This window comes from Salarias fasciatus (assembly GCF_902148845.1).
Source record: "Salarias fasciatus chromosome 23 unlocalized genomic scaffold, fSalaFa1.1 super_scaffold_20, whole genome shotgun sequence".
Lineage (NCBI taxonomy): Eukaryota > Metazoa > Chordata > Actinopteri > Blenniiformes > Blenniidae > Salarias > Salarias fasciatus.
The window spans coordinates 3,593,587-3,665,675 of record NW_021941230.1 but is presented as its reverse complement, the minus strand read 5'-3'; the positions used below and the strand labels follow the sequence as shown (position 1 = coordinate 3,665,675).

Below are 72,089 nucleotides of genomic sequence, written 5' to 3'. Positions count from 1 at the left end.
TGTTAGAAAAAATGTTTGTTCAAAAATTAGATAACTTCATTGAAGAAAACAATATATTACGTGAGAGTCAATATGGTTTTCGGACAAATCGGTCCACTTCTTTGGCCATAAAGGAAATAATAGAAGAAATCACAACAGCAATTGACAGAAGGAAATATACAATAGGAGTATTCATTGACCTAAAGAAGGCATTTGACACAATAGATCATTCAATTCTATTTGCTAAATTGAACACATAAGGTGTGAGGGGAGTTGTTCTAAATTGGTTAACTAGTTACTTACATAACAGACAACCATATGTGCAGTTTGCTGGTAATACATCAGAATATTTGAAGATTGAATGTGGAGTCCCATAAGGTTCGGTGTTGGGGCCGAAACTGTTTATTTTATATATCAATGATATTTGTGATGTTTCTGATCTGTTACGGTTTGTTTTGTTTGCAGATGACAGAATTTTTTTCTGTTCAGGAGATAATTTAAAAGCGTTGTCTAAAAATATTGAAAGTGAAATGGTGAAACTTAAAATTTGGTTTGAAGTAAATAAGTTATCGTTAAATTTGATAAAAACGAAGTTTATGGTTTTTGCTAAAAAAAATAAAGTTGAAGTCTCATTATCCATTAATGGAGTGAATATTGAGAAGGTATCGGAATTTAAGTTTTTGGGAATCATATTGGATGAAAATTTGTCATGGAAATCACATGTATTATATGTTAAAAAGAAGTTGTCAAAGAATATTTTTATATTGAACAAAGTCAAGTATGTTTTAGATTGTAAAACAATGAGAATCTTATATTGCGCACTTATATTGCCTTATTTGAGTTATTGTGCAGAAGTGTGGGGTTATACATATATGAGCAGAATATTGCCTTTGTTCCTATTGCAGAAAAGAGCAATGAGAGTCATTCATAAAGTTAAATCTGGAGAACATACTAATGGTTTATTTATTAAATCAGGTTTATTGAAACTTAACGAGATTATAGAACTTCAGACGTTAGTAATTATGTTTAAAGCCAAAAATAGAGTTTTACCAGAAAATCTGCAAAAGTTGTTTGTGTTTACCACAGAAGATGAAAATCATAGAAGAAGATTTAATTTTAGGTACCAAGTTGCTCTGTGAAACATATGTGTATTTCAGTTGTTGGTGTAAGAATATGGAATTCTGAATTACAAGATTTAAAAGGTTGTACTGTGGAAGCCAAGACAAGGAGGCGAAAGAGCGGGTCTATAAGTTTATTGTCGGACTTCACACACGACAGGGAAGCAAAACAACAACCCGCCGGAAGGAACTAACCCCCTATATATATGGTTCACACCCCCCATCAACCAATCTCTAATCTGGTGACGAGCACCCCTAGTGGACCGCAACACAGGTCCCCCCGAAACACCAGATTTGGCTCCACAGCAGCCACAGGCCCAAAAAACTAACAAGCAAACAAACAAACACATCAACCACAAAGTCAGAACCCCCTCGGAGGATTAAGAGGGCGGCCATAACGGCTAACCCGTGCAGGTTCTAACGGTATTGACGGAACCGGCCGTGGAGGTCGGCCCCGTCGACGACCAACCTGACCTGGAACAGCGGGTAAACGTGGCAACATGTCTGAAGACGGAGCAAGAGCAGGAGCAGGAAGAGGGGCAGGAGGCCGGCCCCGGCGAGGAGGAAGTGCAGGTACCACCGAGCCCCCCGGGTCCAGATGGACAGGCTTGAGCCGATCAACAGCCACCTGCTCCCGCCGACCACCCAAGTCCAAAACAAAGTTCTTAAGCCCAGCCTCCAGAACACGAAAGGGGCCGTCGTAAGGAGGCTGGAGTGGGGAACGATGACCGCCATGCCGGAGGAACACAAACTTAGCCGCTAGGAGGTCCTTGGGCACGCGGGAGCGGGGCAAACAGTGATGGACGGGAAGAGGAACCACAGCCTCGGCAGCAGCTCGAGAAACGCTGTGATGAGGCGCCGAAGGCCCCGTAACAGACAGAAAGTCCCCTGGAACCCTCAGCGGCTGACCATAGACCAGCTCCGCTGCAGAAGCCTGGAGGTCCTCCTTTGGGGCAGAGCGCAGGCCCAACATGACCCACGGCAAACGGTCAACCCAGCCACTGTCCGTGAGACTGGCCCGCAGGGCTGCCTTCAGTGATCGATGGAAACGCTCACAAAGGCCGTTTGCCTGCGGATTGTAAGCTGTAGTGCGATGGATCTGCACCCCAAGTCCCGCAGCCATAGCATTCCACAGCGCCGAAGTAAACTGGGCCCCCCTGTCCGAGGTCAGGTCGGACGGCGTGCCAAAACGAGAGACCCAGGTAGCTATGAAAGCCCGGGCAACCTCATCCGCTGACGTGGAGGAAAGGGGAACAACCTCCGGCCACCTCGTAGTCCTGTCCACCATAGTGAGGAGATAAGTGCACCCACGGGAGGACAGGAGGGGACCAACCAAGTCCACATGCACGTGGTCGAACCTCCGATCTGGCACCAGGAATGGTTCCAGTGGCATTTTGATGTGTTGGTGGACTTTGGCCCGCTGGCAGGAAACACACGCAGCAGCCCATCCCCTGACGTCGTTCCGCATGCCAGGCCAGATGAACTTGGCACTCACCAGCCTCACAGATGCCTTCACACCAGGATGGGAGAGAGAGTGCAGGGCGTCGAACACCCGTCGGCGCCAACCCGCAGGAACCATCGGACGAGGAGGACCTGTGGAAACGTCGCAGAGTAGCAAAGATCCGTCACCATGGTAGGGAACATCCACAAACCGCAGGCCCGTAACAGCTGCCCGCCAGGCCTGCAGGTCAGCGTCCTTAGCCTGATCAGCAGCCATCGCTGCGAAGTCCAGCCCCAGGTGCACAGAGGAAATCAGCACCCGCGACAGGCAGTCTGCCACACCATTGTGCTTCCCGGCCACATGCTGAATGTCGGTGGTGAATTCTGAGATGGAGGCTAGCTGGCGTTGCTGGCGGGCGGACCATGGCTCCGAGGCTTTGGCCATAGCGAACGTCAGCGGCTTGTGGTCCACAAAGGCCGTGAATCTGCGACCCTCCAACAGGAACCTGAAATGGCGAGTTGCCAAAAACAAAGCAAGGAGCTCCCTGTCAAAAGTACTGTACCTCCTCTCAGCAGGCCGAAGTTGCCTGCTGAAAAAGGCGAGAGGCTGCCACGCCCCCGACACCCACTGCTCGCACACAGCTCCCACGGCGACATCCGAGGCATCCGTGGTGAGGGCCAAAGGAGCAGCAGGGAAGGGATGAGCCAACAAGGTAGCGTTAGCCAGGGCAGACTTTGCCTCCTCAAATGCCTGGAGCCGGTCAGGAGACCAGTCCACCTCCTGTGACGCCTTCTTCCCCTGCAGCGCCCCGTACAGGGGGTGCATTAGATGAGCCGCCCGTGGGATGAACCGGTTGTAGAAGTTGACCATCCCCAGGAACTCCTGCAGCAGCTTGACGGTACGTGGCAGAGGAAACATAGAAACTGCCTCCACTCGTGCAGGCAGCGGAACAGCTCCCCGTGAGGACACCTGGTGACCGAGAAAGTCAATCTCCTTCAACCCAAAGCGGCACTTCGCTGGGTTGACAATGAGGCCATGCTCATTCAACCGACAAAAAAGCAGCCGTAAGTGCTCTAAATGTTCACTGGCAGAAGCACTGGCCACCAAAACATCATCCAAATAAACAAACAAAAAAGGTAAATCCCTTAAAACAGAGTCCATGAGCCGTTGAAAAGTCTGTGCGGCCCCCCGCAGGCCAAAAGGCATTCTCAAAAACTCGAACAACCTAAACGGAGTTATTATAGCAGTCTTGGGAAAGTCCGACGCGTGCACGGGAACCTGGTGGTAGCCGCGCACCAAGTCCACCTTTGAAAAGATGGTAGCTCCCGCCAGCCGAGCAGAAAAGTCCTGGATGTGCGGGATGGGGTAACGATCCGGTGTGGTAACTCCATTTATCCGCCGAAAGTCCCCACACGGCCGCCACCGCCCATCCGGCTTAGGCACCATGTGAAGAGGGGAAGCCCACGGGCTGTTGGACCGCCGTACAATCCCCAGTCGCTCCATCACCGCGAACTCCTCCCGTGCCAGGGCCAGTTTAGCAGAGTCAAGCCGTCGCGCCCGAGCAAAAACAGGCGGGCCCACCGTGGGGATGAAATGCTCCACTCCGTGTCGAGTAACTGCTGCCGAAAACGTCGGAACAGTCAGGCTCAGGAAGTCCGCGAGAAGGCGCTGATAAACATCCCCCACAGCCAGCATGTTGGCGAGGGCCACGGGCTCTGGCCCGCCCAAAGTGCAGGGGTACGTGGAGAAGGAAACAGAGTCAATCAACCGGCCGTTCGAAACATCCACCAGCAGTCTATGCGCGCACAAAAAGTCTGCGCCCAGTATAGGCACGGCCACCGAAGCCACTACAAAGTCCCAGGTGAACCTACGGCCATAAAAAGACACAGTCACAGACCTGGTGCCGAAGGTGCGGATGTTAGTCCCGTTGGTGGCGCTCAGCGGGGGTCCGTGGCCGCCCTCCAACGTGTCCACGGAAGACGCTGGCAGGATACTCCGCTGCGCGCCGGAATCCACCAGCCAGCTGCGCCAAGACAAGCCGTCGGTGACGAACAGCAGCTTATCCGCTCCGCCAGAGCCCACAGCTGCTACTGAGCACCGGCTCTGGCGTTTCCCTGGCCCGGGAAAGCACAGGGCGGCACGCAGCGCTTAGCCTTAGTCCCAAAACGCCGGTGGTAAAAGCAGAGGGCCATATCCCCGCGTCGGCGGCTCGACACCGCGGCCACAGCACCATCGCGGAGCTCCTCCGGTGCGGTCCCAGCCGGGGCAGGCAGCAGAGCCTGAACGCTGTACCGGGAAGTGGCTAAAAGAATCCGGTCCGCCTCCTCAGCCAATCCCCGGTAGTTCTTCGCGGCGACCAGCGGTGAGTTGGCCAACGCTGTGCGCACTGGAGGCGGCAGCTGGCGGAGAAACAGCTGCACAAACAGGAATGATACATCCCCGGGTCCGAGCAAAGCCAGTATGTTCTCCATCAGCTCGGTAGGCTTGCTGTCCCCCAAACCGTTGAGGGACAGGAGGCAGTCGGCTCGCTCGGCATCGGACAGCTGGTACAGCCGCAGCAACAGAGTCTTTAAGGCCCCGTACTTGTCCCCCACCGGTGGATCTCTCAGAAGGCCCATAACGCGGCACGTCGTCTGGGCGTCCAGAGCAGAGACGACATGGTAGTAGCGCGTCTCATCCGTAGTCACCCCCCGAAGCCGGAACTGGGCTTCGACATGCTGGAACCAGGGCTCCGGATCCTGCTGCCAGAACTCTGGAAGCTTCACAGTAGCAGCGTACACAGCAGGAACAGCTCCGGCGGCCGGAACGGCGGGCACAGCGGGATCCCCCGCATTAAACATGCTCAACAACGAGCAGGGTCACCAATGTGGAAGCCGAGACAACGAGGCGAAAGAGCGGGTCTATAAGTTTATTGTCGGACTTCACACACGACAGGGAAGCAAAACAACAACCCGCCGGAAGGAACTAACCCCCATATGGTTCACACCCCCCATCAACCAATCTCTAATCTGGTGACGAGCACCCCTAGTGGACCGCCACAGTACAGATATTTATAGATTTAAGAAAATGTATAAACAAAGGAGAAATTGTCAATATGGACTTGAAATTTAAATTGAACGTTAATGGCGATGATGATGAATAGTTTTGAGTTTTGTTATATTCAGAGTGCTGTTGGTGAAGGGATTTGTATGTGAAATTAGACTTTTTTTTCTTTTTTTCTTTTAAGTTTTAAATTTAATGTGTTCAAGTAGGGGCAGGCAAATATAAGAATTGTTTTCTTCTTGCTGTTCCTTTCCAATCATGGAGGTGTTGATTTGGAAAAAATGCAGAGTGCATTTATTCACAATTTATGTTGTCCACTTTCATGGAAGGAACAAAAATAAATTAAAAAAAATCAAATAAATATCTATTATCATAGCCATCATTATGATTGATATTGGTTTCAGGGTTCTAACCCGTCTACATATCTACAAACTCTGACATTGTGGGTTTGGCGGTTGTGTGATTGATCAGTCATTGCAGGTTTTGTCCTGGCCCTGGAGTCCAGCATCAGTATTGGTCAGGTTTTAGTGATCAGGTCTGGGTTGGGTAGCCGCTGTGGGGGCCGCTTCTCCTGGGTGTGGTCATGGCCCTCTGGCTGGGGGGGGGGGGGGGTCTGCTCTTGAGCTGTTGGGACCCTGGGCTCTCGGCTCTGCCCCCTCGGTGCCTGCTGGTCTTGGCTCCCTGGGGCCCCGTGGCTGCCGGGGGCCCCAGGCGGAGCCTTCCTCTGTTTGTTCATTTGTTTCCTTCTCTCTCTGTCTGTCTGTCTTTCTTCCTCCTATCAGCTCCAGCAATATCATGTTCCAGGATTCAAATCAATAAAATAAAGTCAAAAATCATGTTATCAAGAGGAGCTTTACAGCCATAAGCTCTTCTTTTTTTAAAGCATATCTTTATTGATCTTGAATTTTTGACTGAGTGCAGCATTTATTAAACAATGGTTAGAAACATCTTCCCCTTCCCTTCCTCCCCCGACCCCGAACAGAGTCCTCAGGACACTTATGTGGTGAAAATGAAAAGTCAAGGTAACATCTATCACAACCTTAAACAATATGTGCAACACAGCTGTAACAGGTCCATTAGAGGTCAAATATCAGTCAAAACAAAATAAAGCTGTGGGATGCACACAGAATGAAAATGACAATTACCCAATTAAAAATAAATAAAATCAATAAAATTCAAATTAAAAGAGTATAGTCTTACACGACAATTCTTTGGTTTGAGAAGTTAGGAGATTATGTCTACACTCCGAAAATACAAGAAGCGAATTCCAAATATCATGAAAAATATGACCTTTTTGTTTAATTGTGTATGTCAGTCTTTCAATTGATAAACATGAAGAAAGTTCCTTAATCCACATGTTAAAATAAGGGCAATTAACACTTTTCCAATGTCTGGCAATGACCCGTTTAGCATGTATAAAGCAGAGGTTCTGCAGTTTGCTCTCATGTGTTCTCAGGGCAAGTGTTTCTGATTTTTCTCCCTGTTCATAAAACGTTTGTTTCAGACAAATGAAGTTATTTTCTGCTTTTTCTAGTGACAGCTCATTGTATCGTGCTCTTAAAGCTAGGGTTAGAGATCTTGGAAAACTAGCGTTAGCATGTAGCATCTCCCCAAGGCTCCGGCCAGCTCCCACCCCACTGGAGGAGCTCCCGTTGGGAGCGGAGACGCGGAGACGTTCGCAGCACGCGAAGCGCTTCCGCGTCCAATGCATTCCTGGCATAACCTGTCCTCAGCGCTTCGTTTCTTCGTTTTTCTTTATTTGCACTACGCCAAGTTATGGCGCACTCAACGGTAAGTAAAGCCCCAAACATTCATCTCCGCCATTCTGCAACGACGCTCCGTCCTTCTATGCGCGCTCTGAGCCAGGGTCAGTGCACGGCATAGACATGTACGGGCAGGGGGCAGGTCGAACGGCGAAGGGATTTGATTGGTTTAAAAAAAGGTGTCCCGTCAAGACTATTGGTTGCTGTTTTTCCCGTTTTACTCCTGCTGTAGATAGCGGATATTTTCCAAACTACTTTAAAAACATGCCATGAATCGCTTCCCATCGGGTCATAAAGATCATTTTAACCAGTATTTTAAAAAAATGTATCTCATTCAAATCGCCAACCCTAGCTTTAAGAGAAGAAAATCTTGTTGATATAGTCTTACATTTTCTTTGTTTTCATATATTTCTTCTTCTAACTTTCTAGCTCTGTTGCTGAGAGTTTGTAATTTTACATGAACTTTATTAGTAATGGAGCTTGTACTGCTAATCATTTGTCCTCTTAGATATGCTTTGAAAGCTTCCCATCTTATGGATGCGGATGTTTCATTTGTTTTAATTTTGAAAATTTCCTCAATACTATTCCCTATACTTCATGAAATTCACGTCATGCAGCCTTTGGGTGTTGCCTCCATCTATAAGGGCCTGTAATGGATTTGGACTTATTATAAACTAATTTACCAGGCTTGTGATCCAAGATTACAATTGCTTCATAGGTAACATTATGTATTTGTGAAAATAAGTCATTTGAAATCAACAAATAATCTATACACGACTAAGAATTTGTTGAAGAGGAGAAGCAAGAAAAATTCTGCTTTATGAGGATATTTTCTCCTCCATGGCAAGGGGGCGCTGCCAGAGACTGACGGCTGATTGACGCGATGTTCTGTTCCTCTGCAGGGTGAATATTAATCTGAAGAAGAATCGTCAATCAAATCTAAATCACAATATCTGCCAGAAAAATCACTGTTAGATCTTTATCTGACATCATTCAGTCCTCTGTGTGTGTGTGTGTGTGTGTGTGTGTGTGTGTGTGTGTGTGTGTGTGCTCTGTGTCTCAGGGACTGAAGATGTCTGGTGTGGATGAAGAGGAGGGCAGGTCAGGTGTGGACAGGTGAGAGCTGTCAGCTGTTCTCTTCAGTGTGTGTCTCTCAGTGTTTCCTCCTGCCACCACAGAGGAAACTGACTCTTCTACAGTTGGAAGGTGTGTGAACCTTCCTCTCCAGGTTGGACATCTACATCTCCATTGTTGAATGAATGAGTGTAAACTGTCAGAACCTCCCTGGTCTGTCAATGAGCCAACAAAGCATTTGGACCTGCTGTCAACCTCCTGATTGAGCTGTGTGGGTGTGACCTTTGACCTCTGTCATGGTTCATCTCTTTACAACCACTGAGTTTACAGTGAACGGACTGAACCATTCAAGCTCTTTCTGAATCCTCTTATTTCACTCTCAGGTTGTCTCTGAAGAGTGACCGGTCCAAAGGTCTGATACCAGAATTCAGTGTTGAACCTGGACCTTCAGACACAAAGTAAGAAACTGTTTTTATTTCACTTCATCCATTCAAGTCTGTATTTACTGTGTTTGGACAAGAAATTGTCAATTATACAGTTCAAACAGTTCAATGTGTGATGATAGATGGTGGAGGTGATGGGGGGCGACGTAACATTGATAGATTTACAGTTACAGCACAGACAGACACGGACCAACAGCTGTTACTTTACCACAGTAGCATGAGCAGTGTTTACCGTGTGTGTGTGTGTGTGTGTGTGTGTGTGTGTGTGTCTGTGTGTACTTGTACAGCTATATGTTGTGAGGACCTTTTGTGAGGACATTGGGTTTTTCACCTTACAAGTGAGGACAATTTTCAGAAAGTGAGGACATTTTTGCTGGTCCTCATTATTCGACAGACCATTTTTTTTTAACTTTTTGAGGATTAAGACTTCATTTTTGGTTTAGGGTTACAATTAGGTTTCGGTTAGGTTTAGGGTATGAGTTAGGGTTAGGCATTAATTTTTGATGGTTCGGGTAAGGGGCAAGGAAATGCAATATGTCAATGAATGTCCTCACAACACATAGCTGTACAAACGTGTGTGTGTGTGTGTGTGTGTGTGTGTGTGTTCCGGGTTTTCCTATGTTTCTGGGGACAAAATGTCCCCAGAACCATAGGAAAACCAGGAACAATGTCATTTGTGGGGACACATTTTTGGGTCTCCATGAGGGGAAACAGTGTTTTCTTGACCATGTTGTTGTTACTGAAAAAAGTGAAAGTGCAAAAAACATTTAGGCCCAATCCCAATTCTCTGCTTAATCCTCACTCCTCAACTTTGATCCTCAATCTCAAATTAAGTGCCTCCTAAAAACAAGTGTTAAGGAATGTAATGTCACTTGGAAATGGGACAACCCTTAAAGACAGTTACGTCCTTGGGCCACAGGGGGCAGCACTGCGCAAGAGGGTAGAGGAAAGCCAGAAGTGCAGTGTTTCCTGCAGGAAAAAAGTTTAGCCAGGGGGGAGCGCGCGGCGGGGAGTTTTTGGACCGTCGGGAGGGTGCTAGCGGCTAGCGCGACGCTTCTTTGGACCATGCGAAGGAGAGAGAGAACGCACACGCGTGGACCGCTGTTTTTTTTCTCCCTCTCCGTTGTCAAGGCGCAACGCGATGGTGGTGGTGGGGATGGTGGGGGTGGCAGCAGTGATAATTTTGGTCAATGATCAATAACAACGCCCTTTATAACTGTAAGTAATGCGCCCCGCATTAGAAATGTTTAACATTTTGCATGTGTGACCTTGTTAATAAATGCATTCAAATGAATTTTCTTGATTTCTTTCTAAGAGCCTTTGTAAATATTATCTGTGATAGAAACTTAATACAATTACTCCCAAATTAATATACACAATTTTTTATTAATAAAATAACAGCAAAATGAACTATTTAACAAGCATTCTGGGTTCTCCTTAACTCCAAGGTAGGTCTGGCAGAATCTCAAAATTAAGGGAGATAACGCTCCTTAGTCTCGCTCCTTTCCTCAACTTGTTTAGGAATGGGACACCACTTAACTTCACGGGAGCACGCATTTTGAGGAATGAGGAGCAAGATTGAGGATTAAGCAGAGAATTGGGATTCGCCCTTATTTTGGATTATGCATTGTTGTTTTGGTCTGGGTTAGGGTTAGTGGTTAGATATGAATGGGATTCAATGGAAGGTCCTCACAAAAATAGCCATAACCAACCTGTGTATGTGTGTGTGTGTGTGTGTGTGTGTGTGTGTGTGTGTGTGTGTGTGTGTGTGTGTATGTGTGTGTGTGTGTGTGTGTGTGTGTGTGTGTGCAGACACACAGCAGAGTCTTTAGGATCCAGCAGGTTGTCTCTGAAGAGTGACCGGTCCAAAGATCATCCACCACACTTCAGTGATGAACCTGGACCTTCAGACACAAAGTAAGAAACTCTTAGTTTCTTTGATTTCCTCCAAACCAGAGTGAGAGATGTTGAGCTCCCTTTCAGATTCAGCTCCAGGATTGTGAAGCAGTGTGAGAGTTGAAGCTGGATCTTTGTGTTGTGTTGCTCAGAGTAAATGTTGCTTGGTGTCCACAGAAAGAGGAAGAGGACTGATGTGTGTGAGGAGCAGCCAGAAAGATCCAGAAGCGCCGCTGCACTAAGTAAGAGTGGACATGTCTGCTGAGGGACTGGTCTGTCTTCACTGGACTGGTTGTTGTGTTGTAGGGACATGAAAGCTTGTTGTTTGTGTGCAGTGTGATTGTTGTTGTTGTCTGTGAGCAGGTGTGGGTCTGCAGCAGCTTCTAGAAGAACATAAGAAGAGTGTGAGGAGGAGATGTGAACGTGTGACTGAAGGAAGTGATGAAGCAGGAGGAGGAAGCCTCCTCAACAGGATCTACACTGAGCTCCACATCACAGAGGGACTCAGTGAGGAGCTTCAGAGGGAACCTGAGCTGAAGCAGCTGGAGACAGCTTCCAGGAAGGAGAGCCTCCATCACACTGCCATCAGGGTTCAGGACATCTTCAAAGCCTGGGCCCAGCAGCACACACACATCCGAGTGGTTGTGACCAGCGGCGTGGCCGGCAGCGGAAAAACCTTCTCGGTGCACAAGTTCAGTCTGGACTGGGCCGAGGGCCTGGAGAACCAGGATGTCAGTGTGCTGGTGGTGCTCTCCTTCAGGGAGCTGAACCTGCTGGGAGAGCGGCCGTACAGTCTCCTCTCGCTGCTGGCTGTTTTCCATCCCACGCTCCAGAAGCTGACGGCAGAGGAGCTGGCCGTCTGCAAGCTGCTCTTCATCTTTGACGGCCTGGATGAAAGCAGACTTTCTCTGGACTTCAGCGGCGGCCGGCGGCTGCTGGACGTCTCCCGGCAGTCTTCGGTGGGCGAGCTGCTCACTAACCTCATCCGGGGGGATCTGCTGCCCTCGGCTCGGGTCTGGATCACTTCCCGACCGGCGGCGGCCCATCAGATCCCTCCAACATGTGTGGACAGACTGACAGAAGTGCGAGGCTTCACTGACGCCCAGAAGGAGGAGTACTTCAGGAGGAGGCTGAGTGATGAGGAGCTGAGCAGCAGAATCATCTCCCACATCCAGACCTCCAGGAGCCTCCACATCATGTGTGGAATCCCAGTCTTCTGCTGGATCACTGCTACAGTTCTGGAGCACATGTTGAGCAGCGAGCAGAGAGGAGAGCTGCCCCAGACCCTGACTGACATGTACTCCCACTTTGTGCTGGTTCAGACACACAGGAAGAAGCTCAAGTACCATGAAGGACCTGAGACGGGTCCACAGGAGCTGACGGAGGCTGACAGGGAGCTTCTTCTGAAGCTGGGCAGGATGGCCTTGGAACATCTGGACAAAGGAAACATCCTGTTCTACCAAGAAGACCTGGAGCAGTGTGGTCTGGATGTGACTGAGGCCTCGCTGTACTCTGGAATCTGTCCTCAGATCTTCAAGAGAGAGTCTGTGATCTTCCAGAAAGCCGTCTACAGCTTCGTCCATTTGACTGTTCAGGAGTTTCTGGCTGCAGTCTTCATGTTCCACTGTTTCACCAACAGGAAGACAGACAAGCTGAAGACCTTCATTGGGGAGGACTGGGAAGACATGGAATTAAGAAGAGAGACTTTTACTGGCAAAGTGTCAAACTTATTAAGAACCGATGCATTTCCATCTCTTGACCTCTTCCTGAAGATCATCCTGCAGAAATCCCTCAGCAGTCCTGACGGCCACCTTGACCTGTTTGTCTGCTTCCTTCATGGCCTCTCTCTGGAATCCAACCAGAGACTCTTAGAAGGTCTGCTGGGTCAAACAGAGATCAGTCCAGGAACCATAAAGAGAGTCATCCAGAACCTGAAGGAGATCAACAATGAGGAAATGTCTCCTGACAGAAGCATCAACATCTTCCACTGTCTGATGGAGATGAAGGACCTCTCAGTCCATCAGGACATCCAAGAGTTCCTGAAGTCAGAGAACAGATCGAAGAAGGAACTCTCTGAGATCCACTGCTCAGCTCTGGCCTACATGCTGCAGATGTCAGACCAGGTCCTGGAGGAGTTGGATCTCAAGAAGTACAACACATCATGGGAGGGACGACGGAGACTGATCCCAGCTGTGAAGAACTGCAGGAAGGCTGAGTGAGTCCACATGTCCTCATGATCAGTGTCTTAGTGATGTTTGTAGAAAGTAGCTCCTGTAGTTCCTCTGTGGAGATGATCCTCAATGATCTGCCCTGAAGAACCCATCAGTCCACTGTCTGATCAGCTCCCTCAAACTATTAGTACATGAGCCGGAGGGCAAATCGGTACCATTTTGAGGGATTAATTTTCATAGTGATTTTCATGAAGGTGCACATCTCTCGTGTTGGAAAATGTGTGATCCACGGTAGTTTTTAGGAGCTATCATCGCTTAAACCAAAGGAAGTCAGCTCGGCCGAGCGAGCTCATGGACCCAGCTTCTGCCTGACATTTTTAGCAATATCTCTGGAATGGAAAGTGTAAGAAACTTACTTCTTTCTATTTCTGAAACTAGAGAGTTACAGCTTTACAACAAGCTATCCTGCAGCCTTCTACACCCTCTGGAAGCTGTACAAAATCCCTGTAAATATTGTTCAAAATTTTTCAAAATCAAAAAAAGTTGATATTCTTTTTCTATTTTCTATATATATCAAAAACCAAAGATGATAGACACTTACTGTTTTCTTTGTTCGAATCTATGGCTTTCTAGCTTTCAAACAAGCCCATCCATGGCTTCTTACTCTTCCGGGAGGCTGTGTTACATTGCATTGAAAATTTGTCATGAATTGTGAATCTTAAACAAAATTAAGTTTCACACTTATGAGCCTACTTTTCCTATTAAACATATTTGTTTGAAATGTCGTTATGGACAAACTGTGACTAGCACAGAAGTCCAAAAACAGAACACCACTCGGGTTCAGATCAGAGAGGCCATGCGATCCAATCACCCCCTTCCAGGTCTCACTATCGCTACCCACGTGGGCGTTGAAGTCCCCCAGTAGAACAATAGAATCCCCAGTCGGAGCACTGTCCAGCACCCCTCCCAGGGACTCCAAGAAGGCCGGGTACTCTGCACTGCTGTTCAGCCCATAAGCCGAGACAACAGTGAGGCACCTGTCCCCGACCCAAAGGTGCAGGGATGCGACCCTCTCGTTCACTGGGGTGAACTCCAAGACATGGTGGCGGAGCTGTGGGGCTATAAGCAAATCCACACCAACCCGCCGCCTCTCACCGTGGGCAACGACAGAGAAGTGGAGAGTCTAGCCCTTCTCCAGAGGTTGGTTTCCAGAGCCCAGGCTGTGTGTGGAGGTGAGCCCGACTATATCTAGCCAATACCTCTCAACCTCCCTCACAAGCTCGGGCTCTTTCCCCCCCCAACGAGGTGACATTCCATGTCCCTTGGGCTAGTCCCTGTGTCTGAGGATTGGGTCGCCGGGCACCTTGCTGTCGGCTGCCACCCAATCCACATTGGTCCATATCCGTCATACTTTTCCATATTGAAGTGGAAGCTGGCGATCTACATCTCTTTTACTTTATGTAGCATAACCACCACTAATCCTGAAACAGAATAAAACATTATCACAACTCCAGCTCCAGAAGAGTACTTACACATTACTTGCACAGTATGTAATCCCACACTAAATGTTACACCCTAATATTACTGTGAGACCTCAAAAGATAATTGGTTTCAACAGAGATTATTAAATCACAAAGCAATCTTTTAAAAATGTATTTAGCGTTCCAACTCTTTTTTTCTCTTCGCTTTGTTTTGCATTTTGTGGTAAACTTCAAAGTTTATGTTACTTTTTCATGTGTGTACTTACTGCAGCTGTTATACACGCCCACTTCACGTGCTTAATTAGACCAGGCCAGCAAGCCCTGCATAAGAGGAGAGAAGGGGAGGGGCTGCGGGGGAACATTGGTATGACAGCATATAACTAAACAGAGACAGAAAGACAATAAGAGGAATAGCCCTAAAAGTAATTTAGATGTAATTAAAGGGAATAAATAAATAAATAAATAAACATTATATCTATATTTATATTAAAACAAAAATAAATCAGATGTTCTTGTCCCTTTACTTGCATTTGACATGAGGGTTAGATTCACAATTTATGACAAAATTTTAACGCAATGTTACATAGCCTCCAGGTGGAGTAGAAACCCATGGGTGGGCTTGTTTGAAAGCTAGAAAGCCATAGATTCCAACAAAGAAAACAGTAAGTGTCTATCATTTTTCGTTTTTAACGTATATAGGAAATCAAAAAAGAAAATCTACTTTTTTTGATTTTGAAATTTTTTTAATGATATTTACCAGGATTTTGTACAGCTTCCAGAAGGTGTAGAAAGCTGCAGGATAGCTCGCTGTAAAGCTGTAACTGTCTAGTTTTTGAAATAGAAAGAAGTAAGTTTCTAACTCTTTCCATTCCAGAGATATTGCTAAAAATGTCAGGTGGAAGCTGGGTCCGTGAGCTTGCTCGGCCGAGCTGACTTCCTTTGGTTTCAGTGATGATAGCTCCTAAAAACTACCATGGATTGAAGGCTATCACACATTTTCCAACACTAGAGATGTGCACCTTCATGAAAATCACTATGAAAATTAATCCCTCAAAATGGTACTGACACACCCTTTTTGGGGCCTTGGCTCATGGACTATATTGCATGATTATTATTTAGCTATCAGTGGGTCACTTATGCATTATAGACTTTCATTTGGTCTTTTCATCACTCAAAATTTCCTTCTGCGGGCCGGGCCGCAGGGGCAGCAGTCTAAGCAGAGATGCCCAGACTTCCTGTCCCCAGACACTTCCTCCAGCTCTTCCGGGAGGATCCCAAGGTGTTCCCAGGCCAGTCGAGAGACATAGTCTCTCCAGCGTGTCCTAGGTCTTCCCCGGGGTCTCCTCATGGTGGGATATGCCTGGAACACCTCCCTAGGGAGGTGTCCAGGAGGCATCCTACGTCATGCCCTGTGTCTCTGCGTGGGGGCGCTGTTGTCCTGTTTTGTGTTTGATGCACAAAACATGATGCACCTCCCAAGCAGCTGCAGCACAGTTAATGCCGACTCTCAGCAGGCTCCCCCCAGACCTTAATCAAATACATTGGTGGTTGCGTTCTGTCTGTGCACATTATACAGAAAGAAACCACGCACTACATGAGTACCATTCATGGTCTGTGTCCCCCTGTCTCATTGGGGCAGACCTCATCAGCCTTGGACCCCAAATGGACACTGTGAACCAAGTTCTGTGTTCGCTTGCAAACACTGCCTCACAGCAGTTGACAGCGAAGCCAGAGCAGATGGTCTCCTGCCAAACTATCCCTCAGGTGTGTCACGTGGGCATCAGAGACATCATGCTCCCTGCACAAATAACAGGGGTCCCCATTCACCTAGCACTCCTGAAGGGGCAGAAAATGCCTGGCCCACAGGCCTTTTCCTTGCTTTGCCCCAGTTTCATCCCCTTCATCTGACAATCTGTGGCTCACCTCTTCTTGAGCTGAACAATCGGACAGCCTACCTTCCAGTCCAGAATCTGACGTGAGTTCTGATTCAAGTGACTGCACGACAACCACTGGTGGTGCTAATCGATAACTCATTCCATGATTTAGAGCTAATAGTGCCGGTCATCGGCAACCTACTTCCATCCTTAAACCAGGGATGACTCACTCAATGATGCTTCTCTCACCTTCCCGACCAGGATGATCACAATTGCCTGCCATGACAACCTCAAGCAGGAGGGAATTTGTGGCACAGTCCTGAGTATGACAAGTGACATGATCATGTATGCCCTGACAGCCCAGGCGGGTACACCAGGTGAGCAGGTCAAGTCCACACTGGAAAAGCCTTACCATGGTTTTCAGTCAGATCAAGCAGCATCTTCCTAAAGCAGATGCTCTCATGACTCAAGACCAGAGAAATGTGCCCAGAGATGTTTTCTGTAATTTCCAAGTCTTCTTCGCTAGGGATTTGTGTCACTGTGGGTCGCTGATCTATATACCATGTGTATTCCCACTGATCCAGGACCACCAGCGACTTTTGTGCACCAGTACAAAATTCAGCTGGCTGCCTGTGAGTCAATCCAGGAGATCCCTGACCAATTGCTGGAAAAGAACATCATCCAAGAGTGCAACTTGACCTGAAACTTACCAATCTGGCTGGTGTTTAAACCCAAGTTTTAAGTTTGGTAAATGGTGTCTCACCATTGACAATCGCCCACTAAAAAAACAGGTCCCCCTCTCTTGCTGGCACAAGTGATTTTGTCCTCAAATGAAAGATGCCGCTGCCCAGGTAACCTCATCTATGTGGATGACATCCTCGTGAGGAGCTGCCCCTTTGAGTAACACTTAGCCAAAATCAGACATCTTGAGTCAACTTTTGGCGGCAAGCGCCAGACTTGCACTCCACAAGGGTCAATTGTGCTGCACCAAAGTTGAATATGTTGGGCTCACAGTTGCTGCTCATGGTGTGGAATCTCAAGCAGGCAGGATCCATGCCATCCAAGACATCAAAGCCCCAACCAATGTGTCAGAGCTACGGAGCTTTCTTGAGGTCTGCAATTACTCTCGACAATTCATTAAGAATTATGCAGTGATTGTCAGACCCCTCACCGAACTCCTCTGCAAAGACGGGTCTTTTAAGTGGGAAACCCATCAACAGCAATACTTCTGCCTCAGGAAGGAGAAACTCTGCTCAGGACTTTGTCTGGAGTACCCAGATAAGGACAAAGTTCTTTCTGGAGGCTGAGTTCTTTGCTTACTGCCTTAGCTCAGCCCTGACCTAAAAATACAATGGACAGGAGAGTTGTGGCCTACACTAGCAGACTTCTGAGCAGTGTAGAGACAACATTCTCTGACCATGAAAAAGCTCTTCTCACACCATCTGAGCTGTAGAGCACTTCTGCAGCTACAATGGGGATCAATGGTTATCATTGAAACTTGCCATTAGCCAGTCTCCTTCTTGAACAGTCAACACCTCGGGGAAGGGGCACGTTTCAAATGGCCATATTGCCTCTTGGACGATGGCACTTCAGGGTAATGACATCTAGGTCAGGTATGCTCGGGCCTAAGGCCAAGGTCTGGTTGAGTGTCAACATTGTGACTGTGCAGAACAGTCTGACATCAAACCTCTCCTTGTTACGACTCAGACCCTCCCTTCCAGTCATCATTATCATGGTGAGAACGTCTGTCAGGGTCTTCCCCAAGTCTATGCTGATGGTAGCTCATTCTATCATGGCAACCAGCTTAGGGCCAGTGTGGGTATTGTTCACATTGGGCAAAACGTTGACCTGCCAAATAATTTCCAGCTAGACCAATCAGTTCACTGAAATTGCAGCAGTTGCTGTCAAAAGGAGGACAAGACCCAAAATAGACCTCCTGTTCTTCAGAAAGCTTTCCAGAGAGCCATTCACCGGTTCAGGCTTCTCCAGATGCAATGAACTTTGTCTGCAGTCTACCAAAAGGCTCCCAAAGATGTGCACACTCCCAAGCTGCTGCACGTCCAGCTGAACACCCACAGGTGGCTCGTCATCACAGGTTTAATCATCACAGGTTTAATCCTTCATATGAGGTGTTAGCAGCTGTGATAATTTCAAAGCTTGTGTTTTATTGAACTTGAAAATGCAAAGTTTGCTCTATTGCACATTGTTTATTTGATTGTTACGCACCCAGTGCTGAACGCACATTCATGAGCCCAGCCCCCTCCAAACTGCAGAAATGGCCAGGCACGATTGTACTGCCTCTTCGTGTGGGAGGAGTTCTGTGCCAGGCTAGATCAGCCACTGCCGTTCTCATGCTTCTATGAACATTTAAACACAGCTGTTTGTCTGAAAGATTAATAAGCTTTGTTTTGTTTGTTGGTGTTTTTTTTTTTGTTTTTTTTTTTTTTTTTTTTTGAGAGCCTTGGTTTCAAGGTGGTGCCCTAGAATTACTAATTGATAAATCACAAATGTATTTAATGTAGAATTCAACATTTCTTGCTCCTTATTGTCTGTAATTTATCCAATTTTCAGTAAAATTGTCATATAAATGTCATTGTTCAACAACACCTCAATCAATGATCTAATGATTAAGTTGCTCTGTGATATACTCAAACCAAAATAATGGATTATCTGATGTTATTAATTAATAAATAACAATATATTACAATTAATAGTAGATTTAGGATAAAATACTTTTGTTGCACTTTAAACAGTTTATTACTGTGTAATAGGTCGATGTTAGTGACTCAGTTAATTATCTGTAATTATTAATAGTAAATGACAACTTACTCAATTTAATGATTTACTAAAATTACTTAAAGTGCTCAGTTACTTTAGGCAATCCACACTTAAGTTATTTATTACTTAGAATCTCTGCTCTGATGTCAAACAGTCCATCAAAGTGTCCTCTCTCATAACGTCCTGTCCTCTCTGGGTCTCATTACAGATTTTCACACTGTGAACTCACTGATTCTCACTGTGAAGTGATCTCCTCAGCTCTGAAGTCTGACCCCTCCCATCTGAAACATCTGGACCTGAGTAACAACTTCCTGCAGGATTCATCAGTGAAGATTGTGTGTTCTGGACTGGAGAGTCCAAACTGTAACCTGGAGACTCTGAGGTCAGTTCACTGTCTGAAGGGAGGATCTGTTGGAGGCAAAGGACTGAGAGGAGATCAGGAAGATTCCAGATGTTGGAGGGATAGAGAGTGGACTGAGCTCTGCAGCATGTTGATGAGAGCTCTTCTCCTGGTGGCTTCAGCTGTTTGGATTTTACATTTCTAAACTCTTCCAGTCTGAACCTTCTTCAGCTCTCTGTCACTTCAACATCAAACTTCAGCAGTCCTGCAGTCCTCTATTCTCACTTCCTTCTCTCTTTCTCTCTTTATTCAGCTTGACATACTGCAGGTTGTCAGAGGTCAGCTGTTTATCTGTGGCCTCAGTTCTGAAGTCCAGCCCCTCCCTCCAGAAACATCTGGAAAATCTTGACCTGAGTGGCAACCAGCAGCTGGATTCAGGAGTTGAGCAGCTGTGTGGTTTTCTGCAGAGTCCACTCTGTCGTCTGCAGACTCTGAGGTCAGACTCCATGTTTGAGTTTGTTTCAGTGAAAATTGCTGATCTGAGATTGATCCATACTAGAGGATCTCCATGGGAAACTGAGACTTCTCTGTACAGCTCCACATTTCTTAGCTTGAAGTTCTATACAGCTTGAAGTTCTGTACAGCAGAGGGGTGAAATATACACCTCTCAAAAAAAATTAGAGGAACACCTCGAAAACACATCAGATCTAAACAGGGGTAAAAATGATCTTGAATAGCTTTCCTGATAATAAGTAGGTGATGTATTAGTAACAAAATGTTGCCACATAATTTGATAGAAATGAAAATGATCACCCTATAGAGGGGATAAATCAAAGACACCCTAAAATGAAAATGAAAAAATAATGCAGCAGACTGGTCCAATTTGCCAAAATGTCATTGTAGCAACTCAAAATGATTCTCAGTAGTTTCTGTGGCCCCCACGTGCTTGTACGCATGCCTGACAACATTGGGGCATGCTCCTAATGAGACGACGGATGGTGTCCTGGGGGATCTTCTCCCAGATCTGGACCAGGGCATCATTGAGCTCCTGGACAGTCTGAGGAGCAACCTGGCGGCGCCGGATGGACCTAAAGATAATGTCCCAGAAGTGTTCTATTGGGTTTAGATCAGGTGAACGTGGGGGCCAGTCAATGGTATCAATTCCTTCATCCTCCAGGAACTGTCTGCATACCCTAGCCACATGACATTGGGCATTATTGTGGACCAGGAGGAACCCAGGTCCCACTGCACCAGCGTAGGTTCTGACAAAGGGTCCAAGGATTTCATCCCGATACCTAATAGCAGTCAGGGTGCCATCATCTAACCTGTAGAGGTCTGTGCGTCCTTCCAGGGATATGCCTCCCCAGACCATCACTGACCCACCACCAAACCAGTCATGCTGAATGATGTTGCAGGCAGCATAACATTGTCTACGGCATCTCCAGACCCTTACACGTCTTTCGCATGTGCTCAGGTGGAACCTGCTCTCATCGGTGAAGAGCACAGGACGCCACAGGCATAGTTGCCAACTGCAGTGGTCTATGGGAAATGCCGATCGAGCTGTACGGTGCTGGGCAATGAGTATAGGGCCCAATAGAGAATGTCGGACCCTCAGGCCACCAGGTCATTTTGTAGGGCTCTGGCAGAGCTCATCCTGTTCCTCCTTGCACTAAGGAGTAGATTCTGGTCCTAATAAGGGTTTAAGGACCTTCTACGGCCCTGTCCAGCTCTCCTGGAATCTCCTCCATGCTCTTGAGGCTGTGCTGGGAGACACAGCAAACCTTCTTACACCTCCTCTGTTGCACATGTTGTTGATTCCATTAACAACAAAGCAGCTGAAACTGATTAACAACCCCCTCTGCTACTTAACTGACCGGATCAATATCCCAGAAGTTTGACTGACAGGTTGCTATACTCTGATTAAAAAGTGTTAATATATATATATATATATATATATATATATATATATATATATATATATATATATATATATAAATATATATATATATATATATATATATATATATATATATATATATATATATATATATATATATATACATATATATATATATAAACTGTGTTCTCGCCCACCCGGCGGTATTGTGTCTCCTTCAAGCTCGAGTCCTCTACCAGAGGCCTGGAGCTTTAGGGTTCTGCGCAGGATCTTAGCTCTTCCCAGGATTGTGCTCTTTTGAACAGAGATCTCAGATGTTGTTCCTGGTATCTGCTGGAGCCATCCTCCCAGCTTGGGGGTTACTGCTCGCAGTATCCCAATCACTACTGGTATCAGGGTTGCCTTCACACCCCATATTCTCTCTATCTCTTCCCTCAACCCTTGGTATTTCTCCAGCTTCTCGTGCTCCTTTTTCCTGATGTTGCTATCACTTGGGATTGCTACATCTATCACTACAGATGTCTTCTGCTGTTTATCCACCACCACTATGTCAGGTTGATTGGCCATCACCTGCTTGTCAGTCTGGATCTGGAAGTCCCACAGGATCTTGGCGTGATTGTTCTCGACCACCTTTGGAGGTGTCTCTCATCTTGACCCTGGGACCTCCAGCCCAAACTCGGTACTTCGAGGCAGCTCGAAATTCAGCCACAGCCAAATACCTACAGAGAGTAAGACAGGTCCTGACGAGCCAGCTGAATGGCAAAAATAAGATCCAGGCTATAAACACCTATCCCCGACCAGTAATCGGATGCCCTGCTGGCATAATATCCTGGCCAGTGGAAGAAATGCAAGCCACTGATATCAAGACAAGAAAGCTCCTTACAATGCATGGAGGGTTCCACCCTAAGTCCAGCATACTGAAGCTATAGAAGAAAGGAGGGAGGCTGAGGGTTAGCGAGTGTCAGAGCCACTATCCAGGAGGAACCACAAGCCTCCACGACCATACCAAGAAGATGGCCCCCAGTGATGATCTGCTAAGCGAATGCCTCAGACATCAAAAGCCCAGTAAGGAGGAGCCAGAGGAACTATCATGGACAGACAAAGCCCTGCATGGCATGTACCACCGACAAATTGAGGAAGTGGCTGACATTGAGAAAACATACCAGTGGCTGGAAAAGGCTGGACTGAAGGACAGCACAGAGGCACTAATCATGGCTGCACAAGAACAGGCCCTTAACACAAGATCAATAGAGGCCGGGATCTACCACACCAAACAAGACCCCAGGTGCAGATTGTGCAAAGAAGCCCCAGAGACAGTACAGACCATCACAGCAGGGGGTAAGATGCTGGCAGGCAAGGCATACATGGAACGGCACAACCAGGTAGCGGGCATCGTGTACAGGAACATATGTACCGAGTTTGGACTGGAGGTCCCAGGGTCAAGATGGGAGACACCTCCAGGTCGAGGTGGTCGAGAACAACCGAGCCAAGATCCTGTGGGACTTCCAGATCCAGACTGACAAGCAGGTGATGGCCAATCAACCTGACATAGTGGTGGTAGATAAACAGCAGAAGACAGCTGTGGTGATAGATGTAGCAATCCCAAGTGATGGCAACATCAGGCAAAAGGAGCACGAGAAGCTGGAGAAATACCAAGGGTTGAGGGAAGAGAAAGAGAGTGTGGGACGTGAAGACAACAGTGATACCAGTAGTGATCAGGACACTGGGAGTAGGAACCCCCAAGCTAGGAGGATGGCTCCAGCAGAGACCAGGAACAGCATATTAGATCTCTGTCCAAAAGAGCGCAATCCTGGGAACAGCTAAGATCCTGCGCAGAACCCTCAAGCTCCCAGGCCTCTGGTAGAGGACCCGAGCTTGAAGGAGACAGACACAATACCGCCGGGTGGGCGAGAACACAGTGTATCACAATAAATAGTGTGAATGAAGGACTGGGCTTAGACTAAGAGGTGGACATCAGGGACTAAACATCCATACATTTTGGTCTGCAGTGCTAAGACAGTGCAAAAGTGATGAAGCATTTTGGGAATTGACCATTTGTTTGAGAAACAAATGTAGTTTTGCCACCCGAGTGAACTGTTTTGGAAGAGATCTGAATTTCTGAGCTTTGACAGGTGAACCATGTGTTTTTGCTGAACCGTCCAGGTTGTTTTTAACAAGAGAACCAGGAGTGTTGAGAATGTCCGGTCTGTTTTGAGAAACAAACCAAAGCTGTTGAGAAGGATCTTTACAGGATCTTTGGTGGCACTGAGTATTTACATGAGAAAGAAATGTAGCTTTGAAACATGAGTGAACAGTTTTAGGAGAGAGATGAGCTTCAGCAAGTAAACTATGGTGTTGTTCTGAACTGCAAGTCTGTTTTGCCAAATGATCTTAGAGTTTTGAAAATGTTTCAAGAAATGAGCTAAACCAATGGAGAAAAATTGTAAGTTGGTCTTCTTATCAGTTATGCTGGTCTTGTTCTGTAATGTTTAGATGTTGTTCAAAGTGAGAAATTTCTTGTGGCATTATTGGCTTCTTTTCTATCAAATAGGTCATATTACATCCTTACCATCACAAAATCATGCTTCTGTGTCTATTCTCTACATGAACTGCACATTCAAGACTAATCAGTGTATCATCTTCACACAGACCCCATATTTACAGCTTTATGTTTGTCTTGTGCTCCATTTACTCTGAGCATAATGAGGAGGCTACTGACAAAGTGGTTCTCTGTTGAAGAGGTTCTGATCGAGCTTTTTGGACATGATGAAGAGGGCACTGGAATGGAGCCAGAGATAGAGGAGGATGTCCCGGAAGTGGAAGGCAACACAGATTTTGAGGAGAATGACCAGTGAGCAGATGGAGAGGAAGAGGCACCTGAAGAACAGGCACCTGAGGAGACATTCCAGTCCAAGAGTGGTTGCTTTGGTCTTCATCCCCCCAGGACAGAGGAAGTAGAGCGAGAGTGGAAAACATTGTAAAGATAATGCCAGGGCCAGCACGGCAGGAAACATCTCTTGTGAATGACATCAAGTGCAGCTTCCATTTCTTTTTACCAGAGTCCATTGAGGTAATTATACTGGAGATACAGCCATCGACCCAACCTGGAATCAGGGGAAGAGTGTCAAGAGGAGACTTTTCCTGGCAGAGCAGGGGACAGCTTTGGCGACTCCTCTCATTCAACAGCACCAGCCTCTGCTAGTCTGGTTAGGAGTGTACAAGCCACAGCCCCAGCTGCTGCCCTACCTGCTCTCCCACAATAAGGACATGGGCACAAAAGAAAGTACTGTGACCTCTGTGCCCCAAGAGACAACAAAACCAGCCTGAGATGCTGCAAATGTGATACTTATGTTTGCAAGGCCCACTCTGCCCTGAGAGTCACATGCGCCTCTCATGGGCATGAATTCACGCACGCACGCACGCACACACGCACGCACGCACGCACACACGCACACACGCACACACACACACTAATTCATGTTGAGTTCGTCTTTGGTTTTCCATTCATTTCTTGCATTACATGTTCATTTTTTAATACATTTTCAGTGCCGATTTGTATTTCCGCTGCAGTTATTTTATGTGTAATTCTATAAAGTCATTTTAAACACTACTTAAAGACATTGTTCACAGCTAAAGAATGTTGAATAAAGATTTGGTGGGTAAAAATGTTTTTGGTACTAATTTAAGAGCAGCTAAAATAGGCCGGTCAATTTTGACAGGGAACACTAAAGTAAGGGGCGGGAGGAGAACATGACAGGAAGGCTAATCTCACTTCTTTCTATCTTTATTCAGGTTGTGGAGCTGCAGTTTGTCAGAGATCAGCTGTTCTTCTCTGGCCTCAGCTCTGAAGTCCAACCCCTCCCTCCAGAAACATCTGGAACATCTGGACCTGAGCTGGAATGATCTTCAGGATTCAGGAGTTTCTCAGCTGTGTGGTTTTCTGCAGAGTCCACTCTGTGTTCTGCAGACTCTGAGGTCAGTTGACTGTCTGTTCCTATTGTAGAAGGAGAAATGTTTGTCAGCAGCTGTGATCTGAGACTCTGATCCTGCAGTGAGAGAGTGGACTGAGCTCAGCAGCAGCTGACTGCTGTGTGTGGACATGAGGAGGAGTGTGAATGTTGTGTGTGATGAAGATCCACAACAACAGAAATGCTCATTGATCAGGACTCAGTAATGTGGAGCTGCTCATTTCTCCATCAATATATCTGATTGGTTCCTCCTCATTGATTCTGCTGCTTTCTCTCTTTATTCAGGATAAAGGATTGCAGGTTGTCAGAGATCAGCTGTTCTTCTCTGGCCTCAGCTCTGAAGTCCAACCCCTCCCACCTGAAGGAGCTCCACCTGAGTCGCAACCATCTGCAGTCTCCAGCTGTGCAGCAGCTGGTTGCTCTCCAGCAGAGTCCAGACTGCAGCCTGCAGACTCTGAGGTCAGTAGATGGTTGGAGTGAGTCCATGCTGCTTTCAGCAGGTTTGGACTAAACACAGTCAGTGTGAGAACAAAGATCCAGTGTTTGACTCTCAGTGAGGCTGTGAGAGGAGAACGCTGAGCAGCTTCAGGATTGGACAGCAGAGGACACACAGTCAGACAATCAGAGGAGCCACAGGCTTGTTGTGTTGGTCTGACAGTGGTGGTCCTTCATGAGCTCTGAGCTGCTGACTGCTGCTCTGAACAGGACTGAAGTCCTCACTGCTTCACACACTCTGACCACCACCTCTCATCTCTCTGCAGGTGGAAGAACTGAGAGCAGAGAGGAGGCTGTGAGTCCTAAAGATCTACTGAGAGCAGAGAGGAGCCTCTTCTTCCTTCTCGTCCTCCTCTTCTTGCTTGTCCTCCTCAATGATCAAAGTTCCTATGACCCATAACTTGTTGGCTCTCTTGCAGGGATTGTCTCTCGCTGTCCAGGAGGTCTCCGCTGATGTCGCAGCCAACGTAAAAGTCCCTCACGCACATTTAATAAACTTACTGTTTCATACAAACAGGAGAAATATTGCTTGGAACTCGGTGTGTGTCTCACTTTGCCAGCTTTCACTGCGACAAGAAGGTGCTTTAATTGACATTCACCCAGAAACACTCAAACAAAATGACACACAAATGCAAAGATTGCCTATAGTCAAAGAAATTGTACTCCAACAAGATTTTATCCATAGTCTTTGAAACATCCCCAATTAATTTATCCCCTCTGTACTTAAAGGGATACTTCAACATTTTGGCAAATTGGCCCATTTAGCGCAATTCCTTAGTCGTTTCCAACAGCATACTTACTTTTTTTGTGAGGGCGAGCTATTGTTTATCCAGAGGTGAGTCGAGGAGGTTTTTGGGATGGACAGAATGGAAGTGAATGGTATTTTTGCTTCCCCTTGTCAAACTCATCAAACACCAACAAATAATATTATAGCGTTACGACACTGAAGCAAATACTGGGAACTACTTTTTCTTTTGAAATCACTACGCCCAGATGCCATGTTTAGTAAGTAGTTCCGTCTTAGCAATCTTCGCATAAACAACTCAATCTCGTAATTTTGCATTAATATTTCACAGCGTAGCGAATGCGCAGATTATAACGTGTCCACCAGAGTGTTTGGGGGTTGTTGGACTGTGTATTTGATGAGTTTGATGAGGGGGAACAAAAATGAGAGTAAGTGGATTTTGTAAATTTCTTTGACTGGTAACTGGGAATACATATAGGACATTAAACGAGCTGCACATGAACTGAATGAAATGAACCTCTGGTGTTTACTGAACATCCATCTCACAGTGTTGATCTGTGATGTGGAAGTTGAGGGACCATCCTGCTGTTGACCAGCCATGATCTGTTAAAAAGGATGACAATGTTGAATATTTCAGTGTCGGCTAAATGTCAAGTTCTATGTTCCACAGGAGTATTCAGAATTTTAATGGGAAGAGAACAATCAGTAACGTACCTCGATATGACTTTCTGGATCCTCTGTGAAGGCAGCAGACACGGTTTCATCCTCCTCATCCTAGATAAATGACGTGTTTCAGTATATTTGTGTATATTTTTCCAAACTAACATTTGGCAAAAATATTCTGAGTATTTCCTCCTGACAGTTTCAGGTTGGTTGTAGCATGAAGGGGCTCCAGCAGGCAGATAGAACCTTCACAATCTGGGCCAAAAGAAGAAAAGGACATGAAAGACAAAATAAATATTTGTATCAATAACACTTTTAAAATATTATACTCAAATAATAGATAATATTAAATTAAATAGGGTTAATTATTTAACATAACATGATATAGATTTGTGACATAAAACAACTGCACAGTCCATCAGCCACTTAGTATTTATGCTACTTTACAATGTTAAACATGCTTAACATGATATACCTCAGTGAGATTATGCCGAGGTCTTACCTGTTTGAACAATGTTTTTATATTTCATCTTTAGCTGCTGCCATGTGCACTTCTCCCCGGCGGGATTACAACTAAATGAAATACCTTAATAGGTGACCATTCAAACAGTTTCCCTGTAATAATATTTAATATTCAATAATATTCTGATATAAAGGACTACATTTAAACTTAAGCATTGACACGGGCAGCAGTTTTCTGCCACGCCATCTCCCTAACCCTAAAAGCATTTTAAAATACACGGTTAGCCATTTCTGGTGATATTTAATTTTGTTATCAAATATAGAGAAACACTTTTTAAGCTTTACATCAATGATTTTATCCCTGACTTGTGTTGTACTCGTAGACTCTACAATGCCTAAAATCACAACAAATATTGACTTGGAATCATTAATATTATAGTTGATGCAAATAAATAATTTACTAATCTACTTTATTCTACACGGGCAGATATTTAGCCTTAGTGTTGTGTGTGATCTTTATCAGTCGGAAAATCATTTACCCGATTATTCTGATATCACTTGAATGCATCATCGGCCACCTGCCTGAAGGCGTGTTGCAGCACGTCTCTTCTACGTCTCCGTCTGCTGCCGTTGTGTCCGACAGACATTTTATAAATTATTCGGCCTTTTTTTCTACAACGAGGAGTCATTTGTAAGCAGTGGAAACTTTTTTTTTACTGCTAAACAAGTTGTTGGTGGCTGCAGTGGCCGACCACTTGAGCGACTGGAGTAACAGACGAAAAAGGAGGGCAAGAGGACGACTGAATCTGGTGAGTGAGCAGTTTTTTTTTTTCTGTGGTAGCTTTTGATTCAAAGTTAGCACAAGCTCCAGAGTGTTAGAGCAGTGAAAAAACGTTTTCATCAGCTAAACTGAAGTGGCAATGTTAAGACACATTTGGCTAGCGGTGTAAAACTTTCTGACGGACATTTTCTTCAAAGGCACACAGTAAACAACGTGTTTGCGCCGCTGCCGCCATGCCAGAGGATTTGAGCCTGAGTAAAGACGGAAAAAGAGGGCGACAGGACGACTGAATCTGGTGAGTGAACGGCCACGTTTTCCTCTGCTGGCTTTTGAGTTAATGTTAGCTGTAATGATTGTTAGGCCGGTGAGGGTGAAAGACGTGTTGATTAGCTAAACTGAAGTGGCAAGTTAATGTTAGGACACATTTAACTGGCAGTGTAACTTAAAGCATTTTAACAGTCATTTTTCTCTGAGACACACAGCTTTTGTAACTGAGTAGCAAAAACAACATTTTAAGTTTTAATACTGATATTTTCACGTGTTAGTTAGCACTGAAGAGCCGCCACCCTCCCCACCTCAGCACGCGTGCTCAAAATCGCCATTTTGAATCTTCTTCTAAACCTAAGCTCTTGTGTTGTGGCCGGCTGAAAAGGTTGCACAATAAGCTCCTGTTTCTTAGCATTAGAAATTTTTGCTCTTGCTACACTTACTGCATATTTCTTTTGTAGTTTTCACTCAAGTTATCTGCCATTAATTGTTGGTACATCGCATGTCAAATGTTTACTGTATTCACGTGACCAGGCTGTGATACTGCAGTGTGCACGCGACTGTCTTTACTTTCACAGAATAACAGTTTTGTTCTTTTTTTTTCTTTGATATTGTGTTGCAGGTCTCCAGAAGAGATGTTGTGGAAGTGTAAGTACTGCCCTTTCGTCTGTGACAAGAGAGCACAGCTTTTTAAGCACTATAGACTAAAACATGGGAGCTATGCAAGAACAGAACCTTTCCCATGTTTACACCAGGAATGTCTGTGTACATTCAAATCACTCAATGCACTAAAAGTACACTTATCCCGCCTTCACACCAAACCTTCAGAACAGCAACCGACTGTAGATGTACCAGTAAAGTTTTGTTGTCTGTCATGTGCGTTTTCTGAGTTTTGTACTGAAACTGACTACTTTAGTCACTTGCATAATGCCCACTTAAAAGTCAACCATAATGTCAGTTGCCCTTATAAAGACTGTGACTTTCAAAGCAGTGTCTACTCCACATTTAAAGCGCACAAGAGTAAAACACACAAGGGACTCAGCTGGAAGAGGTTCAAGACAGAAATCATTGGTTGTGATTATGATGAAGGTCATTATCCGGATGATGCACAAAAGCAAATATCACATGTTGATGACATGTCAGAGTCGGAAGAAGTTAGTGAAGAAGCTACTGAGAATGATATTCATGATTTAGGAAAGCAGCTAGAGCACAACATGGCATCTCTTCTGTTAAAGATGCAAACAGTTATGCACATACCAGAAAGTTGTGTGCAAGAGATATTACAGCAGCTTTGTCAAATCAATAAGCTCTCAGAGCCACTTCTGCACAACAAAGTGAGGGCTACACTAAATAAATACTTTGATAATGTGAATGATACAGTTGTGAGAGAAATTACCAGTGCCGTGTCAGAGTGTAACATGATGTCATTGTGTACCACAGATGGGCCGTTAGGAACTGCTAAAAAGAGAGCAGCCTATGTACGCAAAGATTTCCCACTGGTGAACCCTATTGAATATGTTGTGGAAAAAGGCAAAAAACCACTTGCATATGTCCCCATTGTTCCAATGCTCCAGAAGCTGCTTAACAAAACTTCTGTGTTAGACAAAGCTATGTCCGAAAAAGTCCACGTGCTGCAGGAATACACATCTTATGCAGATGGGCAGTACTTTAATGAAAATTCTCTTCTTGCAAGTGATGAATTCACCATTGCTCTTGGCCTTTACATTGATGACTTTGAGGTAGCCAATCCTCTCGGAACGTCGAAACTGAAACATAAAATATGTGCAGTATATTGGGTCATTGCAAACATACCTGTAAAATACAGGTCCACCCTCAACTCAATCCAGCTTGCTGTACTGTGCAATAGCTCCACAGTTAAAGAGTGCGGTTACGCAAAAGTTCTGCAACCTCTCATTTATGATCTAAAGATATTGGAGCAAAATGGTGTTTACATGGAGTGACTGGGTGCAAGTGTGAAGGGCACAGTCTTATGTGTTGCCGCTGATAATCTTGGCGCACATTCACTTGCAGGATTCCTGGAGAGTTTCAAGGTCGACAAGTTTTGCAGATTCTGCCTGGCAAGCAGCAAAGATACACAGCAGCAAGAGGTATGTTCTGGATTCTTTCAGCACAGAGACAAAGACTCTCATGATAAGCAAGTGCAGGAGGTCAAAGAGGACACAGAACTGATTCAGACTTATGGTGTGAAAAGAGCATGTCCATTAACTGAAAATCTTGACCATTTTCATGTTGTGACAGGGTATCCTCCCGACATCTTGCACGACCTCTTTGAAGGCATTGTGCCAATTGAGTTGTGCCTCTGTCTTAAAAATCTGATTAGCAAGAGGTATTTTACATTAGACACACTAAATCAGACCATCAAACACTTTAATTATACATTCACAGACAAAACAGACCGCCCTCAGATCATCGGAAAGGGATTTTCCACCAAAGGAAGCATTGGTGGAAATGGCCATGAGAATTGGTGTCTCATAAGGCTCCTCCCACTTCTGATTGGTCACTGTGTTCCTGAGGGTGATGACTCTTGGGAAATTCTGATGCTTCTCAAAGACATAATTGAGCTGGCTGTGGCACCAAGGCATACTGAAGAAACACTGCATTTCATGGAATGTAAAATAACAGAACACAGGCGGCTTCTGCAGTCAACTTTTCCAGGTTTTCAGTTAAAGCCAAAACATCACTATCTGGAACACTGTCCTTACCTTGTGAGGAAGTTTGGTCCCTTGTGTCATGTCTGGACAATGCGCTTCGAGGGGAAACATAAGTTCTTTAAAAAAGCTATTCGAAATGCTCAAAATTTCAAAAATGTTGCAATGACACTCGCTACAAAACACCAGAAAGCAGTCAGTTACCATCTTGATTGCAGCGCATTTTTCAAACCGTCAGTGGAGATGACAAGGGTTACCCCAGTTTTGCTTGCCTCTTTCCCTTTGCATGTTCAGAGAGTACTTGTTCGAGACATTGCAAAGGTAGATTCTGTTCTGGATGTGTCATCTGTCTGCATAGATGGAATCATGTATCATCCAGGCATGATTCTGTCTTTTGGCTCATGCTCAGGTCTCTCTGAATTTGCCAAGATTGAAAAGATTGTTGCAGCTAATGCAGAAATCCTATTCATCTGCCACAAAATGACAGCATTGCACTGCGAACATTTGAGATCTTACCAACTTCTCTGTGGTGATATCCCCTCCACACAAGTGGTCAAGATATCGGAGCTGAATGATGTCCTCCCGTTATCAGCATACAGGGTCCAAGGAGAACTTATGGTAACATTAAAAAGATATGTTATTTGCTGAATTCTTGTGCATATCGTCTCTCCCCAGATGGCTTTGCAAGAGAAATTCATCATGAGGGTTATTGTCTCAGAGGGAGACATCAGAAAATTGACGATGACAACACGACCGGACACACTTGAAGATTTGACTGGCTGGCTTAAAGGCACTCTCCAAGCAAATTACAACTTCGTCCTGCAGTACCAAGACCCTGACTTCAACAACGAACTGTGTAATCTTGAAGATGTCTCAGAGCTCCCAAATAAGCCGACAATTAAAATCATCCCTATGATTGAATTGGCACCAGTCACTCCACCAGTTGAAAAACCAGTTGAACAATCTTCATTTTGTAGTGATGCAAGCAGCCTGGCAGACACCGAGATCCTGTCCAACTCCTCTCTGGATAGAAGTGCGCCATGGCCTGAGTTGTTTGAAATTCCTAAATTTTCAGTTGACGTTGAGTACCGACTCCGTCAAGGTAACTTGTTATATCTAAGAGATGGAACCTATCTTAAAGTGACAAAAGAGTTGAAGCATGATATCCTCGAGAAATTGGCCGAGGTCATCTATGCATTTGATGCATACCCAAAAACGGAAGATTTAGAGGTTGTCGCACAGGCTTTAGTACAGGCGCACCCATGTCTTAAAGAAGCAGGGTCACCGTCTGGCTGTGTTGGATGGAAGAACAGTTTGAAGTTCAAGCTTGGAAATTACAGAGCCAAAATGTGCAAGCTGGGCCGACTTGATGTCACTGTCAACAGTGGCAAACGTGGAAAATACTCAACAAATGGTGACCCTCCAAACAAGGACATAAAGAAACCAAGGAAAGGAGAACTAAATTTCCTGCCTCAGTATCCAGAGTGGTTGGATGACCACAACCTGGAAGCCGCTCGCCAGGTTCTAGTCAATGAAATGATGAAAGCAAAGCCAAATGGGTCCCTTATTAAGAAAGAGATGGATAAGACCTTTGCTCTTCGGAGAAAAGAAGTTGTGACAGACAAGCCTGCAATTGCCCAGATTGAACAGCGATGGCCAGCACTTTTCTCTGAAAACGAGGTTTGTATGCCTAATGCGAGTATTTACTAAAAGTGGTCAACACTGTGTGAGAAAAATCGTGATGACAGTCATGAATGTCTTTCATCTGACCATAAACCTAAACATTATATTTTCAGGTGTGTTGCGAGTTCACCCGATTGGTGGGGAAAAATCTCAAAGAAAACTTCTTTGAGGCACTTGACCGCTTCTCACCAAACTTGATGGACCTCTTCAGGAAGAAGAGGGGCCTCAGCGGACAGCTTCTAACTGACCTTTTACGTCAGACAAGGGTAGGCTTGTCTTCTCATGTCATTACTTTTCACTACTGTCCCGTTTGTTTCCTCCTCATTTCTCAAACGTTTTATGTTTTTCACATTTTTTCTTATTTTTCTCTCTCCTTTTCTGTCCTCCTATCCACTCCTCTCTGTCCAGGAAGTTTGTAATAAAGTAATTGTTGATTTCCTGGTATTTTTTTAATCATGTACAGTATGAGTGTACTTAGTTATGTCCACTACCTTCCAGACCAGTGAGCCCACAGACATCAGGTGTCTTTGTCTTCGGGGACTGCCAGTCATCTTGGGAGATGACCCATCTGCGTTCTTCAAAACCTGTTCGGTAAGTAACTGAATTTGTTTTGAATATCTGCATCATTGATTCACAACGCAACCATCTGATATGAATTTACTACAACAAATTAAATTACTGCTACCTACTCTAAATTACAAACAAATTAACATTGTGCAAAAGTTTGAACTTTCACCTCTTCTCTTTATTTCTGTGAAATTGACATCACTCACGTGACCCGGGGGTTGGCAACCGGAGGACCGCCGCCATATTGGAGTGAAAACAACCAGTGATATGCGGTTTCATTACATGCAGTAGTGCGCGTTTGTGTTCTTGAATGTTGAAAATGTTGACTGATAAGGAGAGTAGGGATGTTGTTGTGTTGTCAGATCAAGTGGACACTCTTGATCTAACACAGACTGATACCGAGAGAAAATACGCATTTCAGGCTTGCAGCGTGAAGTTAGCATCTGCTAACTTACATGTCAGTGTTACACCGGGAACGCACTGGACGCGGAAGCGCAGCGGAGGCGCCGCGCACGCCGTGAACGTCTCCACGCCGGCCGTTGGCTGTTCGTATTGGAAGCGTATCTGCCGCCTGCGCTCTCCGCGCTGGTCACACATCGACTGCACTCGGGTGGACCCGTCTGCTCTCGGTTCTCCTCTGTTTCGCTCTGCCAGTATGGATGTGTGTGTTTTGGTGACCTGAGAGGAGACTTTTTCTCCTCCTGTCCTCTTTTTTTCTGCATCACGTGTATCTGTGTCGCTATGTGTGTGTGTGTGTTTGTGTTTTTGTTTGTTTGATTTGGTGCGTACTTGTGTATGTCTGTTTGTGTGTCCATCTCTCTTGTGATTAGACCTAAGTGACAAATAATAGACGGACGAGCAACACCGTCCGTAACTAATCGTCATTTATTTTATTTTGAAAATTGATCTGTTTCCGACTTTCTGTCTGGTCCGATCTGCTTGATCCAGCTTGACAAATGGCGCTCCCGGCACTCGCGGCTCGCGTGAAAAATAGAACGGAGTGGGCGCGCGCGGCGCCACCCTGCGCGTTGTGTGCGGACAGTCAGATAGGTTAACATGGGAGGCGATCAGAAGCGCCGCGTCCAGTGCGTTCGGGCCGTTAAACTCCAGGCCAAAATGGAATTGTTCATCACAGAAGTCATTTAACCCGGACCCTGTACCGGATCCAACAGCCGTCTGCTCCACTTCGAGTGTAAAAAGTGACTAAAACGCTGTGAGGATGATTTCTTTCAATTGTGTGTCAAACAAAAAGCCTTAATCTCACTTACTGTGCTCCAGCTGCACTTTGACGACCGAGTGTTTGTTTTAGAACAGCTTTAAAATCCAGATGCTACAATTCGACACGCCCCCCTCACCCGCACCTCCAGACACAAAACGCTACACAACGTAAGATCCGTTTGTTCCAGCACAACATGTTGGATATCATATGAAACTAGAAAATTGACACTTTAAGATGAAACCAGGCAGAATATTCTCTGAGCCAACCGCCTCCCATCAGCGGCAAAAAAAAAAAAAGAAAACCGATCATCACATTTCACAGCCAGCACCTCAGATCATGTTTCTCACACACTTCTTCACCAAATCTCAAAGCTATTCACACCAAACACAACATGTTTTATTTCCTTACCGTTTTTTGGTCATTTTCCATCTATTCATGCTCTCCTCTGACCAAAATTAGCCGCATATTCCTCTAGAGTAGTGAAAGACTGTCATGCGCCTGAATGTTTGTTGTCACTCCAACATGGCGGTGACTACCCGACGTGTATTGCGAGGCCGGGTGTGTGACGTCAGCTGCAAATGCTCTATATGAGATGAGGAAAAAGCTCTCCTTCTCTGCTGAGCTACAAAACCATTTCAGTACCCGTTTTCAAACGACTCTTGTATTGCACAGATCAAATTATGGTGATGTAAAATTGTTGTTGTCCTGTCTTAATTTCTGTGGTCAATACAGCATTATTGACATTACAATGTCCTCTCTTTGTCTGTTTCTTTTTCTGTTAGGATGCAACTGACAAGGACAGTGAAACTCCAGTGGGAATCCTCTGCATTGACGAGCAGCCTCAACTCAACCCATCCAGAGTGAGCATCGTCTTGGAAGGACATGTGGTGATGGAGGAGCTGGCCAACCTGCCACAGGCTTTCTGTGTCCTTTTTGGACTGATTTAGGCATTGCAATTGGATTACCCCAAGTGCATGAAAAACACCCTCCTCTTCATTCAACAGGTTATGCTCAACCTGGGCAGAGGTGAGCTGAAACCCAAAATTCAATCTTTGAAGAATCAACTGTGTAAAACAGGGGTCTAATTTATTACAGCACTGCTCTGGATCTGAGTGCTGTAATGTTGCACTTGAAAACGTACCGTATTTACTGTGGCATTGTTTGATATTCCAGTTTTTTTGTTTTGCCACTGAATTTGCAGTTTGATTCCATCCCGACTGGTGTATTATTCATGTTATCAGCAATTTGGTTCCCTTTCTATTTCTAGCTACACTATGTTTTATTCCGTTGACACAGCTTTTTTTTTGTAGTATAATTCCTTGCTGACAGTGCATGTCAAGCACCTTCCACGTTCTTCAGCAGATCAGGCCCAACTTGGGCAGAGGTGAGGTGAAGCCTAAAATTCAATCTTTGAAGAATTAACTGTGTTTAAAACAGGTCTGAATACTTTTCCACTGTTCTCGATTTGAGTGCTTGGTTATTTGTAATGTTGCACTTTAAAAATACAATTACTGTAGGCACTGTTTAATATGCAAGTTTTTTTTATGCATAACCACTGATCTTACTATTTGCTTCATGCTGATTGATGTGTGATTTGTGTTATTAGCACAGCTCTATTGTTGCCTGTGTTTAACAGCATTTTCATTGACTTTGTAGATTAATGTAATCATGAGAAGAGCACTGATTTTTTGATTGCAAACCAGTTTGTAACATGATAGACATTTAATTAAACATGTTGACAAGAAAGTACTCCTGTGGTTTTGCTTTTTATTTTTAGTTTAATCGGTATAGTTTGTTATTATCAAACAGATTTTATTTGTAATGGAGTAATTGGGCACATGATTTTTTTTTAGGTTAATCAACTTGGAGGTTACTGTATTCAGCTTAAAGTTATAAGTGGAATAAATATGTAAAGCAATTGATATTACTAATGATTTTAAGTTAAATCAACTTGGAGGTGAGTGCACTTAACTTTAAATTAACAGTGAAATAAACAGGCAAAGCAATTAATATTACTAATGATTTTAAGTTAAACAAACTTGGTATTAAGTTCATTGAACTCAAAATAACAGTGCTGTCCACTAATTTTTTTAAGTTGAATCCACTTAAGTTTTCATCAAACATTACTTAATTTTTTTAGGGCAACCAGTTTCCTCAAATTTTTTAAGCAAACTCAACTTGTCTGGATTAACAGTGTGCTGAGTTTCCTTCTCTCTCTGCTGAATTTCTTTCTCTCTAAGCTCCAAGCGACGCATTTCCAGTTGCAACTCTAATTTACGCAACTCTGAATCAGAAGCCCCAGCCTTAATCGGAGAAATATCTTCATCAAAAGGAGGAGGAATATTTTCTTTTGCCAAAGCCAAATGAACTTGCTTCCTAATTTCAGCTTTCCGATCCTGCCTTTTAACCGGAATTTCAAATTTAGTTGCAACCTCAACCAAATCATTTTTGTTCAGCTCTCCAAGTTTTCCCACTGATGGGTTAGCCACAAATTCCTCCACCAACTCCATTGAGCCACACACAAAAAAAAACACATGCGCGCCACTACACGTCACGTTTCACAAGAAAGCCACAAAAAATGCACGAAAGGCAACAACGAGGAAATACATTGTAAAGTGCTAGCAAAATGCAGGTGCACAGTACATGGGTCAAACGACCGAGCCTCTGCTAGTCTTACACCTACCTACCCGAATCTCACCTAAATTAGGACCCCCTGACTCTTCACGTGGGTCGGGCAGTGGGATGGATTAAGCACAGAGCTCAGCGAGACCGAGATCTCCTGAAAGTGCCCCCGAGATCGTCGTTACAACGACTTGAACGCTAGCCGCCAGCCACCATGACACTACACCACCCCCCAGGAGTCCAGATGAGACACCGGTCCTCTAAGCCTACCAGGAGACAAGGTCGCACAGCAACACCCATAAACTTCAAGCACACCGCAAAAAAAAACACTTAACTCACCTGTATTCCTTGGAGAAATGTGCCAGAAACCACCTAATTAAACGAAAAAGAGAAAGAAACGCAGTGTCCTCCCCGCCACTGAACTGCACGAGCACCGGCAGGCTGCTGACGCCACAGTCCATTCACAAAAGTAGGTCAATTAATCCAGCATGCGAAGCAGGCGTGGAGACGGCACGCGGGAGAAAAAAAAAAAAAAAAAACACTAATAATTATGTCCAGAAGAGCCAATCAAAACTAAACTGAAAACCGTTATTAGGACGAGCCCCCACTTTGTTATGGCTGGCTCAAGACCGCAACAAAACAAGGAGGGGACAGGACAACAGGGAAGTTTAAATAGTTTATTTAATCATTAATTAAGTTTCTTATCTTCAATAAACCAAAAAGCTGCGAATACGAAAGGTATCAGTGTGTTGTCAGTTCAGATGGGAGCAAAACGCAGTAGGCTGTGGTGCATGTTGTTTGTAATCAGTAAATGGAATCACCAGCAGGTGAGTGTGTGTGGTGTTGTAAAGGTGCGGACGTGAGTGCAGGAATCAGTATAAATGTGTGTGTGAGCATATCAGTCAGTTAACCTGAAAACAGGCGCCATGGCAGACTCGGTGCATGGCACTGGTGGTGGATGACAGCCCGGGAGCCGAAATCAGAGGCAGCCGAGCTGTAGCGGAGCCAGAGTGGGGGCAAGGGGGCGGTCGCCCCAGGGTCCACAAGGTCATAGGGCCCCGTTTCATGTGATGTGTTCACGTTTACTCGTAAATAAATTATAATAAAATGTGCAGTGTGTGCGAGAAGGTCTACGCATATGATTGTGGGCTACAATTTGCCAATTCTAACATTACGACTGTCCATGAATGCATCAGAGCTGTAAGCCAGCGCTGATTGGCTGTGCGGCATGAACAAGTTTTTTTCTTTGCACTTGATCTGAACTCTTTGGAGGGAAGTTAAACAGTATGCTAAACACTATGCTAGCCGCTAGCGGTACTACCCAAAACCTAACATCGGAGCCATTGGTGAGTCAGTGAAACCTTTAATAAATATTATATTTATCAGAATGCCGTGGTCTTAAACACCTGCCTATTTGAATGTGCCTTGTGTTGCTCTCAACTATAAGAGACTGCCGAGTCTCTATTTGAGTTTTCAGCACCATGGACAGGGGACGCTCTGAGATTGACAGCTGTCACTCAGGCTGCATTTGTGTGTGCGTGCGTATGTGTATTTGCTCTTCAGAACAAGTTTGTGACTTTATTCTGCTTTCTGAAGCATGGAGGTTTGCTTGGCTCAATAAAAGTGAGCATTAGTGTGTTTGATGGTAGCATGAGGTACTGTTTGAATGGTAAAAATAACTATCATAAGGGCCTGTCGAGAATGCTCCGCCCCTTCTGTACTGAGATCCACGCTCCGCCTCTGCAGCCGAGGGAAGAGCGAGGCAGAGAGTGAGCGCAGGGAGCGAGCCCAGAGGAAGGCGGAAGCCCGGCTTTTAACAGGGGCGGCCCCAGGACGCACTCAGCTCCTCCCACAGGAGAACTCCGCACAAGCTGAAACTCATGAGCTACCACAGACCACCAGCAGGGGGGCTGTCACAGTGGAAATGGAGGGGTTGGCTTCCATCATTTCTTCCCTCCTTTCACACTGAGAGGTGATGATGCAGGCGTGCTTGGGTCCGCCCGCTGTCGCTGCTCAGACAGGATGAGATGGAGCTCCTGGAGCGCCACTTCCCCCCATTGTTTTGTTTTAGAGGACAAGAATCATCATTCTTATTAATATTATAATTGATAACAGCTGCAGAATTATTATCATTATTACTATTGTTAATCTTAATATTATTACTACTACTACTACTATCATACCGTTATTATTATTATTACTATAATTATTATTGTTATTGCCATTATTTATTATTCATTATTCATTAGTCATTAGAGGTCTTTCACTTATAACTTCATGGGCAGGTTAGAAGGCCATGCAGTTGCTGGAGAAGTCCATGTATTACACGTCCTGCAGCTCTCTTGGTAAGCTGGACGGATCGTCTGACATACATCAGGTCGATGAAGACAAACAATGTTTTTTCCCAATTCCCTTAAAAACCATGAGGTTAAATTTGAACAAAAACCATGGCAGACACAGTGTGGCAACATGTGTTTAGATATTTGAAGTCCAATGGAGCAAATTTTGGGTATTTGAACTTTGAAGATTTGCAGCCAGTACATGATTGCTCCCCCTGTGGCAGAAGCAGGGTATTTCACCTATGATGATTCCTCCAGCAACTTCATGGCCTTCCAATCTGGCATAATAGAGGCAACTGCATGATGTGCATGGCCTTGTAATCTGGCCTTCCAGAGGCAACTGCATGATTGCCCTCCTGTGGCAGAAGTAGGGTATTTCACCTATGACTTCTCCAGCAACTGCATGTGAGCAACTAAATTATTTTTGTAACTGTACAATATAAGTGTGGTGGTACACCCCTATGTGGTGACCTATCCACAAATCAGAAATAGAAATGAGGAGGTGTGTGTTGATTATTGTCACATTAGAAGCCTGACGTGTTGAATGACATGATATTCATGTATCCGCTGTTTAGGCTTCAAAAGATCATAAGATGTACAGTACGAATTACTCAGGGTGTTCTGCAGTCCATGAGCATTTTATGAACACCATAAACAATGTTTATATCCCATCAATCAAATACAAGTGTGAAATTAAAAGGGTGAATGAGAACAATATCATACGCAGTGCGCTTAGGCTTTTGCAGTTGAGGCTGGTCAGTGAAGGCCACCCTGGTGGTGGCGGAGTCCCCGGTGAGCACCCTGGAGGGTGCAAATGACAAACGTATCAAAATAATGCACACATTTTGATAAAAATGTAACATTAAGGTGTTGAACACATGGAATGTGTGATATGAAATGACGTGGCGGGACACAGGGAAACGGTGCGGACACTGAGCACCACATAGGGGACGAAAGCACCCTGTGTGGTGCCGAATCCGCACCACACAGGGTGCGTATCAACCTCATTTCACTAATGTCAGACGCTAATACGCTCGTTCATTTCAAGACAGCATTAAAGGAACACTCCACCCAAAAAACGATTTGGCCTCATTTTCTACTCACCCTCATGCTGAGAAACACTCTGGAGCTTTGTTTTGATGGTTCAAATGCAGATGGAGGTACTGGGGGGATTTTCGTTTTGAACAAACAGGGACCGACCGAGGCCGAAAGAAAAAACGCTCCATAAATTCCACAGACACAGCGCTTTCAGGGACGACTGTGCTAAAGCAAAGACGCGCAAGTGTCTGGCTTGGTCTGCCGCGGCTTCCATAGTTCTGGGTGCGCGTGCAGACGAGCACTGCGGAAGTACGATATAGCACTGTTTACGCTCTAAAACTGTACTTAATGACCTTGTTTAGAATTAATTATGGACGTTAGGCGCTCAGGACACTTGGATTAAAGCGGACGAGCAGTATGAAGGAAAATTGGCATGTTTAGGCATCATGCTTTTTTCCGAATATGCCCACCGGATCCAAGTGGGGGGGGGGGGCCTTCTACATGAGAGGGTACACTCTCGTGGGAGGGACCCCCCCATTCTACATTAATATTGTCCAGGGAACCCGGTTCTTCGCGACCTCTCCCCTGGCACCGCAGAGTGCGGTCCTGGAGGCTGCTAAAGCCCTGCTCCACCCCCCCTCCAGGAAGACCGCACTCTCTGAGTGCCAGCACCATGCAGGATTCATGATGGTGGAGGGAGAGGTGGAGGAGCTACGTATTCCCTCAGCGAGCAGCTTCAACCTGACACCAAAAATACACATGGACTGGTGGTGGGCTACATACTGGCCTATCTGGCCATCACCACCGGCCATCGTGTGCTGGTTCTCACGTGCCTAACCTGCGAGCAGGTGTTGGGCGCGGACAGCAGTTTCGGCCTGGCAAACATTCCTCTGAGCCGGGAGGAATACCACTGGCTGTACCGGCTGGAGTCAGCCACCAGGGTCGCACGCTCAGGTCCACAGCCCCACTACATCCTGGGGACTCTTGAAGGGCGGCCTCTCCCCAAGGCAAACAGGTCCATCCAGGAGGCATGGAAAGATGCCGGACTTGTGAATGAGGTCACCTTCAGTCTCTTCCGGAGCAGTGTGTCGACCCTGGTAAGGATCTTACTCGTCCCTCCGATTGCACACGCACAGCTCGCCGCCCCTCGCCCCAGCTTGCAGGAGGAGGTTCACGGGGCTACAGGTATAAACCAAAAACTTTCACATCTTTGTCTTCCTCGCCACAGAGGCCAGCCAGTTCCTCTCGGCAGAGGAGAGGAGGGAAGTTGCCAGGCAGATGTGCCATGATGTGGGGACGGCCGACCGATTCTTCGTGTCGGGGCACACGCGAGATGAATTGCAGAAGGTGCGCAGACTCGTGCTGCAGGCCTTGCGGGAGGGGGCAAGGCAGAGCGCCCACAGCAGCGGGCACCCGGTGGATCCCCGCCGCCGTCGGCCGTCCCCATCATCCAGCTCCTCCACCCGCTCCGTCATGCCTGACCTCGGCCAAACCACGCCAGCCTCCTCCTCAACAGAGGATGCATCGTCCCGCGAGGACGAGGACGAGGACCGGGACTGGCATCAACAAAAACTCTCCCGCCCCAAGTCTGCAAAAAAGGTGGGCCCTCCTCCGGCCAAACGAACGGCCCGGAGGAGGTTACAGTCTGGAACAATGGTGGTGGTCTCCCCAGTGAGGGCGGTGCAGCCCCTCCCGGACTTGCCCGCCCCTCCGCCCCTCCGTCCAGGAGTGTCCCCCCAGCACGTTGGATCCTCCCGGTACTCGCCCACCTCCCGGCCACTCAGCCCAGCAGGGTCAATCCCGCACACCAGTTCCCCCCATTACTCCCCCAAATTCAGCTACAGCTAACAAGTTCTAGTTCGGATAGCGATTCCGATGGACCCCAGCAGCAGCAGCAACCTTATACAACCTACAGAAGGAGGGTCACCACCAGCACCCCGATACTCAACCCATCAGTGTTCCACTATCCCGGTTCCTCCCAGGACTCCACCATCCCCCCACCCCTCAGCCCAGCAGGGTCCCCCCAGCACCCCGGATCCTCCCAGGCCTCGCCCGCACACTCGCCCCTCAGTCCAGCAGGGTCCCCCCAGGACGCGGGCTCCTCCCAGGACTCGCCCGCCTCCCCGCCCGACAGCCCATCAGGGTCGTCCCCGGACACCAGTTCCTCCCCGAACACTCAAGTCCGGCTACAGCTACCTAGGGCCAGCCCAGAATTCGATTACCACGAATACCGGCAACAGCGGCGCCGCAGATATCCGACCCGGAGGAGGGTCACCACCCGCACCCGCACCCCAGCAGTGCCCCAGCATGCCGGTTCCCCCCAGGAATCCTCCCCCAACCTGCCACAGATCTCAAGCTCTAGCCCTGAGAGCGACGGAAACCAGCAGCAGAGGCTCAGTTATCCCACCCGGAGGAGGGGCACCACCCTCGTTTGCGGGAGCAACGTGGGAAGCAATGTGGACAGCAGCATTTGCAGGACAGTTTATGTTAGGCTGCAGCAGTTGCCATTGTAAAAAGTGATAAGAGAAATGCAACTGTTGGGACTTTTTATTTTTTTTAATTTTTATTTATTTAATTGTTCATTTTTTTCAGGTCCCTTTGTTATTTGGCTTTTTTCTCGTGTGTGTTTAAACTTTGGGTTGGGTTAGTTTGGTGTGCTTTTTCTTCTGGTTTGGATATTAAAATGACTTCTTGCAATCATACCAAAGTCTGTGATGTGCCTCCCATTTGCTCAAGTCCACATGCATCATTCCCACCATGTGTTAAAGTCACACAGGGTTTCTATCCTTTTTCAGCCAAACATGAATCACTATCAAAAATCATAAATCATTAAGATTTTATTGGTTAGTTTTGTCAACATACTGAGTTTGACTCGGGTTAGCCGAGCTCTCAGCTGGATTACACATTAACAAGAATAAACAAGCACTTAGAATTCAAAACAAATGAAACTGAAACCTCAGTATTACTGTAGCTTTAGCTGTAGCAGCCATCATGTGAAATCCTTTATGTGGGTTTTGAATCTTAAAAACATATAACAAGATATAACAAAAATATAACCCTCTAGGTAATTTCAGCAGTGTCATTTTAGACTATAGCCCAGGCCTCTAGCGCCCTCTTCAGGTCATTCCAGCAGATTCTATGGTATGAGTCAGTAGAAGTTCCAAACAGTAATTCTCATAGCGCTGAGTGGCTTAGTACTACAGCTTGCACTCGGCAGGTCGTGGGGTCCAGCCCCACGAGGAACATACTTATTGTGATGGATCTAAGCACTTCAAACTTAGAGATTGTGTGCTCCCTAAGTCTAAAGGCCTCAGTATACTCCCCCGTCGCCGCCACGGCGTTCCTACGCCGACAACCCTACGCCGCTACTGAACATGTCTTGCTCCTGCGTCAAGGGAACGCCCTCCTCTGCCAAGCCGCTGGCAGTCACAACAGCAATGCGGCTTCCGTAGCTCCGGCTTTACCTAGACATAGATCTATAGAAATAGATTTCTAGACGTACGTATCTAGACACGCGTGCATTTACCGAACATATATCTGCATATATGACATATCTGGCGACACCGGGCTGTGGTGGAGGAGAGGCTGAGCGGACCGTGATGAAATATTGGTGAAACTAATGAGCTTTTGGACGATTAAAGCCGTTTGAGGAGCGGCAATACACATAGCCCCGTCTGCTAACAGTGCTAACACTGCTAACAGTATAGGGATGTGCGCCGCTCAATTTTGGATCTATATTTCTCCCGAAGCACTGTTCGGGCCAGAAAAGTTTTCCGGGTGAGTTCTACTTTATTCTATAAACAACGCGAAAGCGGACCAATCACAGCCCTCGACGTTCACGTCACCACGCGTCGAAACGACGCGAAGTCACAATTTTCGGGAGGCGCACGTCAAGCACCGACGTAGCCCGACGTAGCCCGTCGTAGGGCTACGACGTCTACGTCGTAGGAACGACGTAGCGGCGACGGGGAAGTATACTGAGGCCTTAAGGCCCAATCCCAATTATCTGCTTAATCCTCACTCCTCAACCTTGATCCTCAATCTCAAATTAAGTGCCTCCTAAAAACAAGTGTTAAGGAATGTAAAGTCACTTGGAAATGGGACAACTCTTAAAGACAGTTATGTCCTTGGACCACAGGGGGCAGCACTGCGCAAGAGGGTAGGAGAAAGCTGGAAGTGCAGTGTTTCCTGCAGGAAAAAAAAGTTTGGCCAGGGGGGAGCGTGCAGGGGGGAGCAGTTTTTGGACCGTTGGGGGGGTGCTAGCGGCTAGCGCGATGCTTCTTTGGACCATCCCAAGGAGAGAGAGAGAGCGCACACGCGTGGGGAGCAGGGGGAGGGGCTGAAGAGGAAGAGCAGCAGTAATTTTGGTCAATGATCAATAACAACGCCCTTTATAACTAAGTAATGTGCCCTGCATTAGAAATGTTTAACATTTTGCATGTGTGACCTTGTTAATAAATGCATTCAAATGAATTTTCTTGATTTCTTTCTAATAGCCTTTGTAAATATTATCTGTGATAGAAACTTAATACAATTACTCCCAAATATACAATTTTTTTTGTTAATAAAATAACACCAAATCAAACTATTTAACAAGCATTCTGGGTTATCCTTAACCCCAAGGTAGGTCTCGTGGAATCTCAAAATTAAGGGAGATAATGCTCCTTGGTCTTGCTCCTTTCCTCAACTTGTTTAGGAATGGGACAGCACTTAATATCACGGGAGCGCGCATTTTGAGGAATGAGGAGTAAGATTGAGGATTAAGCAGAGAATTGGGATTCGCCCTTAGTGTCATTTTAGACTATATCCCAGGCCTCTAACTCCTTCCTGGGCGGAGTTACAGCCAAAAAACTGAATTAAAGGGTAGTGGGTAAAAACTTGAAACTGCCACCATTACACTGCTAAGGCCCTCAGCTTTCATTTGCATCCAATCCCAGACCTCTAGCTCCTCCCTGGGCAGAGTTACTGCCTAAAAACCATATTGCAGCAATATGGAATTTTTTCCACAACGCAGCAATGTGGAATTTTATTCCAGAAAGCTACATTGACCCTTACAATTAAAGTTAGACACTTGCAACTACCACCATTGCACTGCTAAGGCCCTCAGCTTTCATTTGCCTAGCCAGATCCCTAACCCACTCGAAACCACCACCATTACACTGCTAAGGCTCTAAGCTTTCATTTGCAGCATATCCCAGACCTCCAGCTTCTTCCTGGGCAGAGTTACAGCCTGAAACCAGATTGCAGCAACCTGGAATTTTTTTCCACAATGCAGCAATCTGGAATTTTTCCCTCGCCAGATCCCTAACCCACTTGAAACTACCACATTACACTGCTAAGGCCCTCAGCTCAGGTCCACGTTTTGGTAGACTCTTCCACTGCCAAACTCAACCAACCCCCCTCCCCGACAGATCCATCCACGTCAAACTCCATTTTGAGCTGGTTGTCACTCTTATTGTAAGTGGTAGAGAACTGCGGCATCCGCAGTTCATTGTTTATCAGGAAAACTTCATAGTCCTCCTGGGACTCATAAGCATTCAGAAGAGTGAGTGTTCTCCCCAGTCTCACTGAATGTTGAAATAACACAAAACACAATAACAGTAACCCTGACAAGTATGTGTGTGTGTAATGTCAGTGTGAAGGAATACTGTGTCATGTGTGTAAGACTGATCCTACCTGTGCTAATATGTGCTGTGAATGTAGCCTAAAAAGGACGGGGTCATGAGGATGAATGGTGCTGAAGATGGGAACCTTGATGTAAGTGTCCCTGAGGAAGACACTGACTTTTTTTTCCAAAAAAGTCTTCTAGAGAGCTGAAAATTCACATGGGGGATGCCCTTGCAGCCTCCATGCAGGATCTCGTGTTTCCTCTCCCTAGGCCACTTTTATGCCAGAAAAGTCTTGTAGAGAGCTGAAAATTCACACGGTGGATGCCCTGGCAGTCCCCATGCAGGAGCTAGCGTTTCATCTCACAACGAGACCTTTTGCAGAAAAGTCTTGTGGAGAGCTGAAAACTTCACACAGTGAATGCCCTGGCAGCCCCCATGCAGGATCTAGTGTTTCATCTCCCGAGTAGGAGTGTAACGGTATTTGTATTCATCCCGTACCGTCACGGTATACGGGGGTCATGGTTCGGCACACACAATCACACGAATGAGTTAACAAAAAAAAAAAAAGCAAGTCCTGATTCCAACCTTCGATGGCTGTAATGAGCCTAAAAGCTGCCAGCAACCACCATTACCACAGAAGAAGAAGAAGAAGAAGAAGAAGAAGAAGAAGAAGAAGAAGAAGAAGAAGAAGAAGAAGAAGAAGAAGAACAAGAAGAAGAAGAAGAAGAAGAAGAAGAAGAAGAAGAAGAAGAAGAAGAAGAAGAAGAAGAACAAGAACAAGAACAAGAACAAGAACAAGCAGGTCCAAACATGAACAAACGAAGATGAAAGTACAAGCGGAATGAGAGATGCAGCGTGCGGCGGAGCAGATTAAACGGGGGAGTATTTGTTCCGCGTGCGTTCCCTCATACGTAGTGTTGTGTGACGTGCCAATAAACGGGAAGCAGCACAGTCAAAAAAACAGCAGAACGCCACGGTGGTGGAAAAACACTCTTTTAGTAAAAAAAAACCCCGACAGAAAAAACATTGGAGAGGCGAGATGGAACCAAATCGCACAACAGCGAGTTGTATAAAGAGCTCCATAGCAGAATACAAGCGATCGCCGGCTGGTGTTATGGATTAACTGGTTCCCGTGTTAACGAATGACGGCGGAGGTCTGTGTAAACACATGCTGATTACAGCAGTTGTTAAAGTAAGACTCACAAAAGACTTTAAACGTGTACACTCACTGTAACTGTCGATAACCGACGTTCGCCAGAACGACTAGATGTTTCAGTCATTATTGGTCACAAGTTAACGTGGGCACCAGTTAATTCGAAACATCAGCATGCGGCGCAGTGCTCGGCGCGGCGGTGCTCCAGCCAGGGGAGCAGCCGCTCCTTCAGCAGCGTATCATGGAGATTTTGGGACATTATTTGAGCAGATATCAGCAGATAAAAACACTCTGCTCAGTGCTGAGGTTGCTGCTGCAGAACTAAAGACCTGCAAGTTCCTCGTGAGACTTTGTGCGCATGTCACAGGACGCTGTATAACCCGCTTCACCCAGGGTCCTTGTAAACGAGGATGCTTTGTATGCTGTACATGAATACTCTCGCGTTTAATACGACTGTTTACAATCAGATTGAAAAAACACCTATGTAAACTGGGCCAATAATGTGTTGTGGGAAAGCTTGGGAAAAATGTTCTGGTACATTTGTGAGCTTTTGTTACTTTTTCCCCACTGTACCGAAAAACGTACCGAACCGTGACCCTTACACCCAGGTACGTACCGTACCGTGGCTTTTGTGTACCGTTACACCCCTGTATGTTTTAGTCTCGCTTACCCCACCAAAATAAAATGTTCTCAGTGAGCGAAGCGGCAGACCAAGAACTCTGTATCATGGAAAATAGGATCTGAACAGTAAAACTAGCTCAGCGATGCTCGTCATGTGTGGTGCAGTTTGTAAACAAACTCGCAGAACAGCTTCAGCTCTAATGAGGAAAACGAGACAGGCGTCCAACCGAGAAGGTTGAAATGGGAATGTTTTCATGTTTGTGAACTGCTATAAAAAAGACCAACACCTCCAAAATCTTGAATTTGATGAAGGGCAGACTGAATGCTGCCAATGAACCGTACATTCTATAGAATCAATGATGTTCAGAGGGATTTTTAGGATTGCTTTCAGTGGAAATAAGCGTTTTAGCGTGCCTACTGCTGCACTTTCCCTCCACCAGGCTCCACCATGCCGGTGGTCCTGTGGAGGGAGGCCGTCCTCCCCCCTCTGCAGCTGGGGGCCACCATCGTCATCACTCACCTCAAGATGGTGGTGAATGACTTCGGCCCCCAGCTGCATTCCTCCAGCCACACCAGCTTCCAGGTTCTTCTGTCCTCAGTCTTTCTGACTGTCTGCTGTTCCTTTCTGAGTTGAGACTGACTTCTGCTCTTTGTCTCACAGGAAATCGAGGGACGGAGCCTGGCCATCACGGTGGTGGGGGCCATCCCCAAAGAGGACCAGGACGACATCGTGGAGCTCCTCAGTGATGATGGGGAGATCAGACAAGTCACTGAGGAGCTCTGGAGGCCCGACCAGGACTCCGTGGTGGCTGGGCCTGTCCAGCTGGTGGTCACCCTCCAAGGGAACAGTCACTAAAATAAATTAATCTAATCCATTTGATTTAGTTGTTTTTTTTTTCTCTTTTTATCTCAAGGAAAACTTTTAGTGGGATCATCTCTCTCTCTGTACACTGCAAACAGGGTAGTTCAGATATAAGATATAACATATATAAATATAAGATTTTTAACCTGAAAAAGACTGTCCAGGTAAGAAACCAAATGGGTTAAAATAACATGAATCATCCTGGTTTTTAGACAGAAAAATACTTGAAATCAGACTTTATACTGCCCAGTAATAACTGAAAAAATACTAAAAATAAGCAAATTATTCTTATTTGAATAAAAGTACTTTATTTCTTGCAAAGTCAAGTTTAAAAAGAAGAAATCAATCAGTAAATTAATCCAAATCTACTTAGTATGAGCACAGTTCAATTCCACAGTCTTGATATAACTTGATTTATGTAGAAATGAGCCCAGCAGCTCTGAAATCCGATTTTTAAACAGTGCTGATGGAGCTTAATGTTTATCTGGATGATGCGGCTTCACACCGAACCATTTCACTGTAAATCTGGACGACCCATGGCGTCTAGAGATAAAAAATAATATTCAATGTAACGCCGGTTTTGTGCCACACGCGTCAATGCACACAAAGATACACACCCTCCCTGACTGTACAACATGAAGGCAACTGGAATTAATCAGTGAATTAAGGTGTCATGATCTGCAGCACCGTCATTGATATCTGTAATATAATGCCAGCTGCATGAAGACGCACGGGCTCTGTGGAGAGCTCCGCTCCAGCTGGAGCTTTAAAAAAAATTAAACGATAGTATTAACCGTCAAAGTTCCTGTTATCAGTCAACGGTTAAACGGTTAACCATGTGCATCCCTAAATGAGAGGAATGCATTTATTCACATCAAACTCCGCTTCAGCCACTCTGTTTGAGTGAATTGAAACTCTCTCTGAGCTGCGTCTGTCTTCTGCTTCAATTTCCAATTTATGAAGCTCAAATCGCTGCTGAGTTTCCTTCTCTCTCTGCCGAATTTCTTTCTCTCTAAGCTCCAAGCGACGCATTTCCAGTTGCAATTCTAATTTACGCAACTCTGAATCAGAAGCCCCAGCCTTAATCGGAGAAATATCTTCATCAAAAGGAGGAAGAATATTTTCTTTTGCCAAAGCCAGATGAACTTGCTTTCTAATTTCAGCTTTCCGATCCTGCCTTTTAACCGGAATTTCAAATTTAGTTGCAACCTCAACCAAATCATTTTTGTTTAGCTCTCCAAGTTTTCCCACTGATGGGTCAGCCACAAATTCCTCCACCAACTCCATGGAGCCACGCAAAAAAAAAAACATGCGCGCCACTACACATCACGTTTCACAAGAAAGCCACAAAAAATGCACGAAAGGCAACAACGAGGAAATACATTGTAAAGTGAAGTGCTAGCAAAATGCAGGTGCACAGTACATGGGTCAAACGACCGAGCCTCTGCTAGTCTTACACCTTCCTACCCGAATCTCACCTAAATTAGGACCCCCTGACTCTTCACGTGGGTCGGGCAGTGGGATGGATTAAGCACAGAGCTCAGCGAGACCGAGATCTCCTGAAAGTGCCCCTGAGATCGTCGTTAAAACGACTTGAACGCTAGCCGCCAGCCACCACGACACTACACCACCCCCCAGGAGTCCGGATGAGACACCAGTCCTCTAAGCCTACCAGGAGACAAGGTCGTACAGCAACACCCATAAACTTCAAGCACACCGCAAAAAAACACTTCACTCACCTGTATTCCTTGGAGAAACGTGCCAAAAAACGCCTAATTAAACAAAAAAGAGAAAGAAACGCAGTGTCCTCCCCGCCACTGAACTGCACGAGCACCGGCCGGCTGCCGACGTCACAGTCCATTCACAAAAGTAGGTCCATTAATCCAGCTGCGAAGCAGGCGCGGAGACGGCACGCGGGAGAAAAAAAAAACTGATGAATACGTCCAGGAGAACCGATCAAAGCTAAATTGAAAACAATTATTAGGATGAGCCCCCACTTTGTTACAGCCCGGCTCAAGACCGCAACAAAACAAGGAGGGGACAGGACAACAGGGAAGGATTTAAATAGTTTATTTAATCATTAATTAGGTTTCTGCTCTTCAAATGTTCTAAAAGCTGCAAATACAAAAGGTATCAGTGTGTTGTCAGTATAGATGAGAGCGAAGCGCAGTAAGCTGTGGTGCATGTTGTTTGTAATCAGTGAATGGAATCACCAGCAGGTGAGTGTGTGTGGTGTTTGTTACGGCTGTTGCCTCTGTGTGTCTTGGGTTTGATCCTGTTTGTCTCCCCCAGGTGTCCAGGCGTGGTGTTTTTCTTTTTTTTCCCCAGCTCTTCACCCATGACCTCACCTGTCCTGCCAGCAATCATCCTGGACACCTGTCTCCAATCAACCCATCAGCCGATCAACCAATCAACCTCCAGTCCGGCCCCTATATATATATTGCTTTGCACCCTGTGTCAGGGGTCTGTCTGTGTGAGAGGGAGAGATCACTTGGAGAGCATTTTGACACTTTGGCTGAAGTTTGTGACCTTTTGTTTTTGCCCTCCTCAGCTCAAGCTACTGTTTGAGGACTTATTTTTGTTAACCCTGCCTGTCCCCACCTAGTGTGTTTTTGTAGACTCCCCCATTTTTTCTGTATTGTCTTCTTCCTTGGAGAAGGGCTCCAGGTAAGACACCCCGGGGTCTACATTCAGCACGTAGGTGACTTTCTGTATATACACACTAGGTAAGCGTGGGCGGCTGCCACGATCTCCTGTAGCAGGCAGGTCCCAGGACGCACTCAGCTCCTCCCACAGGAGAACTCCACACAATCTCAAACTCATGAGCTACCAGACCACCAGCAGGGGGGCTGTCACAGTGGTATCCCAGAGGAGAAAATAATGGAAGAAAGACCAGGAAAATTCCCCCTCGTGTCTCCAACAAAAATTCCAAGTTTGGATGAAGACTTGGATGACAATCTACACAAAGACTTCGTTCTTTTAGCGGTAAATATGTCATTTCACTCAGACACGCAGTAAAGCCCTCCATCTTAAAAACTTTCGCGACTCACCAAATACCATGAAATGGTGGGACTCAGTAAACTCGATGTCCATTGAACAATTGTAAGAACAAAATCAGCATCTCTCATTACAATGTGGAAGACACATTACTGAACTACTTTCATTGACCAGCTGTCTAAATTAACTGGACACTAAAATTAATGCCCGCTCATCTCATAAACGCACCACACTAGCTGGGTGTCCTAATCACTGCTCTGAACTGTACCAGTAACCATGAACATGTGTGTAATAACCAACATGCTTTCTCCACAGTACTCATGTGTCGATGACACTTTAACTCGAGAGGAGCGCCAGGCCTCTGCAACCGCGATGGCAACCAAAGCCATCAATATAATAAATACAAAAAACAGGAAGCTCAAAGCAAAAGAACAACAAATCACACACCTACGACAAGAAATAACCAAACTCAAAACAAAATTAAACATCACAACGGTGGAACTTGAAAAGTTCACAGCAGAATTTCAAACAGGTCAGTAACACTCAAACATGTATCAGACTCTCACCACATTACTTGTCATAAAACATGCATTAACTTTCATTATTCCAAATGTATTCTGTCCACCTCCCAGAACTACCAATGCCACAAGAAATCAAAGAACCAGAGGACCAACAACCAAGGGATAGCAAAAACGCTGACAGCAAAACAATAGGTATGAACAGCTCAATAATCCTTTCTGCACACAATGTTTTTTTTAAAATGTGTTCCATTTTTATATCAACAATTCACAGGACTAAAGCTTGAAAGTGCTTAGAATAACAAGCATGCTGTAAATGAGTGCCACAGTAAATATGAAACAGTGCTTATAAGTCTAAATTGACTCATGGAATTTGCATATTGTGTCATCACAGGCTGCTAAACATATTGCATTGAATACCTTTCACTAACACTACAGTTTGAGTAGGTATTCTTTTCAATACTTTTTTTTCATTTTCCAGTGTTGACAAAAACAGTATTATAAATATGTACAATCACTGACTAATGTGGCACTTTTTATTTCTTTTAATATGTTCTTTTTATACTCATCTTGTCCTCTAAATAAATGAACCACTACATGTGTACAATACTACATAACTCCTTGATACCTGCATGTTATACATTACAAAACCAAAAGTACAGTAGATTGGATAAAAACAAACTAGTATAAATATATTCATATATATTCATACTGATGCCTCAAAGTTGACGAGTGTGAAGTGTGGAATTGGACGCGTGTTCAAATTACACACGACGCTTGCAACGCGCGGCGGCTCATTGGCGGGAGTGGGAGGAGCTTCTGTGTCCTGTTTTCATGCTGACAATAGCGGATCCCATCGAGACACTGGCTTGGCTTTATTTAATAAAGAAAGCCAGAAAACGTTTTTGGGTTCATCCCATCCTGCAGCGGCGTTCCCAATTTGGTGAATTTCACCATTTGCTCCAGGAGCTGCGTGAGGATGAGGTTCGCTTCTCCCGGGCCCAGTTTGACAACCTTCTGGCCCGCATCATCGCTCTAGAGATGCGTGGATTGCGGCTGCACCCGCGGATCGAAAATCAAGATTTTAATTACAATCGGGCGGGTTGCGGTTGAAGCACTCAAATAAAAAAAAAAAGCAACTTCAATACACCTAAACACTATTCTGCGGATGTCGGGCGGGTTCGGTTTTGAAAATTGATAAAAAAAAATCGTTCATATGGGTGGATAGCAGGCGGATGGAGATTTTAAGGACCGGTTGCGGGTGGAAAAATGAGACATCCGCACATCTCGCTCAGAGTGCTCGTCTGTGATTGGATGACGCTTGGTGTTGACGCTTCCAAAGTTCAATTTTCCCAATTTCAGGCGCTGACGCCTGCAACGCGCGTCGCCAACGCTTGAAAAGCTTGAAAAGCGACGCTCGAAAAGCACCTGACGCGCGTTAGGTCCGTTGAAGCTCGTCCACCATAGACTTTTCCTAAAAGCAGCGCTGTGACGCTGGCAACGCGTCCGGTGTGAACGCACCATTACACTTACATGACTCTTCATGCAAACTGACTTATGAGTTGTTCAGAACACACAGCTCAGCATTTACAATTTAGAAAAAACCATGAGTTGGCCTCATATATGCTACATAAGACTCACTAAATGAAAAACAGCTGCTAGGGATGCACATGGTTAACCGTTTAACCGTTAACTGATAACAGGAACTTTGACCGGTTAATACTGTCGGTTACTTTTCTTTTAAGCTCCATGAGCGGAGCTCTCCACAGAGCCTGTGCGTCTTCATGCACGCTGGCATTATATTACAGATATCAATGACGGCGCTGCAGATGACTCCTTAATTCACTGATTAATTCCAGGTGCCTTCATGTTGTACAGTCAGGGAGGGTGTGTATCTTTGTGTGCATTGACGCATGTGGCACAAAACCGGCGTTACATTGAATATTATTTTTTATCTCCAGACGCCGCGGGTCGTCCAGATTTACAGTGAAATGGTTCGGTGTGAAGCCGCATCGTCCAGATAAACATTAAGCTCCATCAGAACTGTTTAAAAATCGGATTTCAGAAGCTAAAACTTTATTTAGGAAATTAATCAGAACACACAAAAAAATCACCAGCGCGCTCACTCTCCACATAATTTAAAAAACAATAGGAGACGATTGAAGCCTACAGTGCTGTTAATTATATCTAAATCTTGTAGCTTTTTTTACATTTTAGATGAGAATTTACTGTCGTTGTAAATCTGCAGATCAGCACCGGACAGCGCCGAGTCAGTCACTCACTCGGAGCGCACATTTCCGTGTCGGAATGGCGGGACGTTTGCGTGTCGGAATAGCGGTATTTCAGAATGGTGATCTGTCTAAATGGTGGTACGTCGGAATGTCTGAGCGGCAGCATGGAACCACTCAGCAGGGTGTTTAAAGGTCGTCCTGCTTCGCATCGCTTTGGAACCTCGGCGCTCCACCGATGCGCACGCTGTGCGCGTTCAGGCGCACTGTTCCACACATCCTCCAGAAGCTTTTCTGGCACTACAGACTGTTTCTCTGCTCCTTTATTACAGATTATTTAGAAATTAAGCACATACATTGTCAGTGCGTTATCATTTAATATGAAAGTTTATTTAGCCTTTTTTTTTTTTTCTGAATCGCGGGGCGCCGGAGCGATTCCCTCTGCAGACCTTCTCCTCCCTCCAGACAGTCTGCTGTCTCCATCCACGAGATGCCGTCACTTTTACTGTTGTATTTTGTTTTCTGTGGCGCTCTGGCGATGCGTATACCGGCGCGACCTGTGCGCAACACAGTCACAAATTCTGGCTGCTGCGCGGACGTCCGCAGATCGGTCTGCGCAGCGCACACCCACGCAGACATGTGAAGCATGAACGGGCTTTAAATCTTATCGGTTAATGGTTATAAACCGGTTAAAGGGCGTCGGTTAACGGTCATAAAAAATATATAAAATGTGCATCCCTATCCAAAATGTAAAGATCCTTCTCAACAGCTTCGGCTCATTTTTCAAAACCGACCTGACGTTCTCAGTTCTCTTGGTTCTCTTGCCAAAAACAACCTGGACGGTTCAGCAGAACCACGGTTCACCTGTCAGAGATCAGATCTCTTCCAAAACAGTTCACTCAGGTGGCAAAACTAAATTTCTTTCTCAAACAAATGGTCAGTGTCCTCAAAATGCTTTGTCCTTTTGACATTGTGTGAGCACTGACAGTCAGAATGTTTAGATGTTTTGTCTTTAAGGGCAGAGGACCACTGAAATATTCCTCATCTACCTTTCTACCTGGGCCCAGTGCTTCATTCATAATGGTGACTGTGATAGTTTTTATTTTCTTCTTTGGGTTTTTTAGCTAACAGAAAATATGGTGTATAAGAAAATGAAGACAAAAAGCATTTTACAGTAAGAAGAACCTTCAAGTTCTGATTCACACATCGCTCTCATTCCTCCAAGGAAACTGTTAGAATTTTTATTTATACACAAAGCAACTTCCATCCATCGGAGTTCAATATGCTGTAAAATAAAAACAAAGAAACAAACAAAAAACTAGAATTTGACACTCAGAGAGGCACAGGCGCAGACCTCCGCCACAGCTCAAATCAGTCACCAACAACAATAAGAACACCATATGTGATGGAAAAAAAACAAACAAAAAAAAACTAAAACATTTTATTTCTCCCCAACACAATGTCTGGGAGAAAGCTGTTTGTTGCTTGTTCATATCTCAGTGTTTCCTCACAGTGACTGACACTCTGGAATCCCCCTATTTTTGTCTGTTCTGGATCCTGGTATCTGGAATACTTCCTGATCTGGATCAGCAGCTGATATCTGTCAGAGTCCTTGAAGAACTGACACTGCAATGTTTTTGCTGAGCCCCCTTGTCATTTATTGTTGAGTTATGCCCAACTATGTGAAAGACTGCCCTATCTCTCAATGATAAAGAATCCTTCCAGGATCCAGACAGTGATCCGGATCGTCACCAAAATTTAATGGATTCTAAGTTAGCCCAAGACCCACCTTTCCACAAAGTTTCATTGCAATCCGTCCATTACTTTTTCCGGAATGTTGCTCACAAACCAACAAATCAACAAACCAACAAACCGATGTGATTACATAACCTCCTTGGCGGAGGTAACAAAACAAAAAGAAAAATTGTATGTTGCCCACAGTGCTGTAAATGAAGCTGGAGTTTCACAGCTCACTTCTTCACTGGTCTCCCTCCTCACCCTCCTGACTGTCCTCCTCACCTTCATGCAAACACATCCATGTCTGGCATTCATGGTATTGAAGTGTGTTTTTGACTAATTTTGACAGTTGAACAGATGATTTTGCAGGTGGTGACTGATACAATGAAATCAGGCTGATATGTTTTGGAGAGAACAACCATCAGACTGAGAATCGATCAGTTTAGATCGACATGATCTATTCACTTGGGAAATGTGCTAAATCTATCCTTACTGTGCTAAATCATTTGCAAAGATTTTCTGAGACATGGAGACATGTACTAAGACATTTTAAATGTGATGACATGAATGAGAAATTCCGTTCTGTTGTGAGCAGTTACAGGGTAGTTTGGAGATTTGTCCATGTTGTTTTGAAAATGTAATTTCGGTTTCAAGAAATGAGCCAAACCAATGGAGAAAAACTGTAATATGGCCCATAATCCTCTGCTGACTGCTGAACCAATACGATCTGACTCTCTCAGCCTGGTCTTCATGCAGGCTCGTGGTGGGATGGATTAAGCACCGAGCCCAGGAACCCGGTGGACTCTTAGCCAGCTAACAGTTTAATCATCCTGATCAAATCAAATCTTATAATTTAAAATGTCACAATAAATAATTTCATCTTAAAACCCCATCATCAGGGCTCGTCCACATGGAAAGCTGCCACTGACCACGTCTCCCTCTGTTTCTAGTTAACATCAAATGAAGCAACAGCAGCCAGAAGATCAGACGGAGCCACCGGGGAAACAGCAGAAGGCCGAGGTCACCTGAGGTCACATGAGGTCACCTGAAGTCAGAGAGGGTCAGAGGGGCGGAGTCTATCCTTCACTGCTTCCAACCAGCCACACACACACACAGTGCTGCGCTGCTAATGTGTGGAGTGAGCTGCTGCTTCTGGTTCATCTGGTTTCTCCTGTTTCAGTCAGGTTGGGAGGAGAGACTGGCTTTCATTTGATTCTCAGCAGAGCTGGTTGAAGAAAATAAATCTGACAATTTTAAATCTGTTCTAATTTTAATTAAAAGCATCGACTCGCATTTCCAGAGATTTTTTTTCCACACACATATATCTATGTTGTCATGAATTTTTCTCCTGGGTGAACTTTGACCCCTATAGCTCCATGAGCTCTCTCAGGCGCAGTGTGGAGATCCTGTCAGCTCTCAGAACAACATGGCGTCTGGCGGTAGCGGTGAAACAGCTTCTGTTTGCTCACCAGTGTTCATAGTTTACTGTATGCAATTTTAATTGTTGGAATTAACGTTTTATAGTTTGTATTTTAACACATACATTCAACCCTATAAAACAGGTCTATTTATTTCACACTTTTACAGTTAAGTGGAATTTATAGTGCACAAATCCATGACCATGTGAAGACTCCCATGTCTGTTGCCAGTGTCTCATGTTTCAATCTGTGCATTACCACCGTTATACCTTTGTCACGACCTCTTTACCTCTGTACTAACCCCTTTTTGCCATGTTCCATTTATTTGATTTTGCAGGAAGGACATCATTGGACATGGTGGGCATGCCTACATACCACAGCAACACACACTTGAGATTGTTGACACACACTGCATCCAGTGCTTCCTCATCCACAACCACAAACACACCATTCACATGATAACTCGTGTGTCTTTTCACAGGACGACAGAGTCTGTCCAATCTGTCGAGCATCCTACAAACGGGTACCAGCCCACCTCAGGTCCAGCATCATGTGTCCAACAAGACGGAGGAGGACCTACTTATAAAGTGGTCACATGGGAGGTGAGATTCCTCGGTGCAAGTGTTTCATCCACAGATGTGTAATTACATGTTATTACATCAGTCATCTGTCTCTGCTGTGTCTCTGCAATCATCCTTATATGTATGGGACGGACTATCACATCACAAACATTTAACCTTTTCTCCCGCTGCATTTCATGTCATCCTTTGTCTTGCAGGTGCCCCGACCCAGTGGACTGTCTCCTGTGCCACAGGAAGCGTGTGGTCAGGATTGATAAGCACCTGAGAGACTTCCATAATATCAGAGACAAGGAGGTATCTGAATTATTTGATCATTGGAACTATACTGTGTTATTACGTTTTCAACATGCAACTGCAGGAGTTGCTTATTCATGAGTGAAGGGGTGATGTTTCATGATCCTCACTGCTGTATCCTGTAGGAAATCCAGTCCAAGTCTCTGCAAGCAAAGCGGGCTTACTATCTCGAGCAGCTGGCCCAGCTGCGGGCCAGCAATCTGCAGCCGGCGATGGTCTCCGTTTTGGACCTGCAGCTCTACAGCGGTGATACATTGTTATTCAAACATTTATTTATGTTTTTGACTTTTATTGAGTGGCACTTTATTGACATATGCTCATTTGGATTCCTTCTCTTGACAGACTGACCCCCAGTCAGTCGTCAGTCAGCCAGTCAGTTGAAGGATGTGCCAGTGTGCTTGTTGCAGGTTCACAAGACAATCCCCCAATGGGGATGCCCGAGGATGCAGAGGAGGATGTGGAGCTGCAGGCCAGCCCGAGCCAGCAGGATGCTCCATCCACCTCAAGGGACGCCGGCAGCCAGCCCCACCACCGGCAGGACGCTCCGTCCACCACGGAGCGTGCCGGCAGCCCCCCCCAGGACTCACCCAGGACCGAGCAGCAGGCAGGTGTCTCTGCGCCATCCACCGGGGTACACACATCCTAACCCTGTTTACAGGGTGGTGACAGTCGCCGTGACGGTTACGGCCAACGCACGCAACACCCAGTCATCGAGAATTACTATTGCAACAACACATCATCAGTGCGGTAAAAAGTCACCTGTCTCACCATGGTGTAATCCCAGCTCACGCTCACTATTATTGGGTGAACAATCCAACGCTTGGTGAATTCACCTTCACAACGATAGGAAAAGGGTCTCTAAGTCTTCACACATGTCACTTTTTCTCAACAGACGACCCGCAGCACCACCACCGCTGTCCAGTCCTCGGGGGAGTGCCCCACGGCGCCCGTCCTGCCCGGGACCTCTTCGTCAGCTCCCCTGTCGACAGCTGCCGGGTCCGGAAGCCAGCGTTGGCTCTGCAATTATGTGCGCGGGCTACAGGATCAGATGAGCTTTGTGCTCAAAGAGCAGAGGGCTTTGAATGCGAAATTCACAGATCTGACTGAACGCGTACAAGCTCTGGAGGAGAAGTAACAGCAGCAGGGCACCCCCCGGCAGCGCCACGGCATGAGTTTCCCGACCTCAGCCCAGAAGGGAGAGAAACTTCTGAGGCAACACGCAGACACAATGCATGGTAAGTGCCCACTGTTGGTGTCACAGGCACACTCAGTCAGTCAGTAACTCACTCACTCACTCAGTCACTCACAGCCACAAAGACAATATCAAGCTTTCCCCATTTTCATACTCACTGTTCCTGTAGTGAGTTACTTTTGATCTTCAGAATTGGCATTAATTTTTTTTGTATCTTTTTTTTATTATTTTTCATGTTTTCTCACAGGGCGACTGCTCGCTGATTTTCAAACATATAAGCAGGGCAATGCTGTGTCAGGAAGGCGGCTCTGCAATGCCAGGTTGGCTCGGGCACACGCACAGCGCTGGGTCGAGTTTATGCTCGCGGCCCACCCCTCTGGCATGCCCGAGGACGTCGCCTTCCTCAACAACACCAGTCGCCTTCGTCAGTAAGTTGCTCGTGTCTGTCCTCCCCAACAGCTGCACCGAAAGCCACTCCCCACGTTACACACAGTCTCCGCAATTGTATTGACTTTGAATTTTCCTTTTTCTGTTTTCAGATGGCCGGGATACCTGATAAAAAAAGGAGTACAAGGTTACAAGCCTAAAGAACATGTTACTCAACATGTCTCATTTCTTAACACACATCCGGAATACAGCTCTGGAAGACAGTGGGCTGTCGGACGCTGATGTAAGGCGACTGTTATACGTCATCAAGGGTCTCCAGGCTGACGTGGCGGTGAAGATAACCGCCCACTGGCAGCTGGTCCTACGGCGGAAGACCAGTAAGATCAGCAGCACACGTGGGTGTACTCTTGGTTTGGGTTATCCGTCACCCCGATGACCTGCACACCCACGTCTCACTTTTGTGTCCTTTGTTCTCAGAAAAGTCTATCCCCCCGGAGGACCAGTGCCGGTTCCTCCAGGAGGCCAGGCAGAAAGTGCCCCACTTTCTCGGTACGACACACAAACAAGACAAGCGCAGCACAAAGTGGCTCAGGACGTTCCAAAGGCCCACTCACAATCCCCATGTTGCTCTCTTTCAGGCCTCCTCGAGGCAGACAACAGCCTGGAGGACGCACATGGCCTGGTGGTGGGCTACATCCTGGCCTATCTGGCCATCACCACTGGCCATCGTACGTTGGTCCTCACGGGCCTAACCTGTGAGCAGGTGTTAGGCGCGGAGGCCACCTTTGATGGAGACCAGTTCCAGCTGAGCGTAAGTGTCTCACCCTGTTCTATGCTGCTCATCCACCTGCCCGGACGCGTGGCGGATGGCCAGGCTCGCTCTTGTCACGGTTGACGCTCATGTTACTTCTCCCATTCTTTCTGACATAGGTGAAGGAGCACAAAACGACTAAGTCATTCGGCCTGGCCAACGTCCCGCTCAACCGAGAGGAGTATGGCTGGCTTTACCGGCTGGAAACAGCAACGAGGGGGACACGGACTGCTCCCCAGCGACCACTACATCTTGGGGCACCTGGACGGACGACCTCTCCAGAAGGCCAACAGGCCCATGCAGGCGGCCTGGAAAGATACCGGCCTTACTGGGGAGGTCTCCTTCAGTCTATTCCGCACCAGTGTGTCCACCCTTGTAAGTATTTTACTCTTCCCTCTAATCGCACGTGCCCAGCTCGCCCCGCCCGTCGCCCCAGCTTGCGGGAGGAGGGTCACGGGGCTACAGGTGTAAACCAAGACTAAACTTCCTCATCTTTGTCTTCCTTGTCACACAGGCTCGCCAACACCTCTCGGTTGAGGAGAGGAGGGAAGTTGCCAGGCAAATGTGCCATGATGTTGGGACGGCCGACAAGTTCTACGTGTCTGGGCACACACTTCAGGAATCACAGAACGTGCGCCGGCTTGTCCTGCGGGCCCTTCATGGGGGGGCAATGAACAGCGCCCGCAGCGGCAAGCAGCCGCTGGTTGTCCGGCACCGGCGTCGGCCATCCCCATCACCCAGCTCCTCCACCAGCCGCTCCGCCACGCCCAAGCTCGACTCGACCTCCCCAAACTCGTCCTCAAGTGATGATGAGGACACGTCCTCATCCAATGAGGATGGAACTCAGCATGTCCCTGTCACTGAAACCCCAAAAGTCAACAACTTGCAAAATCAAGTCTGCCAAGAAGGGCAGAACACTGGATGAGATCCCATGAGAGGACTCGCAGACCTTTTGGGAACAAGTGAGGGACGTGTATTCAGTAAAGGTGAGGAATACTGGAACCTGTCAAGGACCTAGTTATTTCTGAGTGTGTCCACTAATCTTTCTTCTTTTTCAACATTGCAGAATGTCACTCAAACGAATCCTCCACCACCCTGACTCCAGCCGCCAGCCACCTCCAGTAAAGATACTGGTGGTGGCTGCAGAGGAGTGGAAGAAAGAGAGTGATCTCTTGGAACACCAGTGAGAGCTCCGGGGTCACTCCAGAGTGGAAAAAAATAATTTAGGGCAGCTACTACACCATAGTGACGGTATACGAGCAGTTTGCTCACAGAATTAAAGTGGGGGAGACCCTCTTCAGGGTATGCCCTCAGGGGGAGGGTCTCCCCATTTTTCATCAACATCATCACAGAGGGTACCCGGTTCTTCACCACCGCTCTCCTGGCACCAGACAGTCCTGGAGGCTGCTAAAGCCCTCCCCCCCACCCCTCCAGGAAGACCACTCTCTGAGAGCCACACCACACCGGGTTCCTCACGGTGGAGGTGGGGGTGGAGGAGCTACGTATTCCCTCAGCTAGCAGCTTCAACCTGACACCAAAAACACAATTCTGACTTTCCTCCTCTTGTTGCTCAGATCCTGGAGCCACCATGACGAAGAGAGGAGGGAGAGGAGTGGTCTCTCTCCGCAGGATCAACTTGGAGGTTAGTTACTGTTTAAGGAGACAGAGACAGAGACAACCTGACCCTGACACTGAGAGACACTGATGTCTTCTGTGTCCATGTCTCATATATGTTCCATCCACAGGATGGAATGAGTGTCCAGGTGGTCCTGTGGAGGGAGGCTGTCCTCCAGCCTCTGCAGCTGGGGGCCACCATCATGGTCACACATTTAAAGATGGTGGAAAACAAGTTCAGCCCATAGCTGCATTCTACCAGTCACACCAGCTTCCAGGTTCTTCTGTCCTCAGTCTTTCTGACTGTGTCTGCTTTTCCTTTCTGAGTTGAGACTGATTTCTGCTCTTTGTCTCACAGGAAATAGAAGACGAGACAGCCATCATCACCGTGGTGGGGGCCATCCTCAAAGAGGAGGAGGAGGGAATCGTGGAGCTCCTCACTATGGATGGAGAGGTCAAGTGGGTCAGTGAGGAGCTCTGGAGGATACACCAGGCCTCCATCATGGCTGGTTCCCTTCAATAGAGTATTTGCAGCTGACGTCACACACCCAGCCTCGCAATGCACGCTGAGCAGTCGCCCCCATGTTGGAGTGAAAACAAACATTCAGGCGCAAGATGCCCTTCCACTATTCAAGAGGATCATAATTTTGGCGTGAAAGCGTGAATATATGGAAAATGACCACAAAGCAGTAAGGACATTAAATATGTTGTGTTTGGTGTGAACAGCTTTGAGATTTGGCGAAAAAGTGTGTGAGAAACATGCAATCTGAGGCGCTGGCTGTGAAATGTGAAGATCGGTTTTCAGTTTGTTCGGCCCCTGACGAGAGGCAGTCGGTACAGAGAAGATTCTGCCTGGTGTAGGGATGTGCCAATTTACGATATAATCGCGATTTACGATATTGCACAGCTGAGATTATCATATCACGTCATTTACAACATATCATCCGTTTCATTTGGAGACAAACCCGTTACTGAAACAAACAGCTATTGGTCTTACCCAATGTAAAAATGTAAAAAATGTACTCCAAACCACAAAAGCCCCACATCCATAGAAAACCACTAAAGTAAGTAATTTTATGCTAAGATGAAACAAAAAAGGGCATTAACGCGTTCGGCCGATGGACACTGGACTACCCCATCAGCACACCTCCCGACACAAAACGCAACAGAACCAGAGATCCGTCTGCTCCACCCCAACATATTGGATATCATATGAAACTAGAAAATCTACACTTTAAGATGAAACCAGGCAGAATATTCTGAGCCGACCGCCTCCCGTCAGCGGCAAAACAACCCGAAAACCGATCTTCACATTTCACAGCTAGCACCTCAGATCAGATGTTTCTCACACACTTCTTCACCAGATCTCAAAGCTATTCACACCAAACAACATATTTTATTTCCTTACTGCTTTGTGGTCATTTTCCACCTATACACGCTCTCCTCTGACCAAAATCAACCTCATAATCCTCTGCAGTAGTGAAAGAGCATAATGTGCCTGAATGTCACTGTCGACATCTTGTGGGCTTTTCGTTAATCTTGGGAGTGTAAATAAAGTTTGTTGACGTTCTGCGTCTGGCGAGCTTTCGACCAATATGTTACACGTGACTGAGGCATCATCCAGTTGGGAGACTTCTTTGAGCATAACCGCAAGTGCGCTGCTGCCATCTTGATTCTATGACGCCGTGGTGTGCACTGCAGAGCGAGAGGCAGGCGAATGGAAAATAGTTACTATTTCTGTGATATTTGCAATTTTTTTTATTCTGAAACATGCACATTTATCTTCATTGTACATTTTTACAGCTCATTGCACATTGCTTTTGTTTTTTCTTGATGTGTTTACAGATTGGAAAGGGGATTTTTTATTTTATTTTTATTTTTTTGGTTTTTGCCGTCATATAATTGGCTATTTTTGTATTGATGATATTATTATAAATATATATCAGTTGGAAACTAAATGAAATGGCTCAGTCATTTATTTTATACTGTGCACAATAAGTTTCTGCACAAAAACTGTGCAGAAACGTATAATATAGTGGCTAAATATCAGAACCAAAGGCTGCGTTGCATATATAGAGACTCCTGTAGTGGAAATTAAAAGTATTTTGAAGTCAGATTCCTTTCAAATAAGTTATAAACCCACTTAGTATAGTTTGGTACAGGTTGGTCTCCAAATGGCCAAATGAAGGTTTCTCCTGGTACTATCCAAAATAAACACCATAAAATCTCTGTGCTTTGTGCTGTTCTCATGAAACCTGGTCCAGTTGTAGTCCAGGAGCTGCTGAATGCAGCTTTATGGCTACTTCATTGTTATCATGGTGTTTTTCAATGTGGAATCTGGAAAAAAAAATAGGCGAGGGTAAAACTTTCATTTTTTCCCTCTATCAAAATTTGCTCTGGCATGTTAAAATTCACAGTGTTGTTGACAGATGTTGACAGATTTCACAGTGTTTTGGGGCATTTTCAATAGTATTAAAAGCAACGCGCCAATATCGTGATAATATCGTGAATCATGATATTTTGGGCCACCAATATCGTGATATCAAATTTTCATATTGGCACATGCCTCGACTGGTGTTTTCTGAAAGAGCAGCTTTTCTAGTTTCATATGATACCAAATATGTGGCTCCGGAGCAGACGGATCTTGCATTCTGTAGCGTTTTGTGTCTGGAGGTGCAGGTGAGGGGGGCGTGTCGAATAGTTGCATATAGGGCTGCACGATTGTGGCCAAAATGATAATCACGATTATTTTTGTCAATATTGTAATCACGATTATTCATCACGATTATTCATTATGTTATGTAAAACATACCTTTTTATTGCACTTTTTTTTAAACAAACAAGTGTCAAATTGAAGATGTGCGTCTTCAGCACTTCAGCGAAGTCCGGTGTGCATGCGCACGTAATTGAAGATGTTTTAATTAGAATCTAAACAACTATTTAGAACCATGTCAATGTTGTGAACGATCGCTTTCCCTTAGAAACGAACATATAGACGCGCCGACTGTGAGTTTTTACAAACGTTTGACCAGACCTCTGTTCTGAAAAGAGCCGGATTATGACTTTGGAACCTGAACGCCTCACAGCTGAGCGACCGTCACTTGCTGCATTCTAACCCCTGAGAGCAACACGATGATCCTTGAACAACCAGATGAAGATAAAACAACAAGAGAACAGTAAACAGCCACGCTAAACCCAGAAATGAAACCTACCAGAACAATGATTCCCTCTTTCTCTCCAAGCCGCTGCTACGCCGCTGACATCCTGAACTGTCCGTCAATAACAGCTTTTCCCGTTCTGTCCGAGACGCTCAGCGTTTACATCTTCTTTCCACCGGTACAGAAGTTGAGATGCGTTCCATCGACTGATGTTTGAGCATGAAGGAATCGTTCAAAGCCAGCCAGTTCATCGGTGGCTAACAGCTAAGCTAACAGCTGACTGAGACACCGCAGTGGCGTCCATCAGCAGCTACTTTTACGGAGTGTCCCTGAAGGCAGCAGGAGCTACATGGCTCAGGTCGCCCCCTGGTGGTTGGCTGATTGTTGGATTAAAAAAATGCTTGATTTGACACGCAACAGAGCCCGTTTTCTCAATTAAAAAATCGCGACGATCATCTAAATTTAATCGCAGCAGCCAAAATCGTGATCATGATCAAAATTCGATTAATTGTGCAGCCCTACTGGAAACTGTCATGATCACTGAGTTCTGAGTGTGTCCACTAATCTCTCTTCTTTTTCATCATTGCAGAATGTCACTGAGAAGAACAATCAACCATCCCGACCCCAGCCGCCAGCCACCACCACTCAAGATCCTGGTGGTGGCTGCAAAGGAGCAGAAGAGAATCATCTCTTGGTTGAGTGTCGACAGCCCCGGGATCACTGCCGGAGTCATGAAGACTAATATAATAACTGCTGTTACACCACGATCACCATCTTTGATCAATTCGCTCAGAGGATCAAAGTGGGGGAGACCTTCTTCATGACGGGCTGTGCCCTCAGGGGTCATTTCTCCTGAACATCACAGAGGGCACCAGGTTTTTACCACCTCTCCGCTGGCACCAGACAGTGTGGTCTTAGAGGCTGCTAAAGCCCTGCTCCCCCCCCCCCCCCCCCCTCCAGGAAGACTGCTCTGTCTGAGAGCCAACACCAGACCGGGTTCCTGACGGTGGAGGGAGAGGTGGAGGAGGGACGTATTCCCTCAGCTAGCAGCTTCAACCTGACACCAGAAACACTATTCTGACTCTCCTCCTCTGGTTCCTCAGATCCTGGAGCCACCATGACGAAGAGAGGAGGGAGAGGAGCGCCCCCTCTCCACAGGATCAGCCTGAAGGAGGTTAGTTACAGTTTGGTTCCTACTGACTGCTTCACTGTGGAACACTCACTCCCTCACTCAGAGGGACAGACAGAGACAACCTGACCCTGACACTGAGACACTGATGTCTCATCCACAGGATGGAACCACCATGCCGGTGGTCCTGTGGAGGGAGGCCGTCCTCCCCCCTCTGCAGCTGGGGGCCACCATCGTCATCGCTCACCTCAAGATGGTGGTGAATGACTTCGGCCCCCAGCTGCATTCCTCCAGCCACACCAGCTTCCAGGTTCTTCTGTCCTCAGTCTTTCTGACTGTCTGCTGTTCCTTTCTGAGTTGAGACCGACTTCTGCTCTTTGTCTCACAGGAAATGGAGGGACGGAGCCTGGCCATCACGGTGGTGGGGGCCGTCCCCAAAGAGGACCAGGACGACATCGTGGAGCTCCTCAGTGACGACGGGGAGATCAGACAAGTCACTGAGGAGCTCTGGAGGCCCGACCAGGACTCCGTGGTGGCTGGGCCTGTCCAGCTGGTGGTCACCCTCCAAGGGAACACAGTCACTAAAATAAATTCATTTAATCCATTGATTTAGTTGTTTTTTTTCTCTTTTTATCTCAAGGAAAACTTTTAGTGGGATCATCTCTCTGTGTACACTGCAAACAGGGTAGTTCAGATATAAGATATAACATATATTAATATAAGATTTTTAACCTGAAAAAGACTGTCCAGGTAAGAATCCAAATGGGTTAAAATAACATGAATCATCCTGGTTTTTAGATAGAAAAATACTTGAAATCAGACTTTATACTGCCCAATAATAAGTGAAAAATACTAAATATAAGCAAATTATTATTATTTGAATAAAATTACTTTATTTCTGCAAAGTCAAGTTTAAAATGAAGAAATCAATCAGTAAATTAAGCCAAATCTACTGAGTATGAGCACAGTTCAATTCCATAGTCTTGATATAACTTGATTTATGTAGAAATGAGCCCAGTCGCAGAATAACCTTGTATTGAAACCTCCTGTCAGTACTGTAAACATCCCATAATAGTTATTTTACTGCTACACATCCGTTAACTCTGCTTTATTGCTCTTTGCCACTGATTGTTAGAAGATAAACTCAATTTTTCTGGCTTCTGACGTCATAAAAGTAGTTCCAAAAAATGTCCAGCAGGGGTCGCCCTGCGTGGATCTCCATGCTCGATGTATTATGTGGATATGCTGGAAAAAAAAAATCTCATGCATTTATCTATTTATAATGGCAGAAGCACATAAATAGTTTTTGTGATTGTGTTGTGTAACACGGGTTATTTAAGTCACTTTAAATGTGACAATGTGTGAAACAAAAATCATTTTCATCAAACAGCATCATTTCATCCATTTTTAGTGAAGTAAATAAAAGGTTGACATTCATAGAAGGAATATGAACATGCTTTCTGTATTTTTGACAAAGTATATCCATTTTCGGTATTGTCATGTTGTTTTATCAGACCAGAAAAACTTTATTTGGTTAAAAAAGGCTCAGAAGTTGGGCTTCACTGGATGATAGTCTGAGTGTCCCAGAATGCACTGCGCTCGTGTCATTCCGCTCCAGCTCTGAGGTACGTCAACATCTCCTGTGAAAAAGTCGGTAAAAACTCGGTTTAACCTGCATAAAACACCGTGTGGCTCGGTTGAACTGACTTCACTGAGCCTCTTCAGCCTGAACAACAAGTTGGGTCGAATGAATCAGAGTTATGTTGTCTCTAAAAGTGTGTTTGATGAAGCTAATGATGGCTCAGTGGCTAACATGAAGCCAGCTTGCAGGTGTGTACCGCAACTTCGGGATCAAGTTGCTCGTGTCTGTCTTCCCAAACAGCTGCACGGAGAACCACTTCCCACGTTACATGCTCCACAATCATTTTTATTGACTGGGAATTTATGTTTTTCTGTTTTCAGATGGCCGGTGTTCCTCCTTAAAAAGGGTTATCAGATCACAAGCCTGAAAAACATCCTTTTGAAAGTGTCCCACTTCATAAGCCACATTCACAACACAGGGCTGGCTGAGAGCGGGCTGGCGGAGGCTGGTGGAGGCTGGCGGAGGCTGGCGGACGCCGACATTCGGCGGCTGCTTTACGAGATTAAGCGGCTCCAGGCTGACATCGCGGTGAAAATCACAGCACACCGGCCGCAGGTCCTCCAGAAGACCGTAAGATCAGCAGCACACATGGGTGTACTCGGGGTTTGTGTTACGCATCATCCCGATGACCCGCCCACAAACATCTCACTTGTGTCCTTTGGTCTCAGGAAGGTCCATTCCGCCGAAGGACCAGTGCCGATTCCTCGAGGAGGCCAAACGAACGTGCCCCACTTGCTCAGTACGACCACAAACAAGACAAGCGCAGCACAAAGTGGCTCATGACGTCCCAAAGACCCACTCACAACCCCCATGTTGCTCTCTTTCAGGCCTCCTCGAGGCCGACGGCAGCCTGGAGGACGCTCATGGCCTGGTGGTGGGCTACATCCTGACCTATCTGGCCATCACCACCGGCCATCGCGTGGTGGTCTTGACGAGCCTCGTGTGCCGAGGCCACCCGCGATGGAGAGCAGTACCGGCTGAGTGTGAGTGGCTCACCCTTTTCTACTCCACTAATCCGCCTATCTAACCCCCTCCGCCGGCCAGCCGTCCTCCACGCGGGCGTCCGGGCTCCCACAGGTCGAGGAGCACAAGACCACCAAGACCTTCGGCCTGGCCAACATCCCTCTGGACCGAGAGGAGCATGGCTGGCTCTACAGGCTGGAGGCCACCAGGGGGACACGTTCTGCCCCCCAGCCCCACTACCTGTTGGGACACCTGGACGGGCGACCTCTCACCAAGGCCAATAGTGGAGGTTACATTCAGCCTTTTCAGGAGCAGCGTGTCCACCCTGGAAAGGGTCTTACTCTTCCCTCCGATCGCACGCCCACAGCTCGCCCGCCCCAGCTTGCAGGAGGAGGCCACGGGCTGCAGGTGTAAACCAAAACCTAACTCTTTCTCATGTTTGTCTCCCTCGTCACACAGGCCAGCCAGCAGGTGGAGGAGAGGAGGGAGGTGGCCAGGCTGATGTGCCACGACGTGGGGACGGCCGACAGGTTCTCGTTAACGGGGTACACCCTGCAAGAGTCCCAGCAGGTGCGCCTGCTTGTGCTGCGGGCCCTGCAGGAGGGGGCCAGGCAGAGTGTCCGCTGTGGCAAGCGCACTGCATTTCGCCGGCGTCAGCTGTCCCCGTCCCCGAGATCCTCCAGCTGCTCCGCCACGATTGACCTCGGCCACATCACCCCGACCTCATCCTCAAGTGAGGATGAGGATTATGATGTGGAACAAGGAGTACACCGCCGCAAACCACCCCGGAGTCCTTCCACGGCCCCCGGGCATCAACAGCCACCTCCCCCGGTGGGCCTCCTCCTGCCAAACGCCGGATGCAGAGGAGGTTACGAACTGACCAGGAGAGCCCAAACGTCTCGCCCGTGCATGGGGCGCTGCCCCTCCTGTACTCGCCTGAGCACAGGATTACCCCCCCGGACTGCCCCCCACTGGCCAGGATTCTGCCCTCCTCTCCCCAAGACTCCCCATCCCACCGCCCCACAGCCCACTATCCTCCACCAAGCACGCCGGTCCCCCCAGTATCCCCCCCAACCCTTCACCGGAAAGTCAGCACAAGCTTTGAGGGTGAGGAAACTCGGTCCAACAACCCACGGCCCGGGCCCGCTGAACCGGAGACCTTGGAGCAGCCCCGTCTGGCACCCCGCGCCAGGCCAGTCGCCCGCACACTCCGGCGCAACGTCCAGCTCCCACGGACGCCACGAGTCCGGCTGCGGCGGTTTCCCCGTTGAAGTCACTTTTTTTTTTGTTTTTTTCTGTTATTGGAAATGTATTTCTTTGGGGCTCATTTTTGGTATTTGTTTGAATTTGAAATGTGTTTTGTTCACGGTTCGTGTGTTCTTGGGTGTTTCGTTTGTTTGGTGTGTGCACTTCTTTTGAGAATAATTAAAGCGAATTGGATTGTTTTGCTCCCGCCAAACCCTGTGATGTGCCTCCCTTCTGTTTAACTCCACATGCATCCTTCCATTTGCCCACCACGTATTCAAATCACACAGGGTTTCTCTCCTTTTTCTGCCACACATGTATTCTATCATTCATCCATCATGTGAAATCCCTTTGTGTTTTTTATCTAAAAGAAAACAAACACTGATAACATAGAACACAATAAAATCAATAAAATTTCTAAAAAATACACAATTTAATGGAATGCAATAACACATGGAATGAATAATGAACGTGTCATTTTCTGAGAGCTTCTCTGAGCCCCAGAGCCACATGTTGCAGGCCTGACTTGACAGGAACTGTAATAAATGAAGTCTTTTGTTTTTTAATACAGCTGTATTGTGCTGTCATATTAGCAAAAATATCAACTGAGAAATTTAATTGAACCCCCCCAAAGAAAAACAAAAAACACTGAGCATAACTATTCATTAAAGACATAACCCACTGAGCAAAAAGACATTGAATCAACGTCTTTTTAAGGTCATTGTTGGACGTCCCAGGGAGGTACCCACAAGGTACAAAATGTAACGCCAGATGACGTCTTTTTTTTTTTTTACGTAATTTCGACGTTGGGTATCGACGTCATCAGGACCTTCAGACAAAGGCCAAAAAAAAGAGGGGAAAATATAATTTAAATTGACTAAAATCTAACAACCGGGTTTGGGCTCCGAGATACACGCTTATTCATTCAGTCACTTCAACATTTCATTACAGACGGGTGACACACGAGATTCGAACTCACAACTTACTGTTCAGGGATCCTCAGCCTAACCTGTTGAGCTGTTAGTTTATTAAGCATTTCATCAGTAAACGAGAGGGTGACCACTATTTTACGGAAAACTACTCCTGAAATACAGTGCAATACACGCGAAATAAAG

General features: G+C 46.2%; 1 protein-coding gene and 1 long non-coding RNA gene across 4 annotated transcripts; both read left to right on the top strand.

Annotated features, from left to right (window-relative positions):
• The first annotated feature begins 25,227 nt into the window (after positions 1-25,227).
• LOC115384179 (uncharacterized) lies at positions 25,228-26,603 on the top strand. The gene is made up of 4 exons (XR_003930844.1): positions 25,228-25,272; positions 25,551-25,724; positions 26,027-26,055; positions 26,180-26,603. It is a non-coding gene; the product is annotated as an uncharacterized LOC115384179 (long non-coding RNA).
• Positions 26,604-27,797: 1,194 nt separating this feature from the next.
• On the top strand, positions 27,798-36,550 carry LOC115384145 (sterile alpha motif domain-containing protein 3-like). 3 transcript variants are annotated; one of them, XM_030086481.1, is made up of 8 exons: positions 27,798-28,439; positions 28,609-28,706; positions 29,301-29,326; positions 30,710-30,786; positions 32,023-33,027; positions 33,144-33,296; positions 33,529-33,621; positions 35,599-36,550. In XM_030086481.1, the coding sequence occupies exons 5-8, from the start codon at positions 32,023-32,025 to the stop codon at positions 35,761-35,763; spliced, it is 1,416 nt and encodes a 471-aa protein (XP_029942341.1). In that variant the 5' UTR covers positions 27,798-28,439; positions 28,609-28,706; positions 29,301-29,326; positions 30,710-30,786; the 3' UTR covers positions 35,764-36,550. The 3 variants fall into 3 exon arrangements, with proteins under 3 accessions (XP_029942341.1, XP_029942342.1, XP_029942340.1); XM_030086482.1 differs by lacking the exon at positions 28,609-28,706 and having other exon boundaries at positions 28,425-28,439; XM_030086480.1 differs by lacking the exon at positions 27,798-28,439 and having other exon boundaries at positions 28,452-28,706.
• Positions 36,551-72,089: the final 35,539 nt, after the last annotated feature.

Bases quoted from the DNA above. Each gene is read 5' to 3' on its own strand.
- LOC115384145 (XM_030086481.1), top strand. From the start codon at position 32,023: ATGGCTTTGCAAGAGAAATTCATCATGAGGGTTATTGTCTCAGAGGGA. The intron at 33,297-33,528 runs GTAGGCTTGTCT...ACTACCTTCCAG, and splicing joins ACCTTTTACGTCAGACAAGG to ACCAGTGAGCCCACAGACAT. The intron at 33,622-35,598 runs GTAAGTAACTGA...TTTTTCTGTTAG, and splicing joins CGTTCTTCAAAACCTGTTCG to GATGCAACTGACAAGGACAG.